This window comes from Uranotaenia lowii, unplaced genomic scaffold (assembly GCF_029784155.1).
Source record: "Uranotaenia lowii strain MFRU-FL unplaced genomic scaffold, ASM2978415v1 HiC_scaffold_100, whole genome shotgun sequence".
NCBI classification, from domain to species: Eukaryota; Metazoa; Arthropoda; class Insecta; order Diptera; family Culicidae; genus Uranotaenia; species Uranotaenia lowii.
Window position 1 is genome coordinate 2,043 of NW_026596967.1, and position 72,089 is coordinate 74,131.

Sequence of the window (72,089 nt, forward strand, 5' to 3'; positions counted from 1 at the left end):
GACATAAGAAAACTTTACAGATAGGAAAAACGTATTTTAAGTTCTGAATGTGTATAAGAACATAAAAATATAGGTGGTTCAAGATGTGTGGCCCACGATTTCCCACAAGCTATGATTTGCAAATTGGTTGCGTTTGTGTGACTTTTTGATGTTTCATCAAAAATTCCTTTTCCTCGTGAACGATCATGACAAAACTAAGATCATAAGCGTATGAGCATATTTTTGTTATGAACTTTATGTTCCCCATCGATGCAATTAGCGAGTGTTTTTTTTAGTTATGTAAGAGAATTTTTCTAACTTTTTTTTAGCTTGATAAATAAAAGAAGCATTTATTTATTTTTTATTTACATAGTATTCCGTCTTACGAGATAACTTGACGAACATAATTCCTAAAATTCACTCGGTTCATAGCAACCGTTCTCCAATTTCTTGGGCACCCCACGTTCGCCAGATCACGCTCCACTTGGTCTAACCATCTCGCTCGTTGCGCCCCCGCTCGTCTTGTTCCTACCGGAATCGTAGCGAACACCTATTTTGCAGGACAGTCGTCCGGCATTCTCGCAACATGTCCCGCCCAGCGTATCCGGCCAGCCTTCACCACCTACTGGATACTGGGTTCGCCGTAGAGTCGCGCGAGCTCGTGGTTCATCCTTCGCCTCCACACTCCGTTCTCCTGTACGCCGCCAAAGATGGTTCTTAACACCCGTCGCTCGAATACTCCGAGTGTACGCAGGTCCTCCTCGAGTAATATCCATGTCTCGTGCCCGTAGAGAACAACCGGTCTAATAAGCGTAGGTTACACTTCGTGCGAGGGCTAAGTCTTCTCGACCGCAGTTGCTTGTGGAGTCCATAGTAGGCACGACTTCCGCTGATAATTCGCCTCCGGATCTCACGGCTGGCGTCATTGTCTGCGGTCACCAGTGAGCCGAGATAGACAAAGTCTTCGACTATCTCCAGCTCGTCGCCGTCGATCGTGACCTTATTATTGCTGGACAAGCGGGTTCGGTCGGTCTCGGATCCGCAGGCCAGCCTGTACTTCGTCTTGGACGTATTAATCATCAACCCAATCCTTCCTGCTTCGCGTTCGACGAGGAGTGTAGGAGGGTGATGGACGAAGAGAATGCCGCGCGGGCGGCAGTAGTGCAGAGAGGCACCCGTCGAAATGTGGAAAATCACCGACAGCGGAAGAGGCAGCGAGTCCGACTTTTCCAGGAGAAAAAGCGCCGCCTGGAGGAGGAGGAGCTCGAGGAGCTGGAGCAGCTGCATCGTTCCCAAGAAACACGAAGGTTCTATCAGAAACTCAACGCATCCCGCAAAGGCTTCGTGCCGCAAGCCGAAATGTGCCGGGATAAGGACGGGGGTATCCTGACGGACAATCGTGAGGTGATCAAAAGATGAAAGCAGTACTTCGATGAACACCTGAACGGCGCACATGCAGGAGATCAAGACGGTGGAGGAAGGTACATCGCCGGAGTAGCCAACGACGAAGACGAGCCACTCCCAACGATGAGTGAAGTTAAGGAAGCCATTCGCCAGCTGAATAGAAACAAGTCGGCTGGGAAGGATGGCATCGCAGCTGAACTCATCAAAATGGGCCCGGACAGGTTGGCCGATTGCCTACATCGGTTGATAATCCGGATCTGGGACATAGAACAGCTACCGGAGGAGTGGAAGGAGGGGGTAATATGCCCCATCAACAAGAAGGGCGACAAATTGGACTGTGAGAACTACCGAGCGATCACTGTCCTCAATGCCGCCTACTAAGTGTTGTCCCGAATCCTACTCCGCCGCCTAACGTCACAAGCAAACAGGTTCGTGGGAAGTCATCAGGCCGGCTTCAGGTAGGGACGGTCTACGACGGACCAGATATTCACATTACGGCAAATCCTCCAAAAATGCCGTGAAAACCAAGTCCCTACGCACCATCTATTCATCGACTTCAAAACCGCATACGACACGATCGACCGTAACGAGCTATGGAAAATTATGGACGAGAACGGCTTTTTCGGGAAGCTGATCAGGCTGATCAAGGCGACGATGGATGGAACGCAGTGCTGTGTGCGGATTTCGGGTGAATTGTCGAGTTCATTCGAATCGCGCAGGGGGCTTCGACAAGGTGATGGTCTATCCTGCATGATGTTCAACGTGGCGCTAGAAGGTGTTATTCGACGAGCGGTGGGCGAAATGAGGGGCACGATTTTCAACAGATCCAGTCAACTTATCTGCTTTGCCGATGACATTGATATAGTCGGCAGATCATCTGCGGCGGTGGAGGAGATCTATCGCAAACTGAAAAGAAGCATATGATGCGTATTTAAGTCAACAACATTTAGAAATATATGCTCACGCAAAGCGATGACGATGACAGTTGGTTTGAGATTTTTATCTCAACACACATTTGAGATATTAAAAGTGGCCCACGTTTCCTCATGGCCTTTAATTAACCTTTAATTCATTTTTCAATAAATCGTTTTTTTCGCAAACTGCTGGCCCAAATTTATCCTAAACATACTGAAAATAAAGGGTGATTTGCCAATCGTTGTCCTCTGCCTCATCGTTGCACAGGATGACTAAAATTGTCAATATTTCAGCCGTCTTTCAAATTTTTCCCAAATATAATCCTGAATCATGTTTTTTGGAATGTTCACTGATAAAATGAGGCTTTTAACGATATTTTTTGCTGTAAATTAGACACATAACGAAAGTCTTACTTTTTCGTGTTTAGGATTCCTTCAACGGTTATAAAATCTCATTCGAATTTGTTACGTAGGAGGGAAGGGGAGCGAAAATTCTCAAGATTTGCGTCACGTAGTATTTGAACGGCCCCTTTATATGACATGTTTTCTTTTTCTGCTAAATAAGTGGTAAACTACGATTAAGAAGTGATTTAAGGAAATTCTGTGTTCTGGTAAACCGTTTTTCACTCATAATTTTTATATTGTTTTCATGTTATGTTTATTTTTAATAACTCAACTTTAATTTAAAGACACTTTAAACATGCTTTTTTTTAATTGATGATATTTTAAGCCTTTAGTGCTTTCCTTTTTATTCACAGGGTTGCTAGCGAACCGGAAAAACTGGGAATACCCGGAAAAACTTTGGAATTTCATCGTGCCACCGGGAAACCGGGAAAAACCGGGAATTTCGGCACCTCACCGGGAAAATTGTCATATTTGAAATTTTTTCACGGAATTTCAATAATACATTCAAAATTATTTCCAAATTTAAGAGTAGTTTTTGATAATCACGATATAGATTTATCTCATAAACGCTTATTTTCGTTTGTTACACTGTAAATTTTTACTTCGATTTCCAGCAAAAAAAATTGCTGGAAACGTTCAGCAATCCAAACGTTTGCTGGAAACCAGCAATCGGTTTTCAAATTGCTGAATTTTTCAGCATTCGGTTGGGTTCTTGTCATTTTTGCTGAAAAATCAGCAATCGGTTTTCAAATTGCTGGACTTTCCAGCAATTGATCTAGTTTGCTGGAAAATCAGCAATCGAGTTGTCAATTTGGAGTTTGTTTTTGTTTCGTACGCTGAAGCAAGGTGAGATTCTATTTTACGAATTTTGGTTAAATTGATATAATTATTTTATTTTCCTCTATATTCTAGCAACCAGATAACAAGTCAAGGGTGAGTTTTTCTTGGACAGATAGATTTCCTCTAAAATGTTCTAATACAAGGTTTTTTTCAGAGGTGGCGGATGATCAACACTTTGGCACAAAGCTGTCAGCCCAGAGCCCAGAGGTGTTATAGAATATTGAAAAAAAAAATATCGGTTTCTGGAATTAAATATATCCCTTTATAAAAAAAGGGAGGAAATCATTGTTTTATTGTTTATTATATGCACAGCCAAATCAAAATTTAATTTTGAATAAAAATATAAATTTGATACTAAATACAGCCGGTTGTGTTGAAAGAAATAGCTGGTTTTCAGCAATCTGGATTGCTGATTTTCCAGCAACTTGAATTGCTGGAAACCAGCATTAACGTTTGCTGGATTTTCCAGCAATATAAATAGCTGAAAATTTTGCTGGAAAGTCAGCGGGACAAAAACCAGCAAAAAATTGCTGGTTTCCAGCAAAAAAAAATTGCTGTGTAGTAAACAATAAAGTTTGATTCGCGTTTTTATCTAATTGCAACATTGAATATTGAAACTAGAGATGTACCGAATAGTGGTATTCGGCGAACGGCCGAATATCGAATATTGACCTTTTCAACTATTCGGCCAAACGAGTATTCGGCCGAATATTCGGTCCATTATCCTGTTGAGTTTTCAGTAGGAATACTTATATTTCTACTGCTATTTCTAAAAAAAATCTTCTATTTCTGCCATGTTCCTCATGTTTTTAAGTCGATAATTTCCAACCGGATGTATCAGATCTTTTTAAAGTAAAGGTCTCTTTCATTTTCAAAATGTCACCATTAGCTAAATAGACATCAGATGACTTGTAGCTTCTAGGACGTTAATCACAAAAGAGATTGGATTCCAGTGAAATCTGGGACAAAACATGTCAAAACAGGTGTTAAGCTATTTGAAATAGTTTTTTTATATCGAGATAGATGAAGTCTAATTTTTGTTAGATGTCATCAAAATAATTGACATGATGATCTCTAATCTTAAGCATACAATACTTTCTACGACACTTATCAACACTTCCGCGTCTGAACGATTTTTTTGAAAAACTTGTAAAAAATAGGGAAAATCTGAACAAACACTACATACAAAAACATACAAGAGGAATAAGAAATAAAATTACTTGAAATTAAAAGTTTTCATCGAATTACAACATCAGTGTTCGAATCGAATCTAACGAATAGTTTTACTCTAAAAAATCGTTTAGTAACAGAAAATTGAAAAATTTTCATGTTGTTTCATTTGATTTTTTTATTAAATAGAAAATCTGAATAAACTCGGGTAAAATGCGGAAAGTTTTAAATAATATATGGCCATCGCGGTCAGTTTTAACTTTTCTCGAATTCGTAATTTGGGCAAGCCTGGATATATCAAGATAATTTGGAATAAACCTAAATCAAAGTATAAAGCTATCTGCAGTGAAAGAATCACGGATACATCTAAAATGTTTAACTGAAACCATAATTTTTTGATGATTTCGAAGGGTTTTCAACATATCTTTTGGATATTTTATAAATAATCCAACATTAGTTGAAAAATTTCAGAAGTCTGTTTTTGTATAAATTTGAAAAAATTAAATATTCGGCCTATTCGGCCTATTCGGCCGAATACTTAGCTCAACTATTCGGTGAGCCGAATATTCGGTTTAACGGTTTTTTGGCAGTATTCGGCGCCGAATATTCGGACGACCGAATATTCGGTACATCTCTAATTGAAACTATTATCGACAAAACTTAACACAAAACTAATTACAGTCGAAGCTGGATAAGTGAGAGTCCAAAGAGCTGAACTTTTTTTTCTCGCTTGAAGGTTTCTAACTTTACCAGGTTCTCTATAATAGAGGGTCAGCAACATACAAATGCCGTCTAGAAATGCAATTAAACAATGTGTATTTAATAAAAATCCACTGATTTATAAAAAAAAAAACAAGTTAAAGTACCAGTTCGAAGTTTTCTCGAGTGAGTTACAATATGGAACTATGGATATTTTTTTTTTGATATTCATTTTGGTACCAAAACTTCAATAATAAATTGGTAATTTTTCTAATTTCCAGGGAAACGACTCTTGCTTATAGAGGTTTACACTCTCACTTAAAGAAGTTTTGTGTTTAAAAGCTTGGAACTTGGTGTTTTTTCTCACTTACAAAAGTTTCTCTTTTATCCAGGTTCTACTGTATCAGTTTTAGTTTTAGTTCGGAATCATATTCAGTGTTCGATATACATATTTCAAAATATTATTTTATGCAAACAGCAAATAGTTTTTGCAATTTGAGACGTTTTTAAGAGTTACACCTCTTTTTCACCTGAAAGAGATATTGGGTTTTCAATGTTGTATATTTCGTTTGAATTGGCCTGAGAAACGAAGCATTATGTCGCAAGTGTTTAGTTTTTAATTCTTTCTACGTAAAACTTTTGCTTAAAGTTTCCTACGCTGAGATATATTTCTTACTAGCTGACCCGGTGTGCTTTGCTACACCTTTCAAAATCGAATGAAATTTTCAGAATTAACTCAAATTTTTACTGTTTTATTGGCATTATTTTGAATCAAATTATAACATAATTCATAAGCAACCGTATAAAATGGGAGCTGCAGCTGGAGTTTCGGATGGCAATCCAAAAGTAACTTAAACTTATATTCTGAATCTTCCATCCATAAATTTGTGTTAATGATCTGATAATTTTAATCTGTTTCTTTAGGCATCGCCCTAAAAAAGGAGGGTCTCAAATAAATCGTACGCAAATAATTCAACTGATAAAATATGGTTGTTTTTGCTTGATATATTCTGGATTTATGCTAGAGAACTGATAAGAGAGCCCCCCCCTGTCCTTCCCTCCCCCCCTGCTGAATGGGTGGTAATCTTTAATAATCATACCCATTTTATTCATTCCCAAAAATCAAATATTGTTAAATTGGTTGATAAGTTTTTAAGCTATACAATAAAATTTATATGGAACCCCGTCCTTTTTTTCCTCTCTACACTGTAAAGCGAAAGGGTCTATGACAATCGTAGAAACATATCTCGTAACCAAGTACCTTTACATGCCATATTTATTTCCATTTGTTGGCTTCGTTAGCATAAATTGAGAACTAATGCTAACACAATTGTATTGGGCTAACCTCCCTCCTCCCATGTACCTACTCACTGAATAGAGCATGGTGTGTCAGATAATCATAGAATCATATCAAAATGATTTTCCATGATAAGTTTTGTCCATTTCTCTCCTCTTTCCTTCCTTTATTCCCAATTCTATCATCCCACTGCAAGAAAGGAATTGTTTGACGAAAAAAAAATTCTCGTATTAAAATACCATCCCATGCCAAATTTGGTTTTATTTGCGTTGTAAATTCTTGAGTTATGCATAAACTTGAAAGGAAGTACCATCCCTCTTCTGTCCTCCCCATTGAATGGAGGGGTGAGATCATAATATTCATAAAAGTATTTTTTGTTCTCAAAAACTTTTTGATACCAAATTTTATTTCATTTGCTCTATTAATTCTCGAGTTATGCAAAAAAATTGTATGGAAGCCCCCCTTTCCCCCTTTTTATCTTTCCGTTGAAAAAAGGTGGCGCTTCAATTTATAATAGAAACATTTCACGTATCCAAATACCCTCACATGCCAAATATGGTTCAATTTGCTCGATCAGCTCTCCAGTTATACTGAAAATTGTAAGGGAGACCTCTTCTCCCCCTTTTCATCCACCTTTTTGAAGGTGTGAGGGATACGAAATAATCATAGAAGCATTTCTCGTACCCAAATATCATTCCATGCCAAATTTGGTTTCATTTGTTGTTGTAGTTCTTGTGTTATGCAATGAAAATTTTATGAAACTTCCCTCCCTCTTTCCATTCTCCCCGCTAGAAGAAGCAAGGGGTCTCAAACAATCATTAGAACATGTCACGTTCCCAAACATCCGCCCATGCCAAATTTGGTTCCGTTTGCTTGATTAGTTTTTGAGTTATGTAAAAAATTAAAAAGAGGCCCCTCCCCCCTTTATATCTCCCTACTGGACAGAGGGAAGGGTTTCAAATAATCATTGAAATATTATTCGTATCCAAATACCTTCCCATGCCAAATTTAGTTCCATTTGCTGTATTAGTATTTGAGTTATGTAAAAAAATATGAAAGAGGCCCCTCCCCCTTTCAAATGCAGGGAGGGAGGGGCCTCAAAAAATCATTGAAATATTTTTCATATCAAAATACCTTTCCATGCCAAATTTGGTTCCAATATCTTGATTAGTTTTCGAGTTATATGAAAAATTGTAAAGTAGCCCCCCTCCCCCCTTCTTATCACCCCACTGAGAGGAGGGAGGGGTACCTAATATTCATTGAAATATTCCCCGTTCCCAAATACCACCTCATGCCAAATTTGATACCATTTGCTTGATGGGTTCTCGAGTTATGCAAAAAATTGTCTTTTATTTGGGAGGCCCCTCCCCCCCTTCCTGTAAGGGGGAGGGGTCCCAAACCAGAATAGGAACCTTCCCCGGCCTCCATTACCCCCACCTGCCAAGTTTCACGTAAATCGGTTTAGTAGTTTCCGAGTCTATAGGGAACAGACAGAAAGACAGACAGACAGACAGACAGACAGACAGACAGACAGACAGAAATTCATTTTTATATATATAGATGTAAAACTTGTATCGAAAACAAGCTGTTGACGAAATCGAAGGTCTGTACCCTGATACGAAATAAAATCTTACATTCTTACAAACAAACAACAAATCTTACAAACCGTTAGAAGTTTGAGGCCCTATACAATGATTTTTTTTATTCAACATGATTTTATATAAAAAAACGAGTATAATAAATAGGAAAATCATCATTTATAACCGGGAAAAAACCTGGGAAAAATTGGGAAAAACTTTGGACTTTCAAAACGCAAAATCGCTAGCAACCCTGTATTCAAATTCTATTACTATTTTAAATTAATTTAATGAAAAATTTTCCATAGCTAAAAACATAAATTTTCCTTATCGTCCAATCTTCAAATCGAAGTTATGAGCTACTTGAAAAATTTAAAGGTGGCCTTAAGGCATTTAAACTGTTTTGGTTTTGAGGGACTACTTCTGTATCAAATTTATTTTAAAGCCCTTCGTCCCGACCATTAACTCAAAATTTTATGCAAATAATTTTAAGGACTGTTCTGCACAACCAATTTTTTCCCACACTTCGAGATGATCTGCTGCATCTACTACGCAGATTGGAAGACCTGAAATACTTTTTATCTCATGGGATATTTTCTCAGAAGTTCAAATCTGCCATCGGGTTAGACTTACTACTCAAAAACACAGTCATAACTGCGTGAAACTGATTTTGATCAAAACAGTATTATGTTATTGGGAAACATTTAATGTGATGTGAATGTTTCATGAAGGCTGTTGAAATGCTACAGGAGTTACATTCATTACGAATTATCCCATTTTCACGTAAAAAATTCTTTGATCAATTATTTTTTTCTCAAACAAAACTGCATATCTTGGGCATAAATAAATTGAATGATTTGAAGTTTTAGGCGTCGCATTCTTAAGCTTTAAATTGGTATTCAGTATGTTAAATCAACTTTCAAGTGAGACAATAAGCAATTATTTAAAAAAAAATGACATCTTCTTCATAGGGTTAAAAGGGGGCAAAATAGATCTTGTTCTTTTATTTTTTCATCAGCAAATAGTTCCTTTAAAACATTTTACGTGTTAAAAAATCTTTTTGTTCTTTTAATGTAATGATTTAAAATAACATGTTGCAAGTACATATAAAGAAATAGCTGATTACTGGGTAAACAAGGTCAAATAACACTCTATTCAGATGGGTGCGGTATAGTCTGAAGACAGATTTGAATTATTGAGAAAATTTCACGTAAGATAGGTACTATTCTAGGCTCTGAAACTCATGACTTCGATTTTTTTTGGGTTTATGGGTCCAAATTTTCCCAGTGGGAATTGGACGTTTCATATGGACGACCTAGTTCAAAAGGGGCTATCCCCATATTGGATTGCATTTAAATTAGAACTTCTTATAAAAAGCTTCCGTTTCAAGTATCAGCTACTTTGACTACATGGTGTCTGAGCCTTTGAAAGACTTCTAAGATGTGCAACTATTGGAAAAAAAAATCGGACAACATTTGGAACGACATCAAATTTGGCTGTGCAACTATTGCAAACAGCCTGTTTAGAATGATTTTTTAAATTTCGATGTCACTTTTTTCGAGCATTTCAACTATTGGGTCTTGTTGACCAAGCCTGTATGAGTACTATCGACAAAAAAAATTATCGAATTTGTTTTAAAGGAGCGAAATACTGCATAAAAATCAAAATCATGTGCTTAGCTGTTGAACGATTGGCAAATCACCCTTTTTTTTACAAGATGGAAATTTGACTTCAAACCATAACAGCCGGGTGTTTGCTGCCGTGAGTGGGTTCGTCCCACTAAAACCACCTTCGGCTTCGTGTGCCAGATGAGCCCCTTGGTTTCACCCTATGATACTGCATCAAGGGGTAAAGTAGGGGCAAATCACCCTATACAAAGATTAGGCTACATACATAGATTAGTTTAAGGTGGGAAGTTATCAAACTTTTTTTTTTTAATTTTTTAGCCGCATTTAAATAGGTATTAAACAATGAACCTGACCATTATGTGTGATTTCAAGCCATTTTGTTAAAAAAAAAATTAAAAATCATTTTTATATTTAAACTAATGTCAGCATGTCCCATTTCAATACACTTTCGTTTTGAAAAGAATTGGAAGTTTGGTGACTTTTATGCTTCTCCCGGCCAAAAAGATCCAATCTCTATCAAACTTAGCTATCTACTAGTACACTCAAAGAAAAACGATTAGGCTTAATTAAAAATCCAGGAAACCGCTAAGCACTTAATGGTTTGGTGTTTTCTTTGAAATGTTCATGTTCATAATTCAAAATACTAGGTAGTAGGATAAGTGTACCCGACCTTGGCAGCTAAGGCATGGTTTACCCTTTTTTTCAACATTCCAACCTTCCTGTTGAGTGCACCATAGAACATCCTTTGAAGAATTTACTTGCTAACTTGCTTAGAGTTCAACAAAAATATGTTTTCTCTATGGAACTTTCATTAATGTGAGCAAAATGCATGCAAAGTACTCACTGCGGTGCTCCAATTACTTGGCCGCCGTACCAATTGTTTGCCGTTCGATGATCCGATTTTTGGCCACCAACAATGTGCAATAGGTCTTTACCAGCAATGCTCAATTGACAATTAACAGAATCGTTGGCTTTTCTGAATATAAGGCCACTGAAATTTGGTTGGAAAGGAACACAAAATAAGCTTTCATTTCAAAAAGTCGGAGGTCCAGAATTTCCGCATTTTTTTTTATTTTTAAAACTTTAATCTTTTTACTTATTTAAACAAAGTGATGATTATAAACACCTTGTGAAGTTTTTTGAGACAATTTCATTAAAATAAAAATGAAATACAACTTGAACGGGAGTAATACTGAAAGGTTTGAGCCGTGTCAAATAAACGAATTGTTAAAAAAACGACTTGAACGTGCATGTTGTGAAAGTGGTATTGTAACTTTGAATTGAAATATCTTATTTTGAACTTTTCATCGATTAGATTTTTCCAAATATTGGAAAAATTGCTTAGATTTTCTCAGTTACATTTTGGAGAATTTCCTGACTTGAATGCTAACTGGACAAATTCAGGAATGCTAAGCCTAACGACAGATTCATTTACGACATTTCTATGGTTCTGTGCGTCATGATGTGTTGTCATTTATAAATCATTGTTTAAATTATTCCTTTTGAGTTTTTATAGACCATAAGTTGATAGTAAAATACTCTAGGAGACTTGCGATTGCGACACATAGGGTTATTTTCACTACCAAACAACTATCTTCATATTGTGGAGTTTGGCTTCATAAAGTAAGAAATTGAAAAATTCTTTGAATGGTATTTTGAAATGTTGCCCTTTTGAATTTGTTAGCTGAGATTATGAGCTTCTAGCAAGAGCCATCTCGAATTCCCGGGCCGTTGCGCAGTGGTTTGACACGCCAAATAGATGTTAGAATGTAAACCTTGCAAAAACATTTTTTTTAATTCGACTCATATCTAATATTTTAAGGAATAATTGGAAGGAAAACGACATTTTTCTGAACTTCCAACTTCTGTTTCCAAGAAAAAAATTAGAACAAAAATCCCAAAAATTAAATCTGAGTATATGATTCCCAAGCAACAGAAAACGATTCCAAAACTCAATTAATTATGTATTTTATATACTAAAGTCATAAATTGCCATCGATCAACCAGTTTTTAGATAAGAAAAACATATTAGATAAGAAAAACAAAAATGTTAGAATTTTAAAAAAATTTATAGTCATATTTTTTCAAAAACTCTACCATCGCTAAAACACTTTTCACTAGCAGTCAAATGAAAAGTAGGGTTTCCAGACCACTTTTTTGAACTTGTTGTGACCATTTCATTAAAAAAAATTAAAAAAATATTTCTATAAGTTGTATGTGAAATTACTTGTAATCCAAACGACTTAGATAGATTTTACTTTTGGAGTGTCAAATTGACACTCTAAGTCAGAAAAGGGAGTTTTTTGTCCAGGCTTCCAGGGTTCGTCCATAAAAAAAGTAAAGATACAATATTCAAGAACTTTTGAAATGTTTTTGGAACAAGCAATGCATACATTTTCTACAACCATGCACTTTGGGGTTTACGGTTTAAGGTGGATGTGAGTAGTTAATCAAGCTAAGCTTAGCTAATATTCAAGAACTTTTGAAAACATTTGGGGTCCCCGACGAAATTTTTGGCTTTTGAAGTTTCTGAAAAAAGTTATAAGCCTTCAAACTTGCAATAGTGTCAAAATGACAGTCTAATGCGGATGAGGGTTAAGAAAATATGTAAATTTTTAGAAAAAAAAGGAGTGCTTATTATGCCCTGGGTGCTCGTTATACCCTTATCTCCCCTAATAAGACGATCCACAAGATGAATCCACATTCAAAATGACAAAATTCAACCAATTTTTAAAAATTGGAACCAAAATGATTGTTGACTTGATGAGATCATTTAATGTTTACTAGTTTTGGTTTAAAGCGAAAGTCAATTTTATTCAAACTCTTTTCTTATTTTGAGTGAGCTGGAAATTGTAAAACATTAACCATAGAATTACGTTGAGAATTACGTATTCATGAAAATGGATCAATAAAATTGTGACACGCGATTGAATGGCGACCTCATGGTTGAACGACCTGCCGATAGTATCAGCAGCTCGTATCAGTTCATCGTCCTGTAGAAAATCTATTGATTATCCCGAAGCTGCACTTCCCTGTCCACTTCAAAAACAAACTTCTAATTGTGTGAGTAAACCAGGAGTTGGGTGGCTCAAGCAAAAACTATCAAGCACATTAAAGGATAAAATTACTTCTGCCTAGCTGGGCCATAATTTACTACTGGGTACAGGAAACAAGCTTCTAGAAGGATTTTCCCCTCATATACAAAGCAGCTTAAAGATGTCCCCGAAGCCGGTCTGTGCCATGTTGCGGTTGTCGCTATTTGGAGTTGATAAATTTCCCAACATAGACTATTAACGGGTCCTATGCGAACGACGAGCGTTTCATTCAACACTTGATGGGGTGTTCATGTGGGTGGCCGGAAGTGGGTTGTTTGAAGGCAGCGCAGCATATGTGCATTTGCATGACTTGGCTTGTACTTACCATGGTTGTATGGCGGAAATTAAAACCATAAATTTGAAAATGCTAGACACTTCGAACTATTAAGAATCGTAAAAATTTAAATATTTAATGATATATTATAAAAAAAGACATACACCGTCTTAGCCGATTTAGGCTTTAAAGACTGAATAAATGACGTAGACAACTTAAGATTAACATTTAACACCCAGTACCGAGATGGGAATCGTACCCATGCCATCAACGGACCAGCGAGTACCGTCTTACCACGCTAACCACTCGACCACCAAGACGTACATATTCTTTGGGAGATTGGTTGGTAACCCCTGACAAGAAAATAAATAAAATAAGATCCATGAGATTTCACATTTTCCATACAATTTAAGACCATTTGTATTGAATAGATGAAAAATGAGAAGCATTCATAATAAAATAGATCTTATGACTATAAACAAAGTCACTGACGTCGCATTACCTATCAACTATTCGATCATTGTTAAAATACTAACATTCAGTGACGAATAGGTCAACAGTTTATCATGAATGATCCTCAAACGCTAACAGAAAACCTAGCACCAAAAGCAACTTATTTGTTAACGGTGTGTCATTCGCTCCTATGGCGACCGTAAAAAAATTTAAAATTGATTGAAAAATGCTGCCTCTTTTTCGATATTTTAATTTTTTTCCAAAGTCACATAAGAGACACGCTGGGAAAAAAACAAAGATGCTCGAGTAAGCTTCAAATCGCGAATGACGTAAGAAATGAAAGAAATATAATAAGAAAACATCTTAAACATGATTTATGTTAAATTCATTGGTTCATCCCTGATCCGAGGAACGAAACGAAAACATTTTCCCAACTTATCCTAGTGTATTTGCAGGGAATCTTCCCCGGGTGTATAAAACACATGTCACAGCAGAATTTAAGAGCTTACATCCAGCGTCGTCGGTTTCGCAAATTGGATAGCCATTGTTTTCCGAAACTTTGCCCGCGAACTATGCATGAATGCATATTATTTGCATATGGGACATTCATTCATGTTCATTGAGAACAACTCTGGGGGGTAACCAATTTGTGGACCATGCTTCCTGATGGAATAAATGCGATTACCTTATACGGTTGGTGGAAAACTACTCATTTCGGGTCCTTATAAATCAAGGAGCCAGATAATTGGTTAAAACGTGAAATTTTCTTTTCCGATGCGTTTTCCGTCACTCTCGAGAAATTTACCCGAGGACCAACTAAAAAAAAACTAGCTTCAGCAATCTGTTGACATTGCTAGCTAACACGGCGTAACATCAAAGAAAAGATTATTCCGGTGAATTTCGAAAGTTGAATCCTGCTGCCATCCCGGTATGTTTAGTTTTTGCTGCTTCATTCAGAACTTTCGAGACTCAGCTTGGGTACTTGGGAAAGCTAATCTGGTGAGTCGGAACGACAGTTTTTTTTGGGGTGGGAGGACGGAGTGCTCTTAACGACTATTAGTGTTGCTGGACCAGAAAAAAATAACTGATGGGAAAAAAAACGGGAAAGTTTGCTCAACCGGGGTGGTGGACGAACAACTTTTAAGTCCGGTAATGTGAATCTACATTTTGCTATCTATTACGGTTTACTGCTGTAGTTTGTTTAAATCTGTCAAAAATTTTTAAATCTTTTAATGACATTTTTGACTTCAGAATGAGTTCTGAAGATTTAGACATTAATTTAATTATGTATGGAAAGGTAGAAACATGTCAAAGTTTAAAAGAAACTATTAGGTTGAAGAAATGTATCTGATTCCTCAAACTGACGTTGTTTACTTATTCATTTCCGATATTCAAAACGTTGCCTTGATTGTTCATTAAGGTGAAAGGTAGAGGAAGGCCTTTTCCTCTATTTCCAAATCTATTATCAGTCTAGGGCAAAATTCACTCACCTGATCTCATAACATAAGCTTCAGACAGCCAAAACCACATACCTCGTATATCTAGCCAAACTAGCTATCTCGAAGCATGACAGTGCGCGCCTAAGGCTCTGGAACTAATCATTATTTATGACAACTCTACCGGTAGTTTCCGAAAAACGTCGGCTCACGGGCTTGAAGCTTCGGTTCTGAGAATCTAGCTCTTGAAGCTTCCAAAAATTTTTGAGACAATGTGTAATTATGACTTTTTTAAAATAATATTAAAATTTTAGTATTCAAAAACAAGAATTTTCTTTACTCAATTTAACACTTCTTGAGAATTTATGCGTCTCTTGAAAATTAAATAAAAAAGTTTTTTTTCGCATTTTGTCAGGCTAGTCCACTGTGAGATATGAAACCGAAGGCGTGGTTTTATGATAATTAGCTCTACATTTACTCGGTAGGTACTATACATACATGCTGTTCTCGAAAACTCCCAACTGGCAGCCGACTTTCAAGAGAGGAAGAACTAAGCAAAGTGCGAATTATACCTGCCTTAGTGTTAATTATACGTTGGATGTGCGGTCAATTTAAGTGGAAAACAATTCAAATTCTAAGTGCTTTCCGTCACGCGTTGCTACTTTAGAGATGTTACCAGTCTTCGCCGGTAGAGTTGAAATTTTTTAAATGCAAAAAATGTTCTATTTATACTCCGATTTTTTTTTAATTTTTAAATTGTAAATTGATTGAACTTATCAGAGAATGTTGTTCATTTAGTGAGACGAAAGACCATTTCAAGGTTTGAAAGGTAGTGACCTAATAGATATATTGCAAGAAAATGAAAGATGTTAACATATTAAGTACAGCGGAAAAATATAATCCAGAAGACACCAAAATTCGGCATCGGATATCTCCGAAACCGCTGAACCAAATTTTTTAAATTTTTGTACTTTAGAGTAACTGAAAATGTTGTATTCAATTTGGTAGAAAAATGTTTTATTATTCAATTTCTAGCATTTGAGCTATGCTTCAAGGTGTAGCTCACTAGCGGCAAAAGAAAAACCAAGATATCTCGTATTTGGACTGCAATGTGTTAAAAATGAAAGAAAGAGGAATTTCAAAATGTGATGAAAATTCTCATGTTTTTTATATTATTCTTTTTCGGTCTTTTTCAACATATTTCATTTTTTCTTCTCCTATAACCTTTTTTGTTCTTTTTGCTATCTTTTTTCTCTCCCTCTCTCTTTTCTTTTTATGATCGTATATTTTACTAGCTGACTCGGCAAACTTTATTAAGCCTTTAAACTTCACAAAAATAATGTACATGTTTATAGATAAGCAGAAAGAAGGTAAATAACTATCTATGTTCATGAAATTGGTTTGGTATCGTGAAACGGGGTGAATCGAGCCAGTTTTTGGTCTCTTTTCGTTATATTTCTGTCATATTCTGTTAAGAGAACCTTAACAACATCATCTTGAACGTGAATCAGTGCGTTGTTTTTCGCTTCACAAATATTTTATAGCAGTTTAACCCATTAAGTCAGACTTTCTCAATTTTTTTTGTTCATACCATTCCCCTATTAACCTTTTTCCTCACCCAGTTATGTTCAACAAAATGTTAATGGTATAGTGCCTACCCCCGAAGGCAAAAATTATCAAAGAAGATTGATTTCCAGCGAAAGTTGAAGCGAATATCTTTTGGGATGAATTTACAAATAAATTCTCTTCCGTTTTATATTATTTTTTTCATTTACAGAGGATCCTAGACACTGATATTTTCATTTTCTATACCAATACAATGCTTCATCTCATTTTTATGATAAATTTTGTTGGTGGGGAGAATTCACTAAAATAACCTGATTTTTTTTTTAGCACAGTGAAACAGTATTTTAATGCCTATTTTGGTGTCCTGCGTTCAAAACATTTGTTAGATTAGGTCTATCACCTCTAGTTTTGGTGATATGGCGTGTGGAAATTTTTAAAAATTGTTTAAATAGCTTAAACTTATCTTATATATATGATGAACGTATAAAGCAACATGAATACTTAAAGTTGATTTATATTAACTTATTATCATTTATTCAATCCATGAAATAGAGCATGCAATATTTGACTTCGATGAGAAGGCGAAGTTCAATTATTGATTAGCTGTGGAATTTCGATGAGAAGGCGGAATTCTAAATTACAAAAATAAGAGAATTGAATTAAAAAAAAAAAAAAAAACGGAAGGCTTCTACGATTTCTTTCAAAAGTTTTAAGTTTAAAATTCTAGAATTAAGATAGAATATTTTGAGATGAATAAATATTTAAAAAAAAGGATGTGCCATAAAACTGATTTACAGTGGAGAAAAAAAATTACAAGCTTTGATTCAATCTATTCTTAATTTGTTAAAAAAAAAAACAAATGACAACGAAATTATAAATTTAAAACTAGATACAATTGAACCAAAAAAATCCAAGGAGGTTAAGATAATAGAAAATATGAAAATGAAATCAATTAGTTCACATGGTGAGAGAAAATTTAAAAAAAATGAAATCGTGAAACTATGTGATAAGAAAACTTAAAATTATAAAAACGTGACCAAAAAACCAGTTGAAAAAAAGTTGAAACGAAAAGTTATAAAAATTATGGAGAAAAATCAGCGACAAAATTGTACAAAATGAACCAAAAATTGTAGAAACATATTTTGAGATAGAACCAAAAACAATCAGAAAAACACATGTTGAAGAAAAAAAAATTTAAATGAAATAAAAAAAAATTAATAAATAAATAATATAAATCAAGAATTATTCAGAGCAGTTGCAAAAAATAATGTGGAAGGGTACGGTGAGAAATAAATAAGAGTGTTCTCAATATTGGATAACAAAGCATCGAAAATGTTTTAAATTGAAACGAGACTGGAAAATTAAATGAAAATTAATAATCCAAAATAAAAAAAAAGAAATTTAAATCAGCGGTGAACTTGCAAAAAAAAGTTGAACAACAAGTTGATGGCACAGAGAAAAAATATTATGAGATAGAATCAAATAATGATAAAAAAACATGATGAGAGAAAATTATTAAATATTGTCAAGACGGTAAAGAGAAAAACGAGAATGTGAAATTATCCGATGTAAAATTTAAAAACAACAACAAAGGAGAAATTTGAAATAAATTATGAACTCTTCAAAACGGTAAGATAGAAAAAATAAAACTGAAATTGTGAATTTTTAAGATAATGAGCAACAGTCAAAATATTTGATGACAAATAAAAAAAATGGTTGAAATTTAAATTTTATTCAAAACATACATTTGAATGAATAATCCAAAATACAAAAAAAAACAGCGATGAAAAATATTATGAGACATTGAATAATAATCAGATAATGGTGAGGATATATTCAAAATAAATTAAAAATTGTAAAAGATGATAAAATAGAAAGAAAGAAAAAACCGAAATCGTAAAGCTAAGTGATGAGAAACGAAAAAAAACAGAGAAAATTTAAATAAATTTTAAATTGTTCAAGACCGTATGGTAAAAAAAATGTTTATGAGAAAAAAAGTTGAAAAGTGCTAAATATTTAATAACCAAAAAAAAATTGTTGAAACTATAGCTAAACAAAAAAGTGATGATTAAAAATCCAAATAAAAAAAAATCTTCTTTAAAATTTTGAAATATTTACCAAAAAAAAGTCATAGATAAAATTATTCAAATGGTGAGAGAAAATTTTGAATGAATTATAAGTTGTTCAAGATGGTAAAATAGGTAAAAAATCGAGATTAAAAGGACAAAAATATGAATAAAAATGTAAATTCTTCTAATGATGATTAGAAAAAAAAAACGAAACAATGCAATTGCATGGTTAGACATAAAATAACAGTCGCAAATATACGATGACAAAGATAAAATAAAAATGGTTGAAATAAAAAAAAGTATTTCGTTTATTCATAAATGAAAATATAAAATTAAGACTAAGCCCCATTCTTTCGAGTCAGAGTACAGGTCACTTTTAAGCATAAAATTTGGAATAAATTTTGTGTAAAAAAAAGATGATGCATCTATAACTACGTCTTAGTATTATTTTAAAAAAAATGGACTTAAATATAATGAAAATAGAGCCGCATAGTTAGACACGACTAAATTGAATTGAAATCTTTGGTAAAGAATTGAAAGAATCAAATTTTCTATTCCAAAATTCTTATTCTGAATTGGATTTCATAATATTGACTGTGATCCAAAAAAATGGAACAAAAATCACGTTTAGCATAAAATCGTGTGCACATAAATATAAAAATTGGATATTATCGAAAGAAATAGCATACATCTCTTGACTTTGAATTGTATTAAATAAGAAACAGTCTTAATATCATCAAAGCGTTAACCTTTAAAGAGTAGGGACGAAGGAGATTGTGGGTTACAGATGAACAATAGCAGGAATGAAAAGTTTGATATAATGATTGAACATTTCGATCGATTTAAACATGGAAATTAATGGTTCTAGTTGAGTGTGTAAAAGGCCTTTTAGAAACGGCTAGAAAAGTGAAAGAGAGGAGGAAATACAGATGAGCGTGAAGCATCAGTTGATTAACGAATTTTGGTAGTAACGGACGTTTTCCAAGAGTTTGTCTGGAAGATGCCTTAGAAGAGTCCGACACATGCCTGGATGTTTTTTTTCGGAGACACAATGTTTTAAACAAATAACTTAAATAATATTTCAAAGGTACTCGCGGTCTTCAAGAAAGTTGATTATTGAGTTTAAACCTTATTTGCAAAGTTTTACAGTTTGATAAAAAGTGCAAAAATTTTTTCTGCGAATAAAGCTACCTAAAAATCAAGAGCTGAGAGAAAAAACCAATTGAATGATATCAGCGTCCCAAAATAAGTCAAAATTAGCTCTTATATTCTTTGTATCTCAAAAACATGTGAATTTTGTTACCTTGTGTAGTTTTTGTTGATTTTGTGTGGGAGCTTCTCTTTTTAATCATCGGATGAGTTTACAATAAAATAAATCATTACTTTATCTAAGAATTTTGTTCAACAATTTAAAAAAAAATCTTATTATATCAAATTTTGCTGTGTGCCTCACTAGATCCGCACTCACAACCTAGTTAACTAGTTTACAACTATTAAACTAATGCTCCAAAAATTTGAAGACTGTACATTACTGTACAATAGGGTGACCCTTATTTCTCAACTTTCTTGAAACCTTGCTCCCACCCCCAATCTTTATCCAATCAATAATAAAACGATACTTTCAAAGTTTAACTTCATTCGGATTACTCTAAAAGCGACCCTCGAAAAGCTTAAAATTTTTATGGAACTTTCTATAAAAAAAGTGAAAATTTGCAAAATTTAAAAAATAAATAATTCTTGCAACACTGTGAAATCATTCCTATTTTTGTGCATGAAGGTTTTAAGTTGAATAACAACTTTGTGAAACATTTTGAATGTATTTTTCATGAGAATTTTGTATCGGAGCCGCCCTTCTCTCAAGTTTGGAAGGTTTGTAACAATTATAGGAATCATTACCGAATGATCGGTTTAGTACCAGTTTCCGAGTCTTTAGGGAGCAGAAAGAGAAACAGACAAATAAACCAAAAAATATAAATAACAACCGATGTAAAGAGATTAGAGATAACTGCTTGAAAGCTATAAAGATTCAAATCAATCTCATTTTTTAGTAAGTTTGAAGTAAAGAAAACGCCTAACCCTAGACGGTTACGAGGTCGATTGCGATCTTCTGTTTTTAATTAAATACAAACGACCATAGTTGCGCAATTGTTCGCCAAAATAATGACCATTCTCGTCCGGTTTGTTGTTTTCGCACTCTCGTAGATACCTACTATTGTTTTCACCCGAAAATTTGGCGCCCTTAAATTTGCGGTGTATTTAATTTTCGACAAGCGTTTCAATGAAAACTTTTGGACCACCAGCATCGACAGACATCGGAACCCAAACCATATCTTGAAAAACGAGCTGGACACCGCACCGCACCGCAAGATAAGCAATCTGCTGTTTGGGTCCGACTAAATCGGCCACTCAGCGCATTATCGCGGACACCCTTTTTCAGTTTTAATGACAGTTAATTTTTGCCAACCATTTCGTTCGTTCGTTCACTGACCCGGGACCAATGATTACATCTTCTCTTTTAGTACGGGTTATCGTCATTTAAAAGCTGATTTAATTTTGAATTATTTTTTTACATAACTTACATAATTTCAGAAATATTCATGAATATTTTTAACCTTTCCACAAGTTATCCACCATATTTTTTGTTACCTTTCAGTAGTCTGACGATTCCGAAAACATTCTCCCAATGCCGAGGATCTTTACGAGATTAAAATTTCTCCTTCCCCACTCATTGAAGGAAATCTGTTGCTGCAGGCTTCAATGTCTAATATTTGACCGCAAAATGCTGGTAGAAACGATATCCAAAACCTCCAGATACTGATAGGGGGGACTTCAAATTCCCACATAAACGTTCATATATAGCACGGTATATTGTGTGTCCTCCCAATTCCGTTGCCTCTTGGATGGTTCTTTGGAGTTTCCACAAGTCAACTGCATTTAAATGCAAACGGAACGTGACTTATCGCATAATCTGCGAATATTGGCGTCTGGTTCCGTTCCCCGGGTGGTTTGAAACTGTGTTATGTTGCTGTATCATATCAATAAAGTTGAGCAGTCAGGCAGGACATTTTCACCCGGCGAAGAGGAACTGCCGTGAATACAGGGGGTCGAAAGGGATTTTCATGAATCAGTGGTATGTGAAGTTCGTGTAAATACTAGGGGTTGTTTCCTGAATTAGCTGACAAATTTCATTGATGTTGACTTTCCGCCCCAATAATGATCATGGATTTCGGTTTTCAGAATATATATCCGGATTCTTCATAGGAGTATTTTTTCTCAGTTGGTCACACCAATATAAATTTTCTCAGATTATTCAATCCATTATGAGTTATTTTTTCTACCTAAATTGATCAGATACTATGAGCTAGAATAGTTTTTTAAAATTTATTGAATTGATAGATCATAATCATTGTTTAGCTCGAATTTTTTTTTCCTGTAGGGGAGAGCCCACTGCGACCAGTAGTTGATCTGTTGTTCTGTTTACCCCGCGTTACTATATGCTGTCAGGTTCACCTGCACTATTGATTGGAGTGACAGTTGATTGCTGACTAAGCATTTTATCCTAATCGGGTATGATATCAAAGATGTATGATACAACCTTCTTAGGGCTGATATGCAATCATATGTCTTGTGCGCTTATTAACTTTGCCCCAAGTACACGCTCTCTCCTATTTAGGAGGGCGCAGCAGTTGCATAGAAGATGCTCTGCAGTTTCTTTTTCGAACCCGCAGAACCGACAGTCATCGTTCAGAATTATGTTTATCCTTTTGAGATGCTGTTTTGTTGGACAATGTCCGGTCAAGAGACCTGTGTAAGTACTTAATTCGTGCTTACTTAAGTTCAACATGTTTTTTGAGAGTCGTGCGCTTGGTTCAATGAATCTTTTTGCCTGAGTTGCTCCCTCCGCTGTTTTCCAGTTGGAAACAATAGTGGTGCTTTCCCAGTTCTTGAGCTCCACAGTCAAGGCACTTCTCGATACTCCGCAGAAAGGTTCAGGTCCAATCAACAGTCCCTGAGATCCTTCCCTAGCTAGTTGGTCTGCTTCTTCGTTCCCTAGAATACCGCAGTGGCCTGGTACCCAGAATAAAGATACTCTGTTCCTTATGGCCAGGTTTCTTAGTGCAACTATACACTCTCAAACTAGTTTGGAGTAACATGTGAACGTACTTAGTGCTCGGAGAGCAGCCTGGCTGTCAGAGAACATGCAGATACTTGTGTACCTGTATCCCCTTTTCAAACAGGCTAAAGTGCATTCTAGAATTGCTTGAATTTCAGCTTGGAATACTGTTGGCCCGTTTCCCATAGGAATTGAGATCCTGAGTCTAGGTCCGAAAACCCCTGTCCCAGTTCTTTTATCCATTTTTGACCCATCGGTGAAGAATAGGATCGATCTGGGAGGAACCGCAGGTCCACTTGACTCCCACACGTCCCTATGTATGTCTAGGTTGAAAATAGGCTCCATCCAGTCATCATTTTTCACAATAAGTGAGTTTAATTTAAATTTCTTTAGGATTTTGAGGTGTCCTGTAAGATCTCCTTCATAGAGAGTTTTGTGTTTGGAGAGTCTCAAGGCACTACGTTCCGCCTCTAACTCAATGAATTGATGTAGAGGCAGAATATTTAGTAGTGCATTTAGAGCCTCATTCGGTGTGCTTCGCTTTGCGCCAGTTATAGCTAGCGTTGCTAGTCTTTGGAGCTTCGCTAGTTTTTTCTGGGCCGTAATTTGCATAGTTTTGGTCCACCATACTAAGGAGGCATAAGAGATTTTGGGTCTTATAATAGCTGCAAATATCCAGTAAATAATTTTCGGCTGTAGTCCCCACTTTTTCCCTACTCCTTTGAGGCAGACCCATAGAGCTGTTGTAGCCTTAACGATTACATGCTCTATCTGTGGGATCCATGATAGCTTTGAGTCTAGTACTACACAGTTAGAAAAATCCACGTAGATTTACATGCAACTGCATGGGTAGAAGGGAATCGCGTTATTACATGTATCAACACTGTTCGTTACATGTAAATTCCCAGTCCCATTGATATTGATTCTTTACTGTAGATTTACATGCTCAACCTCTCTTTTATTGATATTTTGTTTAAAGGAGTGTTTGAAGAAAAAAAAAACAAAGCTGCGTTATTATTAATAAAGAACCTTTATTCAGTTTGTTTGCATACACTTCACTGATCTTTTCGTCTTGACACAAACGCCTTTCGATGCTTTTCAATTCCCACAGCGACGGAAACGACGACAGGTGCCGGAAAAAATGGAATCCATTGTAGTGATTTTCTGCAAAATAACAAATTTACAATTAATGCAAGTTGTTGAAATACCCACATTTCCAAACACATACCTTCATGAATAGAATTGCATTTAGATTTCACGAACGTTGCTGGCTAGAAATCTTGTACGCACCACCTTCAACTCGAACAGAAGCAAACAGCACACGAACAGGTACAAAAAAGAACGGACGAACGTTGCCAACGCTGAGTTTTACATGAAATTGCACGAGAATTTCTTTGCAGTCGTCAAAATGCTAAAGTATTTTCCATATTCTGTCGGCGACGATGAGAAAATGTGTAATGTAAATTTACATTTTTCTTTCTGTGTATGCCTAAATATTTCACTTGTGATTCGAGGTTTAACACTTCCCCATCTAATGTTAGAGGTTTTAGTGTAATTTTTCGTCTCCTAGTGAAGGCTATCACAGTAGTTTTGGTAGGGGTTTATGTTTAGTCCCTCTTCCCTGCACCAAAATAGTGCGTAGTTGAGTGCAGTTTGCATTCTATTAGACAGCACATTTTCATATTTTCCCCGAACTATAATAACTACGTCGTCTGCAAAGCCAATAACTTCTAATCCCATGAATACAAGTTTGTTTAGGAGGTCGTCCACTATCAAGGACCACAACAACGGTGATAGAACCCCGCCTTGGGGACATCCCTTCGTTGGTGTGGCTTTGATTGTAAGTCCTCCCAAGCTTGCATAAATGGTTCTGTTTATTAGCATCGCACTAGTCCAGTTAACAATTGCCTAGAGCTCGAAATTACTAATATTTGCACAATAACTATTATTCATCCAATAATTGCTCAGAAAAGTGCTTTTATCTTAAAATTAGAAAATTGTGAAAAATTTAGAATTCTTTTTGTCTGACACTTATAAACTGTGAAATGAGAACTTATAAGATATGGTTTTTGCCAATGGTTAGGGCAACCTGAATAAAGCATCTACTCTCCTTCAATGATTTATCAAGTCTCCTTCAACTTTAAAAATATCTCAATTTTGTTCGTTCCACGGAAATGCTTCTGGCTCATCCACGGGTCCATATATTGTTCTAATTTTTGGAGCATTAATTTTGAAACTACACTTTTTCTTCACATTATCAGAAAAAAAGACAGCAAGTTGCTAATTTTTTTCAAAAAGATATGATGAAAATAAGAAAATGGGATAAAGTATCCTCACTCTCCCCTATTTATAAAAAGCAATTTATGTTTGTTTGTTTGTGTATTTGTTTGTCTTCAATAAGCTCAACCGTCTTAAGAGCTAGAGAGCTGAAATTTGGCATGGGTGCTCCTTAGAACCAGGAATCGTCTATATAAGACAAATATTGTTTTTGCGATATTGACATTATCATACATTGGGTTAAGATGAAAATTGACGCATGGGTGAGGGATGGGTATTTAATTTCAGCTATCAGATTTTGAGTAAAGGGTCAGCAAAAGGTGTCGACCATATTAACTGTTCACTGTTTTTGCGATATAGAGGTTATTATAAATTGGATTGAGATGAAAATGGGCACAACTGGAAGTTTTAAGGGACGAACAATTGATTCCAATCTTCCAATTTCAAGGCAGGGGTATATTATCTATTCACTGTTTCAGCGATATTGACGTTATTATACACCGGATTGGGACGGAAATTGGCGCACAGAAGTATTAAGGAACGAGATATTGATTTCAATTATCCAATTTTGGTTCAGGGATTGGCAAAAGTGGTCGTCCATATTATCTTATCACTGTTTTTGCTATTTTGAAGATATTATTCATTAGATTTAGATGAAAATAGCCACAGGGAAAGTTTAAGGGACGGCAAATGATTTCAGGTACCAAAGTTGGTATATCTAAAGGGGTTTCAATAGGAGTCGTTCATATAAACTAGTTTATGGATTTTATATATTGATGTTATTATGCATCGGATTGGGATTAAAATTTCTACATCAGGGTTATAAGAGACGAGCAATTATATGGATGTAAAAATTAGCACACGTTGTTTTTTTTTTTTTTTTTTTAATGAGAAGAATTGATCCGTATTGTAGAATTATGAATTAAAAGTTAATGCACAGATCTTCGAGGAAAATTTGTGCTCAGTTATTTATTGGGAATTTTAGGTATTCAATTCCGGATAACTAGGCAACAAAAAATGTCATTCTCATGAACCAGCAAGAGTTTTCGCGACATTTTTGTGGAAATTATACGGGTGAACGTACGAATTGAAAAACGGGTTAAAGAAAGATTCATATACGCTGTTAATAGGGGTGGTTTTTTAACATTTAAAAAAATATTTTTTTTATTCAGTGTAAGGAGTTTTTTACTTTGTTTGCGAAAAACATTATCTTATTTCATCCTATTTTTATAATTGATTGCGAAACAAAGTTCGTACGTGATCAGCTAGTATATAAAGTTGCGTTAAAAAAAGAGTGAACTCGCGTGATGCAGCGCCCTCGCTTCCAAATTTGACTAACTGCCATTTCTGTCTGGTTTGATTTTTCAGGAAATTTTCACAAAATCAAGTTCAATTTTGCAAATAATGTTTCACAAATATTGAAGACTGTACAATGACTGGAAAAAAATATACATTTATTCTTGTGAAAAAAGGATACTCAACCCTCATCCGTCCCTGAAATTTGTACCCGGTACAGTGCCTGGAGTGCCAATTTGACGCTCCTGACCTAAACACATATATCTCTCTTGTTTCTCGAATATGTTCCTCAGACAATTTTCAGCTACAACACTTCAGTTTTCCGTTATTTAAAGATTAAGAAAAAAAAATCCGAAAATCCATGCATCGAAAAAGACTATCGATCGGCTACGAAATGCTCAAAAACGTTTCACTTAGTGTCCAAGAAAGCTGAAGTTAGAAGCTATACGTTGCGCACAAAGATATATTTTTTAGAATTAGGAATATAAAAAAGTTGTGTAAAAACCGCACTTTTCAATCAATGAACAGTCAAATTGTTTAAGTCACACAATATAAATTTTTTAAAGAGGATTGGAAAGTTTACGAAATTTTGACATTTTTGTATTTTGATTTTAAAAATACGATACACAGAATTTTTGACCAATTTTCAAAAGAAGATGTTTTTCGAAACTTTTTTCAATTTGCAATTTCTCAGATTTTCCAAGAATGTAACTATGCACTGGATTTTGAGTATAATAACGAGTATATTTACCAGTAAGATTATTTCATACCGATTGTAGTGGTGTAATTACATTAGCGCTGCGATCCTTTTTAAAAATATGATAAATGAGATGATAGATATTTGAATATCTTTGCCCGTACTGATTCGATAAATAAGTGTTACATATCAAATTAAAGGTAATAAAGAGTTTGGAGATGCAATACAATATAGCTATTCCTCTATAATTTCGTAAATCTGATTTTTTCCGGACTTAAAAATCAGAATTGAAAAAGATTTTTTCCAAAATTTGAGTACTTTTCTATAATTTTATGAATCAGAACAGGCTCGGTCAATTCGGCCACCAAGTTTTTAAGGAATCATGGTGGAAGTCCATCAGGCCTTGCTCCTTTAGAAGCATCAAGTTTTCTAAGTCCTTCGAAAACATTATTGTAATCAATTTCATTGACTTGAATGCCACACGCTAAATCTGGAATGACTGAAAAGTATTCTTTATCTCGGTCAATCTCAGTAAAAGAAGGGTACACTTCTTGAAAAAAAAGTTGCAAATAAGTTAAAAATTTCCAGTGGATTATTTCCAATGCTTCCGTCAAGTGTCAACTGAGTAGGAAAGTTTGAATTTTTCATCTGCGTTTTAGTATAGCCAAAGAACGCTTTTGGGTTTTGTTTAATTTCTTTTTCAATTTTCTGATTGTATTTTTCAAAAGAACTTTTTATACATGAATTGAGCTGGTTGCATAAATTTATATAATTTTGATATTTGCAGCACTTCTATCATTTCTGTAGAATTTATGAGCTTTTTGCTTCCTATTTTGTAAGATTTTTTAATATTTGTTAAACCAGAAAGGGTAGCTGTAGGGCCGTCTTTTTGATTTAAAAGGTACTTAACTGTTTATGAGGTTAATCATTATGTTATAAAAGGTTTCTACTGTTGTATCAACATTTCCTTCATTCTTCAATACACTTGACCACTCTATATTAATGAGTTCTAGTTACAACAGTCCGAAGTTTGAATTCTGATGGTCTGGCATTTCCTCGTACTCCCAGTCGCGAGGTTTGGCACAGTTATGGATGAAGAGCGAGTATTCGATCGCTTTGTGAAATGCTTCATTTTTCCATAGTAGATCAACCGATTCGTTTACGCAAAAATCTTCTATGCAGCTGGTAAATAATAGATCAAGATAATTATTGTTACTATTCCTAACATTATTCACTTGATTTAAGCCTAAAATAGAAGTTTTGCCGAATATTAATTGTAACGTTTCGTTCTCGCCTACGACTGGAAGTAGAATTGCTTCATTGTCATCATCCAAAATAAAGTCAGCGTTGCGTTGTTTGAATTCGCCATAAATGTGCAATTTTGCTTCCGGTTGTTTAGCTAATGTAATTTCAAGAATTTGGAAGAATAATTCAAAATAATGTGAAGTGGCATATTCAGGTGGAAAGTGCACGGAAGCGAAAATGTGCACTTCATTTGCCAATTATATTTTTACAAAGATAGAATCAAATTCAGTATACGTTTGCGTTGTAATTTCTTCTGAGGGAAAAATAGAATCCAAAGCTCCAAGAACGCCGCCACATTACTTTTTTTTGGACAATGCTAAATTTCTATCGCTGCGGAACACATTAAACCTCGAACCGAAAACTAAGAAAATAAGGGAATCTTTTTAAGAAAAGATTGTGTGAAAATATTTGTTTCTATTTACTGCTGATTTTTAACTCTCAACTTGTAAGTTAATTTTCGGTACAAGTTGGTAGTTGATGAATTTTTGAATTTTTTTAAGTTTAATTTAGTCGATAATCAAAAACAGATCCATGCAGATGCTTTTCATTCCAATCACCGTGCACTATAAAACCATAATTTGCCACTAAAACTGCTAGAGCACACTGGAAACATACTTAAATGAGCTTAAATTTGGCAAGAGTACTTGAAAATGAATGAGGATCAAACCCTTAAAGTAGTATTGTAATCAGCAAAAAAAGCCGGGGAGTGAACTAGTTTTGTGTGTATGTTAACCGGCATTAGGAAAAAAAATTCTTTGTTTCCATTTGACGGCATAAAAAACACCTACCAAGATGAGCTGCGTGTGTGTATGTAAACCGGCTGGCAATAGAAAATAGTTTCTAGTTTCCCATCAAAGACAAGGGAGGATGAAAAAAAAAACAACGACCAAACAGGTAACCGGCGGTGGCGGAACGACTGTTAAACTTTCGTTCGCTAACCGACTCAGATGGTGCACTGGGTAAGATATTGGCCTGCCAAGCCGGATCAGAATGTTTCAGTGAGTTCGATTCCCACTACATTTTTCCGGGGATGAATTATCCAACAGGATTTTAATCCCATAAAATGATTTTCTTGTTCGGTTTAATGTTTTGGTCATGAACCATTTAGCTTGGGAGCTCGAGTCTTTATGACAGTAGTTTTCCAATCATATCATCTTTGTAACAGTACACTTTTCAGCGTATTTTTGGCACAGAGATTTGCTATATAAGCATTGGATTTTTGCAACCTCTTCTACGGGTGTAGATAAATACTGAACCATCTGATAAATCCTGATTAAAGTTTTTTTTGCAGTCAGCTTCTAAATGGCATTTTTAAGGCTTTTAAATTTCAAAGTTATGAACTTTAATTGATCGAGTTAATCACTGGGCTCGTTGATAGATTTATTTGATCCAGGTTAGATTTCAAGGCGATTCTCAAAATTTCAGATAAACTTGTTAACTCATTACAACAGCCCCTTGGTGTTATATTACGAAATCACCTGCCGTAAACATCCTCATTAGCATCTCCCTGCGTTGGTGGATGGAAGTTTCAATCGAACTGCGATGTTTCAAATTTCATTCACGCTGAGATAATTTCCATCACACCTCCGAAGTTTCGTCTGCCTGTCTACCTCGACACCACGTGCGGGGAGAAATAAAACTAAACGAAAACTCAAAATCAAGGCTACACCTATGTATATCTAGAGAGTCGTATGTTTCCACCTTTGAAAGATAATCAAATTAACACCGGAGCACGTTAGCGCATTGATGATGGGCCGCGAAGGGCGGAACACCGAATTAGTGAACTTGGTGGATATGGTTTGTACAAATTAATTCAACCATCCTGAGTCTGCCTAAATTTATCGCCGCTCTTGAACTCGAATCGAAAAAAAACAACAGAAAACAATAACAACCAACGTGGTGAAGATGGAGAAAGAAAAAGAAAACAAACTACCCATCAGGTAGTTGTTGTAGCATTGAACCCAACACCGATATGGCGTAGGAATTCGACAACACGGCTTACCGAAAGGTTATTAATTTATGCAGCTGAGAGCTTCAATTTATAATTGTTTTTCCAGCAATAAAAATGTCTGACAAACCACCGACTGGCACCCCTTTTTTCACCCGCACCAGACTTTATCAAAGTTTTTCGTTTAATTGATTTTGAAATTATGCAAAACACTTTCAAGCTTCCAGCGACTCCCGGTAGGTACCACAAAAGTCCTCCATCCTCGAAAATGGTCCTCCTCGGTTTAAAATATACACCCAGGAAAATTAGGATTTTCCCGGGAGCTGCCAGGAACAAGCACCAGCTGCCAGCTGAAAAAGTGGAGTTTGCATTTTAAAGCCAGCCAATTTAAAATCGGAATGCAATATATTTGCCAGCCGAGCGAGCCACAAATTGGTGATCTGGCTCCGGGTTTCGGTGTAATTAATTTGTTTGCGCAATATGGTTCCATAATTTATGAGATGGCACCACGATATGGGACGGATATATTTACAGATCGTGAATCCGCACCGATTGGCGGAATATTTAACTGATTAAATTTCGCTACCTGACATGGATCTGTGTGGACTGATTATCTGATTTATCGATGGACATGGAACTTGTTAAATGAATTAGAGCTATTTTTTTCCTATTTTGGACTGGGATGGCAACGTTTTCGATTTTTATTGAATAATCAGACAAATAAATGGTCGGTTCTATATTTTTTTTAATTCGTGCTACAGTATACTATTGCACAACGGAAATTGATTGAATAGAATTAAATTTCACAATTGAATCAAAAACCACCGTTCAATCCTGCGGATTCTAGTACAATATGAGCACTTTGACCTAGCTTTTGTATTGCTATATAGAGAATGTTCGAATGGCATTGAAAAAGAAAACGATTTTTATGTAAGATAAAACCGAATAGAATCGGGTATTACCATTTATTCTCAGATGAGATGACCAAAAGACTGATTCGATTTGGAGTTATTTTCGAAATTCCCAAATCATAAGGTCTAAAAAGTTTCGTTTTGGTTAAAAACTCATCCATGAGTTTTTGCAGAATTTGAAATTAACGATTAAATTCGTTAATCTAAACTTTGAGCAATGATCCAAGCTAATTAGCTATCGTCACAAATGATCACATGGCGATGAAATCACAAATCGTAGGAAGCGTTGACAGTTTATGTTTGATTGAGGTTATTAGGGGAGGAGCGGGCTATATGCGCCTATTAAGCAGAACACTGATTTAATCAAAAATCACATCGAATATGTGTACAAAAACTATATACACGTGTGCAGGCATCTGTTTTCTATACATTGGAGTAATTTTTATGTTAAAATTTTCTTCTGTTTCCAAGAAAACGATTTTATTATAAGTGTTGTCTAAAATGCCGAACCTCAAACCGTGCGGGCTAAATGCGCCTATTTATTTTTTGAACAAAATTTCTGTTTTTCGCTCATTATATCCGTATAATTTCATTGAAACTGCTAGAAAGTAATAATTTCCGTAAGACGAAGCTGAAGTTTTATAAAAATCTATGTATATTATAATTTTATGGAATAAAACAAAAGTTAGGGTTGCCATACTATGGAGGCAGTTCATCCATGAGAAAAACTTTATCAAATCTGTTTTTAGATCTTCAATTCTCACTTAATATGTTATTCAGAGCTTAGATTTGAAGGTTCAATGATAAAAATCATTTATTTATTCTATTTAACCTGTTATTTTATGATGGAGGCATTTTACAAACATCATGGGGCATACAAAACCACTCTATTATTCCACTATATAATCATCATTAAACCTCTACAAAAGCTGAAATATGTTTTATTTCTTAAGTTCATTAGAGTGAGAAACAAAAACCATCCTAGTTTTTGCTTAAAGCTTCTTTACGTATAGTTTGCAAAAGTCGAAATATTACATCAAAAGGTATCAAAACCTTGTATGATTTTTTTAATTTTTTTAGTTTGTAAATTCATAAAATTCTTTTTTGCCTAATGTTCTAAGCGTGTCACCCTCAAAATGCATTGGTCAGATAAGCTGTCTAGTCAGCCATTTCATCAAACAGCCGTAGGGTCATTTAACCCGATAGGCCCATTTAGGAAACCTTTCCCCTATATTTTTTTCTACTCATTCGGGCCCGGTCAAATCCGGCCAATTTTATCTGAAAACCTGGAAAAATCCGGGCATTTGATTTCAAAATCAAGAAAAAGAAAGCACCTGAAACATTTAAAATAAAAGAATGAAACAAATAAAATTAATAAGTAAATCCGGGCAACCGGGCCGTTTCCCAAATATTGTATCCAATATGCGGGCAAGTTCGGCTAAACCATGGCAATCTGGCAAGCTTATGTATAGTGGTACCCGCAGTGAGTAGGGAATGTGGCTTAGTTTGATAAATCAGCAAAAATAAGATGTCTTCAAAATTTGATGTCCCGATCAGACAATCATACCAAAAAATTCACATTCTACATTTTCTGTTAACAACTATTTCTACCTTAATTAAGCAATGGTTGATGTTGGGTTTGGGTTATAAGGGTCATTGGCTGCACCATTATTAAATGTTAGCTTTCAAATAAATGCGATGCGAAACATTCAAACAGACAACTGAAACACATTAACAAATATTCGTTTATCACTAAGTAAATGCATAACTTGATCGGTTTCTTTTAGAAAAGTTTTTTTTTCTTAGACACGTTTAACCTATCTGAAGAATAGAGATTTTTTAGAGACCAAGTATGTTCTATGAAAATGATGATTAATTTAGCGAAAAAAAACTAAAATTTTGGTCTAGAAAATCTGTTCATTGAGGAATGAGATACAGCGAACTTACTTACTTACTACTTAATGATCCCGCGCCGATCCTCCGGTGCATAGGGCCGTGGTAAAAGACCTCCACTGTTGACGATCCGGAGCCAGCGTCTTCACCTGGTCCCAGTCAAGATTTTCGTCGACAGTTCGGATTTCAGCGGCTAGGCTTCGCCGCCACGAGTTTCTGGGCCTGCCTCTTCTTCGATGACCTTCTGGATTCCAATCTAGCGCCTCTCTGCAAATCTCGTTTTCATCTTTTCGCAGCGTGTGCCCAATCCATCTCCACTTACGTTCTCGAATCTCGATTTCTAGCGCCCTTTGATGACACCGGCGATGTAGTTCCTCATTCGAGATCCAGTTGCCAGGCCACCAAGCGCGGATGATATTCCGCAGGCAGCGGTTTACAAATACTTGCAGTTTTCGCGTCGTCACCGCATATGTGCACCAAGTTTCGCACCCGTACAGCAATACGGATTTGACGTTTGAGTTGAAGATTCGGATTTTTGTTCGTAGAGAGATCTGGCGTGACCGCCAGATGTTTCGGAGACTCGCAAACGCAAATCGGGCCTTTCTGATCCGGGTTTCGATGTCTTTCCTGGTACCACCATCAGGCGTTATCTGGCTACCAAGATACTGGAAGCACTCCACTTTCTCAACTTGTTGCCCAGCTACCATGAAACTGGAGGGATTTCCTGTGTTGATCTCCATCGACTTGGTCTTTCCGACATTGACTTTGAGACCTGCTGCCTTGGAACTTTCGGTGAGGTCGTCGAGTTTGCTCTGCATATCCGGTTGCGTTTGGGCGAGCAAAACAATATCGTCAGCCAGGTCAAGGTCGTTCAGATGCTCCATTGTTGAAGGATTCCACGGCAATCCTCGGTTCGGTGCACAGTCGATCGATCCAGTCAGAATCTCATCCATTACGATTAGAAAAAGTAGCGGTGATAAAATACATCCTTGTCTCACTCCAGCAGTTACCGGGATTGGTTCGGACAAGACACCATCGTGCAAGACCTTGCATGAAAATGCCTCGTATTGTGCTTCGATGAGATGGACTAGTTTCTCTGGGACCCCTCGTCGCCTTAGAGCCGCCCAGATGTTTTCATGGTTGAGTCGGTCGAATGCTTTTTCGAAATCAACGAACACCAGCAGAAGAGAGTCCTGGAATTCGTTGATTTGTTCCAGTATGATTCGTAGCGTTGTGATGTGGTCCACACATGATCGTCCGGATCGGAATCCAGCTTGTTGCCGTCGGAGTGTAGCGTCGATTTTCTCCTGGATCCTGTTCAGGATCACTTTGCAGAGTACTTTAAGGGTTGTACAGATCAACGTTATGCCTCGCCAGTTACCGCACTCTGTCAGGTCTCCTTTCTTCGGGACCTTTACGAGGATACCCTGCATCCAGTCGCCCGGGAATGTTGCAGTATCCCAGATGTCAGCGAAAAGACGGTGCAACATTTGTGCTGACAGGGCAGGGTCGGCTTTCAGCATTTCAGCAGGGATACAATCGATCCCAGGTGCTTTGTTGGATTTCATGTTTTTGATTGCCGCTTCTATTTCAGCCAGCGAGGGCGCTTCCGAGTTGACGCCATTTATGCGACTTACTGTAGGCGCCTCGAGCTGCGGGTTCTGTTGGCCATCGCTATTCGTGACTCGGAAGAGTTGTTCGAAGTGCTCAGTCCATCGTTTGAGCTGATCTGTTCGATCGGTCAATAACTGACCTGCTCGGTCTTTCAGCGGCATTCTTGCATTAGTCCTTGCACCACTGAGGCGGCGAGAAATGTCATAAAGTAATCGGATATCTCCATTGGCGGCGGCTCTTTCCCCCTCTTCGGCTAGGGAGTTTGTCCAGGCTCTCTTGTCTCGTCTACAAGCTCGTTTAACTGCCTTTTCCAGCTCGGCATATCGTAAGCGGGCGGCTGATTTGGCTGACCCGGTACATGCCTGCTCAATTCCGACTTTCGCCTTTCTCCGATCATCGACCATCCTCCAAGTTTCATCCGACATCCATTCACTTCTTCTTCCACAAACTTTACCGAGAGTACCATGGCTCGTCGTGATAAAGGCATTCTTGATTCCACACCACTGTTCTTCGACTGTTCCGTCTGTCGGCAGCTCCGAGGCTCGGGATTCTAGCTGTTCAACGTATGCCCTTTTCACCTCTGGATTCTCCAACCGGCGGACGTCGTATCGACACCCGACTTTCTCCTCGCGCCGTTGGACACGCGCAACTCTCAGTCGTATCTCGCCAAGGACGAGGTGATGGTCAGATGCAATGTCTGCGCTTCGCTTGTTGCGGACATCAAGAAGGCTCCTTCTCCATTTTCGGCTGATGCAGATGTGGTCAATTTGATTTTCTGTTCGGCCATCTCGGGATACCCAAGTGACCTTATGTGCTGGTCGATGGGGGAAGAGCGATCCCCCGATCACCATGTTGTTGTTGCCACAAAATTCTACAAACAGCTCTCCGTTTTCGCTCATCTGTCCTAAGCCATGGCGCCCCATGATGCGCTCAAGGTCTTGATTGTCGGAGCCAATCTTTGCGTTGAAGTCGCCCAAATGGATTTGAATGTCACCCTTCGGAATTCTCTCTACCACGCTGTTCAGTTGACTGTAAAACTGCTCTTTCTCCTGCAAATCGGCAACGTCAGTTGGCGCATAACACTGGACCATTGTAAGGTTTCTAACCCGTGTTCTGAATCTGGCTACGATTATTCTTTCGTTTATCGGTTCCCATCTAATGAGGGCCGCGTAGGCCTGCGGGCTTAACAGGAAACCAACTCCTCGTTCCCGAGTAGCATGTTCTCCTCGTATGCCAGAGTAAAGCAGGACTTGCCCGGATTGAGTCTTGTGTTCTCCAGTATTAGGCCAACGGACTTCGCTCAGTCCCAGAATTTCAAGCTTGAGGCGGCTAGCTTCTCTAGCAAGTTGAGCCAGCTTGCCTTGTTGGGCAAGGGTTAAAACATTCCAAGTTCCAATTCGTGTCCGTGTTTTCATGCTAAAAGTCGTCACCAAAGTTCCAGATCGGTCATTTCTTTCGGATTCCGTAACAAGTTTATGAATCGGGAGCAGTAGGTTGTTAGCCTAAAGTCCCTATCCCGCGATGGGGCTGCCATCTTGGACTTAGCTGGCGGGAGCCGCATTTCATAAGTTCAGCCGCTTGCTGCAAGACAGACGCTGTTTGAGCCGCCCCTGACCTGGAGAACAGACGCTCGGTTGTTGTTGCACGCCGCCCCTGACCTGGGGAACAGACGCGTGCGGCCACCTTCTCAGTCTGCATGCGACCAAAGCATCCACCGGGGTTGGGTGCCCGATCTCCGCTTAGGTTACTCGCACCCCAGCCGGCACCGCGGGGAGGTAGAGATAGGAGTTGTGAATAAGAGGTGATATGACCACTATGGGGTCTCGTGTTGCACATTATCCGCCGTTTACCAGCCAGATACAGCGAAGCAAAGCTAATATTGTAAGTAATTTTTTCCCAAGTAAGATTTTTTCCTACCTGTAAATTCGGTATAGCGTTAAAAGTTTTCATCGAATCCCAACATATTTATACATCGTCGTATAGATTTATTCTTGAAAATTTCGAAGATCATAAAAACACAAAAATATAGCAAAGCTGTCAGTTATTATGAAAAATTTAAAAAAAAAACTTCTATTTCGAGAATTTTTTCATTCGAATAAAACTACAGATAACTTGGTAAAATATATCATCTATATTTTGAAATAGGATTAGGGAATTTTAATAAATCTCCTACACAATGAATCTAATTGATTGAAAATCGGTTAACATTTGCGGCCAGGGGAACGCCAACAAACGGCTGGTCAAATTTTCCCAAAACGGATATTTTGCGAAATGTTTTGGAGGGTTAAGGAAGTTTTTAACACTTGTGTGATTAAAGAAGTCGTGCGAGATGTGAAAAGATGAGATGAGGGATATGCAGAAAATAAATCAAATTTAATAATAATAAAATAAAATACTGGTTGTATTCGGCAACATTGAAGATAAATAAAATAAAATAAATTTCTATGGCAACGTTTGTTGATTTGGCTACACTAGGCAAAACAAACAAAACAAAGTCAGTCATCGATCAATCCTTGTGAGTGATGGATGTATCTTAGTGTATTTCTGAGTTGAGATTCATAATAATCGTAAAATCACGAAAATGGCGTAGTCGGTAGGAATTGGTTTTAGAAGATCAGATTTTTAAGGCTGTTACTGCTGATTGTTTGCTTTGATTGAGCTTTCCGGTGGAAAAAGATGGAATTGGCTAAGAAAGCGCTGATTTTTAAGGCAGGTTCTGCTGATTGTTTGTTTAGATTTGGCCTTCTTGTTGAGAAGGCTGTTCCTAGAATATTTTTGAATTATTCCGACTCTGGTTAACAGAGAAAGAGTGACAAAAAAGCACAGTTTGGGAAGACTAACTATGCTAACTATGTTTTCGGCTCTGGTAAACAAATACAGAGCGACAGGAAAAGCACAGATTGGGAAGGCTTTTGCTATGTATATTTTCGGATTGGATGAAGAATATGAAGAATATAAATAAAAAATTATGATTTGAAAAGCTTTAGCTGAGAATGGAATGTAGAATTGAGATGTAGAATATTTTAAGAATAAAATTATATATTAGAGAAAACCAAAAGTCAGACAGATTTATTGAGAATAGAGGTGAGAGGACAAACAAACAAACAAACAAACACGTTTGTAACTGCTCGGATTCTAAATGATCATAGCCCTATTATGTCCTATTACCAAGAACAGTTTTAGATTTGAAGAATCAAAGATTGATAGAAGAAGATTGGTAGAAAGTAACGGGTGTTAAAATAAGCGAATAGAGATTGTTGAGAAGCGTTTTCATCACATGCTTAACTTTTGTTCTAACACGAATCAACTATTTTGAAGTGGTAGAATCGGAAGCAAATTTTGCAGTTCGAATCACGTATGACCAACTATTGTATAGCGGTATACGAAACCCTGTCCGATCCTAACACTTAGAAATATTTGACTCGTGCTTGAAAATTTGTTTCGCTGCATGTTTTTTGAATTTTTTTAGACTTTGATTAACGCAAAAAAAAAATGAAAAAAAAATGTTCAAAAGTTATATAACGAGGTTTATAAAGTCTGCTTCATTTAATATTGGAACACAAACAATTGCGTGTAGTTCAGTCATTTATTAACGAATTCATAATTTGTTTTTCATACAAATGTAGCATTTTCTTTACTCTTTCATAAAAAAAATTAAAAAAATTATTCATTGCTGTTTCGAAGAAATTCTCGTACTTTTCCCGTAATACGGCACATTAGGCGGCGCACACCCTTTTCGTCCACCGTTTTGACGATTTGATTCCACCAGTTCTTCATTTGAGTCATGTTCCTAACAAGTTTTCCCTTTGCCTTAAGCCTCCGCTTCGTGATTGCCCAGTATTTCTCTATCGGCCGGAACTGGGGGCAGTTTGGGGGGTTGAGGTCCTTCGGTATTACGCTGACCCCGTTCGTTGCGTACCATTCCATAACCGTTTTGCTGTAATGGCAGCTTGCGAGGTCCGGCCAAAACATTACTGGACGGTCGTGGGCACGAATAAACGGCAGAATCCGTTTCTGTAGGCACTCTTTTTTGTAGACTTCTGATGTCATTGTCTTGTCAGTGAGAAAGACTTTGGTTTTCTGTCCACAACTGCATATCCCCTGCCAAATCATGTACTTGCGGGCGAATTTATCCGCAAACACGAACTTAAATTTTGCAGGTACATCCCCCCGAGCCGTCGCCAAATAAAATTTTTGACCTGGGATTTGCCCGAAGTCCGCCTTCACGTAGGTCTCATCGTCCATCAGAATACATCCGTCGAACTTGGTCAGCACTTGGTCGTACAGCTTTCGAGCACGGATTCTGGCCACATTGTTCTGCTTCAGCGTCCGATTTGGCTGTTTGCTGGCTCGGAATGACCTTATTCCTTCCCGGAGACGAATTCGTCGCACCGTACTGTGAGCGGCCTGGAACTTATTGGCCAAATCGCGGTCTGAAAGATTGGGATTCCTCTTGACGGCCTTGATGACTTTCCCACGCAGTTTCCGGTCGACAGTTCCACTTCGACGCTTCGAATGCGGCTTCCGAGCCGTCGCACAGTGCGGTGACCAGTGGACAAAAGTCAAAAATTTTAGTTTATCAAACATTAAATTCAACTTTACCAATCGATTGGCAAGAGGTTGGAGTTTCATGAACGAACATGCTTTTGATATAATTTTGCTTCCTACACGCGCAGCATTGGTTCAAAGTTGATGCATTAAGAAGGCAAGATAAACAATTTTTTTTTTCGAAAACATTCAGTTTTTCGTAACTTTTGTTTACCATTGACATGTTTCGCAGCAAATTCAAATTCTTTGTTCTACAAGTTGAAGATTTAAACTCAACGCATGTCGTATTGTGTTTTTTGAGTGAGAAAAATTCGTTTTTTGTCTTTACAGCTACCTCTGAATCTACCATTGTTTTTGTAAATTTCATCAACAAAAATTGCTCAACTTCAGCTAGCCAGAACAAATTCGCGTCACAAGACGTCACTACCATTTTACACTCAAATGCTAGGGAATTTCATCCTGAACACTTACTATGCTTCCTGAATTGCGTTTTTTGCGCTAACAGAGATATGAGCAATTGACGGAGGGTCGTTTTTACGCCACAGGAATGAATTTTTTTTCGAAAAAGAACCGCTGTGGTAAAACGAAAACCGAAATCAAGTGAATTTTTCTTCTTGAACTTATCAGTATTATATTTTAAAAAAGATTTTGAATAAAAATGGATTTTTGATATGGTTGTGGCTTTGAAATCTCATTGAAAAATTATAAGAAGCTTTGTGGTTTGAATTTTGGAATATTTTGACCTTAGATAAAGCATACATCAGCCAAGTTCCCGTGAATTCGCTTGAAAAGGAAATTGTTGTATTCAGTTATTTTCTATGTGTAACACTATCTTATTATCATTATCTTATCTTAATCGTTCATGAAAGCAAATATTTGGCAGATCCATAGGATCTTTAATAAGAAAGAGTGAAAATCTTCAAAATATGGGTTTTTTAGACATGGATTTTAAGGCTTAAAAAATCAAAATTGAGACAAAACCTTAAAAACACAGTTTTTCAGACGTACTTTCAATAAGTGAACATTTAAACAAATATTATATCGAATAAAAACTTTTTACGACTTTTGTCCATCGGCTCTATGGGATCACCGCACTGTGCGTCGTCAATGTTTCCTTGTACTGCTTGATAACACGCCATACGGTATTTCTGGGCATTTTAAGCTGTTTAGCTAGCTTCGATGCCGACAACAATGGATTTTCAAGAAAACTGTGCACAATTTGATCTCTCCGTTCGGCTTCCATGGCGGTTGTTTACAAAATGCTATCGTTTGGTGTTATGACATAAATACATGGTGAAAGGTAATGAATTTCCCGACACGTGGGTGAAAAAAGTTTCCAAATCCGTCCACTAGGAGCGCCACAATGAGCAAAAGAATTTGTTCCAATATTAAATGAAGCAGACTTTAATACTGAAAATTATGTACAAACCTGGAAAAAAAATCTGAAACGGATTTGGATTAAGTTCGTTTAAGTTATCGATTGGCCTCTAAAATTACTTCGATTATAATTAATCATATATCTATTTATGTTCCAATATTTTCATGCTATACATACACTCAACAAAAAATCATGTATTCTTAAGTTACAAAACATTTCATAATTTTTGTTTTCTCTCCCCGCAGGACCCCTCACAATCCCGGATACCACGAATTGGCAACAGCAACAGTAGTAGCAGAATCCCAGTTCCCGGTTCCATTCGGCCGCCCTCGTCCCAGTTCCAATCCCGTCTGGTGCGGCCAAGCAAGCCCCCTACAGCAGCAGCAGCACCCGGATTCACCGGTATCGCAACTCCCTTCGCCACACCTGCTGCCCACAGCTTCCTGCGGCCACCTCGTTCGGCTGCCGTGACGATAGCCCGGTCCTACTCCGGCGATAAACTATGCAGCGGTGAACCGAGTCCGTTTCCGGTGCTTGCGGCATCGACGCCAGCCGCTTCGCATTTCAAACCTCCCAGTGCGTTGAAACTGTACAAGAAGCTCGAGTTGGAGTCGACGGAGAATCTGCACGAGATCCAGCAACCACTCGATAATACATTTGCGGTTGAACCGGCGTCGAAGGTCTTGGACATCGACTTCAACGATGGCGATCGGATGCTAGTGGATGAATCGATGGATTTGGTAGCAGGAGCGGGAAGTACGGACAACCTTATTGAGTCCGAGTCGCAGCAGCAACAGCAACAGCCGATGATGAAACCGGCTTCGAGTAATGAAACGGTGACGCTCAGTGCCAATGGAAACGTTACCTACGAAGTCAAACGCAGCGATACGTTCGTGAAGGAGGAGTCGTTGAAGCTCGGCGGTAGTCGAGAATCACTGAACCGAACTAGAGGAGCGTCGCTATTTTTAAATGACAAGTCGGGCGAAGATTCACCGGTTCTGGACCGGACGCACGTTGTATTGGACTCGGTAGGTATGTTGGAAGACGGTGCGAAGAAGGCGCTGTGCTCAACGATGGTGGTTTACGATCGATTGGCTAGCGTAACTCAGAGCATTCCAAATTTAACACAGGAGCTGGATGGATACGGAGGGAGCCCGGATAGGTTACAGATTGTTAGGCCTTCCAGACTGACGTTCAATTTAAACGAAACCACCACAAATTTGATGCATTTTTCTGATCCTTCGATGCTGCTTAACAAAACGCAAGTTTTTAGTTCGACCATGCATTCGCCATCGAGGGTGATCGGGTCGAAGGAGAATATACTGAACGTTACCAAGGATATAAACGATTTGCTTTTGGACAGTAGCGCCGGAGAACGCACTCTGGTGGCGGAAGATTTGAATGATGAGAGTTTGTATGAGGAAAATGAGCCTAAGAAGGAGATATTTGATCTTAGCTTGGAAGAACCGGTGGTGCTGGAAAAAGAAGAGGTGATTATTCGTCCTGTTGACGGTCGATCGGTCCCGGGATCTAAGTATCGATATTCGTTTGGCTTAGATTTGACCGATGCAACCCTGGATTGCTCGATAGATTTGTGTGACTCGTCGATTTCGTCGGCAGTCGTGAAATCCAACAATTTGAAATCACCTATTTCCAGTGGCCTCACTAAGCAAGGTTCGTTTGAGATGGACGAAAGTCTGGGAATTTTAACACCAGACCAGATGAAAGAGTTTTTGGACTCAACCACAACAAACACCAACAATACCAACAATTTGGAGTTGCAATTGAACACGGGATCCCACAAACATGCGCTGCATCATTGCAGGATCGATCAAACGCCTTCGCCGGAGGAATTACCCTTGGATCCGGTGGGAGTGAAAACTGACATGTCGGACATTTGCCTGCCTTCGGAAATGATTTCGAACGGGGGTTCAATCCTGTATCAGGAGATATCTCAAACCGATTCCGATTCCAAGACCGATCAAATGACCAAGTCAGGTACTTCGAAAGTGTCGAACAGTTTTATCACCAGCATAACGAGTATTACAAGTTTGGACACCGGCTATCAAGGCGATGGGGAAATGTCTCGACCGGCAAGTCGTGGGGCTGATCAGTCCCCATCTAATGGACCAAGAATTAAGAATCCAGAAGCCCCAGGAGTTTGGCCGAACGCTCAGGGAGCTGCAGAAGCACCGGTTCCCCGGAGGCCAGATCCTATGACCGATAGCGATTTCTTCACGGAAAGCGACGCTGATGACGTTATAAACCGGGGAGATCGAAGGGCTCAAATTATTGATGGCCATCTGTACGGACCAATGCTGCAGGGGGCAAACGTGTTCATTAATCAACAACCGCAGAATGATGATTCTTGCATGGAATCCAGCGGCATTTTTACTGATGTGGAGAACCGCGGCGATGACGAGTTGATCCACCGAATCTCCGAGCGGGAAGATATGATGGAACATGACGAGGAGGAAGGGATCGATCGGCAGCCAGCTGGGGAGAGTGATATGAGCCCTGATCTTTCAACCGATACGATAAGCAGCGCCAACACAGCTTGTAGCCAGAAAAAGGTTGAACCGATCCCGGAAACCGGAGAGGGTGTTAATTGTTCGCAAAATGCTTCAGCGCGCTCATCGGTTATTTCGAACGTTTCAGTTCGACCGTTCAGTGGAGAACATGATTGTCAAGTATCGCACCGCGAAGATGACGTCAACAAACACGCTGTCACACCTTCACCGAAAGCATTACAATCGCCGTCGTCGTCGTTGGCGTCGCCGTCGGTGCTTAATCAATCCGCTTCGTTCGTCGTCGCGGTGAGAGCCGATAAAGCTGAAAGCGCCTCAAACGCGAGTGACGTGAGTACCGCGAGTAAACTTAGCGAAGACGGTCGGGAAGTTTGCGTACTAAGCCCTAACGCTAGTAACGACAGTTTGTCTGGCGCGGTCGTCGGTAGTGCAAGTAGTAGTGGAAGCAGTCGCAGAAGCAGCGGCAAAAAGCCACCTGGTGGCGGCACCTTCACCGGCAGCAGCAGCAGCAGCAGCAACAGTCGCAAGCAGCAGAAAAATGAAACCAATTTAGTGTTGAAAAAACATGACATGTCGTCGCGCGCGGCATTGATCAAGACGCGTCTTTTCAAGGATTCTTCGGTCGGTTCGGGTTCGCGATCGTCTTCATTGGTTGTGGAGGGAAGTGCCCTTGGGAGCTTGGATGCGGGCCCAGAGTGTGAAAATCAAGAAAACAAGCGTCCCTCAAGTGCAAGCATTCGGGGTGGTGGCAGTGTGGGAAATCTGAGCTTTATCAAAAAATCGGCCACCCCGAACAAGTGGGATGCAGTGATGAGTAAAATCGCCGAGAATAAGGCGGTTATCAAGAAAAATTTCAGTGATGTGAAGTCGAAGATCAGTTGCGGCAAATCGGCGATCTCGCTGGTGCGGCGGGTCGATTCTCCTGCCTCGCTCAAGAGTCCCCCGTCGGAATGCAACAGCAGCATCGGCAGCCGCAGTGTCAGCGGGGTTGCGGTCACGGGCAGTGGAAAGCGGACAGTTTCCGGATCGGTGAAGCGGTAAGTCTCTGCTACTAGCTTATGAAAAACAGCTGATGTCAGATCCACGCGGTATTGTAATTCGATTTCGATCCGAGGTATTTGGCGATGTCGATTTTCCATTAGAGTTGTTTGTTATGTAAATCATCATACTGGCTGCTAAACCATTATTTCGCGTGATGCCCCAAGATCGAGATGAATTGAGTTTGAAATCGAACATCGACAACATCTCAATAGCAATACTGACGATGCGAATTAAAGTTGGGTGGTGCTCCGCGACCGAGAGGCGTGGAAGAGTCGCAACAGCTAGAGCATTCACGTGGTCGCCGATTTTGCGCTCAATTCACACCGGTTGCATATACATTAACATATCAGGCATTCCTCCATTGGCAGATATACACGAAGCCCTTAACAACACAAAGCGTTAGTTTGTAAAAGATGATTGCTGCCGCCAAAGCAATCAGAGAGGCGAAAATCTTTTCAACGCGTTTGTTTTTGTTATGATTACCTACCTTACGGCTGGCCACCACCATACCAGTCCTGAACCTGACTTAGCTACCTCAGCCAGCAGAGGTGTCGACTGAGTGCGCGCTCTTATAGCTTAAAAGTGCCAAAGTGAATACCGATGGCATATGCGCACTCGCGTTCCAAGTTGGTATTCAGTGGTTGTGTTTGGAATAACGATTGTTGGAAGAATTTTTGCTTGAAATTAGAAGTATTTCGCGGGAACGTTTGCTTGAATCATAACGCGTTAGAGCGTGACGAGTCAATGTTACGAAAGATTTTGTTGGTAAAATATAGCCGAGCAAATCAAAAGCAAAAAAATAAAGACATAACAGATGACTTTGAATTGAAAGTTAAATCGATTGTATTGATCCTAGCGGGAAATCTGAAATGAATTTAGATAATTTATTTAATCAAACATTAGAGAGGTCCAAACCCAAAATAGGGCTATCGAGAAATCTGAAATGAATTTTGTTGTTAACTCTAATCCGCTCTTGAGTGTCAATATGATACTATTGGAAGTTTGGCGGCTTGTAACTTTATTCGAGTGCATCTGAATAAAATAATGTTTCCGGGATCCTCAATGAAATTTTGAAATATTTAATTTTGTATCATAACTTTTTTATGAACGCACCCTGAAAGCCCCGGAAAAAAACTCCCTAATCAGACATTGGGTGTCAATTTGATACTCTTTGCTTAAAAGCGCTATATCTCTCTTGTTTCTCAACGGATTTTTAAAAAATTTATAGTTTTGGAATCCTTGTAATGTAACTCAAATATGTAAGGTACACCGGGGTAAGTGTGGACGGGTTTTCGTATAGTTCAACTTTAAAAAATCATTGAAAAATCAGCAGTGGAGCAATTTTCATAAAATTGCGTTCAATGTGATGCAGAACAAACGCGATTACAAACGAGATGAGCTCGATAGAAGCAAAGCGAGAAAAGTTATCACGTACATTGTTATGGACTACCTGGTGTCTTCACTTACCCCGCTTCATGGGGTAAGTGTAGACGGTAGATTTTCCCTTTGATTTCTAAGGAAATATTCCAAAAAAAAATTGTTTTCTTGGTTGAATACGTTACTTTATGGCTCGAACCGTCCGAAATTTTGAAAAAAGTTCATCATACTATTAGTAAGGCAACTTTTAATAATTATTTTGTGTAATTTATGTTGCAACACACGAGATCCGTTTTTATCAAAAACACAGAACAAACAAGTAGTTTACCCAACTTTTCATGATACGAATGCTAAATATAGCTAAATAATCCCATTCATGAAGGATGAAGGACAGAAAATTGAAAAAAAATTGTAAATATCAAGTCTTTTAAAAGCCGTCCACACTTACCCCAGGTAGGGGTTGGAGACAAAATTTTAGTTTTTTTTGTCAATAACTCCTTTTTCTTCATTTTTAACCGCCGTTTCTTTTCCTAACTGGTTGTTTGGAATGTGAGGATTGTTTCAATGTAGAGTTTTTCGTCGAGAGCCAGCTAGCTTAGGAGAAATTTGCAATTGAAAAAGATGCACATCAACTCGACATCGTAGTTGAGAATAGAAAATTCAAAAAATGTTGCTGTAAACATCCGTTATTGTCTGAATTATATCTTTTTCACAGTTATTGGATAGATTACAAGTAAATTGAACATTCTGCATAAAAAGTTTGAAAAAATCGTGCACAGTATTGTTTTAATAGCCATTGTCCACACTTACCCCGGTGTACCTTATGTCAGACAGTTTTCAGCTACAATACTTCAGGATTACGTCATTTAGAGTCTAAGAAAAAAAAACGAAAAACATGCTTCGGAAAAAGACTGTAGATCAGCTACGAAATGCTCAACCAAAAATTTCACTGTACCAGAAAATATTTTTGTATGTATCGCAGCGCTAATGTTATCACGCGACTAGAATCGGTATAAAATTAACTTTCTGGTGAATATAAATTTATTATGTTAATATACTCAACTTCCAAAGCAAATTTCCATACAAAAATTAGAATAAAACAGCTACATTTGAAAAAAAAAACAAAAATTCTTTGTTTCGTATTTTGACAATCTAAAAATGCAAAAATGTGCCAAATAACGTCAACTTTTCGATACTATTTTCAAAATTTATCTGATTGACTAAAAGAATAATTTCGACGTTTCGTTGATTGAAAAGTTCGATTTTACTCCACTTTTTACATTTTTTGTGGTCAAAATCAAAATTTGAAAAAATATATCCTTATGTGCAACGTATAGCTTCTAACTCCAACTTTCTTGGACACCAAGTGAATTTTTTTTAAAGCATTCCATAGCTAATGTACAGATTTTTTTCGGAAGCATGTTTCCTTCGTATTTTTTTACTTTGAATAACGGAAAACTAAAATGTTGTATCTGAATAATGTCTTGTCTAGTAAACATTTTTGTAGGTACATTACGAGGTTTCCAAAACAATAAATTTAGTAAAAATCAGTTGAGAAAAAAGAAAGATATAGCGGCTTGAGGCGAAGAGTGCAAAATTCAACCCCCCAATTTTTCCTCCCAAAACATTTAGATAAACGTTGGCAGCAACAATATTTGCTATTTCTAGGGTGGTCTAATCGGTTTTACCGAAACCAGTAAAACTGGAAATATCGGCTTTTGGACGATAAAAAACCGGTATTTCCGGTAAATTTTGCATCATTATTTTACATTCTAATGAAATTGAAACAGACAGAGGGGTTTTTTTTAACAAATATGTATGAGTACAAATATTCAAATTTTATTCTGTCAGCTTAAAAAATTATGCTCAATAAACCTTACTGCGAGGTTCATGTGAGATTTGATTATTGCTAAATCTTTACGATGCAAGTTTTTGAATTGGAACTAAATATAGTGGCGTTAAAAAAAATGAGAAGCTGCCATCCCTCGCTTAGCTGATATTTTATCAGAAATTTTATTTCACATTGCGGTTCAGCTATCCAACAAACGCTTTACAACATTTAAGAAAAAAAATATAGCTACAGGAAACTTAAGATTGCTTCACAATAATCTCTGCATTTTCCCTTTAAAAAAAACTGGAATTAGATGTATAAATGTTTTATCAAAAAACAGGTCAAGTTTTATCAAAATCGTTCTAAGCGGTGTCGGGCTTTCACAAATTTTAAAATTTAAAACCAAAAATATTGAGAAAAAAACATAAAAGGTTTCAACAGAGTCTTGTTTGAATGTTTGAATGAAATGTATTATCATTTTTTTTTGATAATTGATGGAATTCTGTTGTTTTTATTTTTAACGCTGTTGAAACAACACAACACAAGCAGAAACAAAGGTTTTACAAACTTACAAAATTATTATAGCATAAACAGAGCGTACGGATCAGATCCGAAGAACTATTTTTTTATTGCCAGTTTTTTTATACCATTTTTATTCCTATTTGTTCGTTTTAATTTGGGAAAGGCAAACTTAATGCGATTACGACCGAGGTTGCGGGGAACCGCACCTTAAACATCTTCCAGTACCCAATGAACAATGTTTGATTGAAATTGTCAAGATCGTATGAAAACAAATTAACATTTTCAATTTTGTTTTATTTATAAGACTCTAATTATCGACTTCAAACTTGCTCAGTTGTGTTTCTCATATAAAAATAGAAGTTATTTTGCTGAATCAATAAGGCAGGAATAAGTATCAATTACTTTTTTCTCGGTTTTTGAGTTTTGGATGAAGGAGATCCGCAACCTTATTTTTCATTTTTTCTAATTTTAGACTTCTTTCAAGTCAAGTCACAAAAGTAAAAATTTGGACTTCAAAAGTTTTTCAAGAGCTTTACTGAAATTTTTATAGCTAAAAATAATTGAAAATTTATCACGTGAAGAAAGAAACTTTTTCCAAAAACCGTATCGGCTTATTGTTGTTTTAAAACTACATAAAGTGAATGTGATCCAAAACAGGAAAGTTTGATAAACATTGTGACAATTAAAAAAAAAACATAAATTAGCATATCAATTCGTTGCGTTCAAGGTTGCCAGATTGCCCGGTTTTATCCGGATTTGCTCGGATATTTAATAGTAGTTTAAGAACAGTCCGGCCCGGCCCGGTTGCCAGGATTTCATTGGAAAATGCCCGGATTTTGCCCCGATTTTGCCCGGATTTATTCACTGTATTTCGCAAATTAATCAACAACAAAATACAACAAACACCCCCAAAACGAAATTGTTTGAGCAAGTTTTATAAAAATAATCATGAAAGGTTTTTTGGAAGCTTAAAATACGGTTTTAAATCTATCGATGAGTGTTGATGAAAAAAAAATGTTTTCTTCATTTTATTTCTTGATTTTTGTTGAGGAATTCCTGAGTTTTGACAAAATTTGCCCGGATATTGCCCTGATTAATGGTCACCAATTTGAAATCGAATGCACGGATTTTGCCATTTGCCATTGGATCTTTTTCTATATAAAAAATCAAAAGCTTAAAAACTTTGCAGGAAGAAGTCTTTGGATTAGAATTTTATTCTCCAAAGACGTGAAAGTGTCCTCATGTAGTTTTTAAGGAAAAATGAAGCCTGTAATGATTTTAAGCCGAATTTGATTCAAATTAATACATTCATACGTCTGCGATTTAACTTCTGCAAACTTCCAAAAATTCAAATGAAAAATATTTCTAGCCTTTTAAAAGCGACAACTTTTCCATTTTTTAGTTGAAATTCTCAGTTTTTTTCGGCTTCCTGGTAAAGGAATTCCAAACTTTTCCCCAAAATTCCCGGTTTTCCTACCCTTCAATAACAAACCATGTTTATAAAATGTCTGTTCAATGAAGTCTAGTCGAAATAAGTTGAAATGGATTGACAGTTGATCACCTGTCTCTTTCCAATTGAACTCGATCGATTTCTACCAGGTCGAAACGAATCATTCTGCCGAGCTGGATTGGTTTTGGCTAGTTTCAACTTGCTTCATTCAACAACGACCTGACTAGTTTCGACCACAACATTGGCTCGTTGAACAACTACTAGTTGAACCGATTTTTACATACGATTGAACAAAGCTTAAATGCAGGATACTTCACTTTATCCAAATTTATTTTGTGATGCCTATCAAGACTGACCTGATGATTTTTTTTTCTTTATCTGGGTATCACAGCACATTTAACACTGTTCTATTTGTAATTATCCTGGCAATAAGCTGACGTTATCGGAAAATTTTGTTCTTAATCCATAGGAAAGCATACGAGGCTTCTCAATACCTTTAAACCTGTTCTCAAGTTCCAATACCAAGTTTGAAACTCATTGTTTTTGGCATTGTGGTGATGTTTCCCTTTTATTTCAAGCTTTTCAATAAATAGTTATGAATAATTGAATAATTGACTTTTTGCTATAAAATGTGTCGTGAGTCTACTTGGTTGAATAATTCGACTGAATCAAATCAATCGGAAAATTCAACCACGGTATAAGAAAAGTTCAGATACCGGTATTTAGGCTTACCAGAATATAATTTCGAGAAGTAGGACATTTTGCTCAGAATACTATGAAAAAGTAGGAAGATTTTCAATATGAAGTAGGACGAAAAGTGAACGCTTTATTTTGTGATTTTAAAAAAAAGTTTTATCTAAAAATTTTAATTAGAAAATATGATATCACATCAAATTGAGATCAAAAATGTTTTTTTTTACATTTTTATGTTATTTTGTTTTTTAAATTCAATATTTCATCGTTATTATTTATTTTTATAAAAAAATGGAAGCTAATTTTTTTCTAGAGCATATTTTTCTGAAGAGACGATTTTTTATAGCAACTCTTCATTTCTCAACAAATAGGAATGGAACTCTGAACACAAACGTTATTTCGAAATGCTGATGTGAAGTAACAAAAATTTAGTTCATCGCTTGAGCTAGGATAGTACTGTTTATTTTTTAATCCAACATGGAAAACGAAAAATTGATCAGTAATAAAAAAAACTTTGCAAAATGAAGTACTGCCTTCAAACATGGCTGTATTTGATGAAAATGTTGGAATGTGAAAGCGGATGTATAAAAATTTAACTAAAATGGTTAGCTTCTTATTTGCACTTAACATGAAATCCGCTGTTCAGTTAAGCTGAAAATGCATTTCGCCATTTTTTTTTTGCATAAGTTATAAAAAAGACACCTGAGTTTTCACTGTTAGACGAATTCAAGGTTCTTTTTAGAAGAATCTTACCCTGAAAATAAAAACACCATTGAGCGTTGAAATTGAAAAAGTATTTTTAAATTACCTGACGACAGAGGATTCAAAGTTCTCAACAATTATTGATCCTATTTTTCAATCGTTTTTCAAACTTTCACTTTTTTACTGCAAAGCGTTGAATTAACACCGAAAAGCAATCGTACCAAAACATAAATAAAACAAGGGTTTTTATGACACGGTAAAAGAAAAATACCTAACTTTTGATGAAATATTATAGTTTTGCATTGAAATGGAAAAGCGCCAATAAGGATTTCGTGGAAAATGGATCGGAATAAAAGAAAACGCGAAGTAAAAATTCGATAAACAAGATAATGGTCGTAACCGTATAAAAGTAAGACATTTTGGGTTCAAAGTAGGACGGTAGGACAAGGGTCGAAAAAAAGGACATGTCCTACCAAAGTAGGACGTCTAGTAAGCCTACCGGTATTACTATTTTCTTCAGTAAGGAATATGTATGGGAAAGTGGGGAATCGTGGGCCACTTTTTTTCGTTGTTCCATAACTTCTTTATTATAAAAGATAAAATGAAAACAAAAAATGGCATGGTTTTCTAAATTTTCAAGGTATCATATGGTATTTTTTTTAAATTTTTAATAAGTTATTTTCTCCAAATTCTGACTGTTTTAACAAATGCAATATTTTTTGGATTTTGAAAAATGGTGGGGAATCGTGGGCCACTAAATCCAAATTGACCAAATAACATGCAAAGCTTATGAGTTGACCCAAAACTGTGATTTCATAATTCATTTCGTAATTTAAAAGCAATTTCAGATGATGAAATAAAAAAATAGAGCTGTGTATGGTCGAATAGATTCTAAAACCTGGTTCGCGAACGTTTTGGCAAAATTTTTTTTATATAGGATGGACAAAATATTTTTCATATCTCTTCATTTGGCCTTAGAAAACATTACAGATAGGAAAAACGTATTTTAAGTTCAAAATGTGTATAAAAACATAAAAGTATAGGTGGTTCAAGATGTGTGGCCCACGATTCCCCACAAGCTATGATTTGCAAATTGGTTGCGTTTGTGTGACTTATTTATGTTTCATCAAAAATTCCTTTTCCACGTGAAAGATCATGACAAAACTGAGATCATAAGCGTATGAGCATATTTTTGTTATGAACTTTAGGTTCTCCATCAATGCAATTAGCGGGTGTTTTTTTAATTATGTAAGTAAATTTTTCTAACTTTTTTTAGCTTGATAAATAAAAGAATCTTATGATCCGTATTTAAGTCAACAACATATAGAATTATATGCTCAAGCAAAGCGAAGACGATGACAGTTGGTTTGAGATTTTTATCTTAACACACATCTGAGATTTTAAAAGTGCCCACGTTTCCCCATGGCCCACGATACCCCACTCTCCCCTATCGTTTTCCTCCCTTAACATTTTATAGCCTCCAAAACTACCAATGGTTATTCGATTCAAATTCTAAAGAGTGAAAATATAATATATAAAAATGGAGGTGACATTTTGTATCCAAGGGTTTTTCTGGTCAGAGATGGTTTGTATTGTAGTTTCGAGAAGCTCACTTTTTATGAAAGGGATTTGTCGAACTTGAAATCTAAAGAATGCACGTGCACCTATGGTGGATAACCAACATACATACATACATACATACATACATACATACAACCATAAATTTCTTATGTGATTTACAAGGCCTTAGGAAAAACGAAAAATACGTGTAACCAAAATCTATAATTTCTATTAAATTGTACATAGCGCAAGTGCAAGTGTCTCGCTGCATATCGCCCTGCACCCGGCAAACCATTATGTAAATAACCGGTTTCCAGCACTCGGGCTCATGGGCTTTTGTTCAAAGATATCCGAAACAAATCGCCGAGTGACAGGAGGGGTAGCAAAAATGGCTCACCGAATCACACCATTCTCCGGGGAGGCCTCTCGGCAAGCTGATACGCGTCAAGTGCTGAATAATAAACTGTTTGATGGGAAGCTTCAAGACAACAACAAGACACTGACAATCACCGACTGACTGACACACGTTAGAAGTTGGTTTAGTTTTTTGTTGCTGTTGTTGTTGAATTTTTAAGACCTTACCTTTCAGGTGGCTCAGATTAGCTCAGATCGATTCTAGCCTTTAATCCCGAGGGTCGGTTACTTACTGGTTACCTGTCGGATATATTAGTAGTGATGTGACCTCGGATTAGCAGTATGATTTAATTGCAGCCTCAGCCAGCCGGGTGTTGATTTCCTTGAGAGTTCTTGGAAAGTGTTCAATATGCCTCGTGAGAACGACGTGTGTACATATGATGAGGATTTCCGTTCGGTTGACATTTTCGTTTCGATATTTGCTTACGAAATCAATGCCAATTATGAACATGAAGTTGTGTCTGCAAAAGGAATTTCGACGCGTTATCGAGCCATATTTCTCTATACATGCTTTTGAACCAATCTTTCCATTTGGCTTTGATTGGATGGCGGCAATCGTTGTAACTCAATAACGAACGCTAGAAGCAATTGAAGTTCTGTGAATGAAAACGAAATATGACGTTGTGGTGTCCACTGGTACTTCACTGTGATTTGTTAAGGAACGTTGGGTGTCTTGAGCCAATGTCTTTTTTTGTTCCAAGTGATTCCATAAGTATAATATTAAGATAAAAGGGGTTTCCTAAAAATATTAGGATAAGGAATTTTATCCTTAATTTCAACTAGATATTCCAAAAGTTTTGAGATAGAACATTTCGATAACAAAAATCATAAAATTTTATTTCCAAATTTTTTTAACTATCTAAACTTTCAAAAAACTAACTATCTAAACTGTCAATTTTAGATCCTGGAACGTAATTTTCAAGGTTTGAATCTTTAGGTTGATATCATATTCTTAAGTTAAAATAAATTATTAAGTTAAATAGACTTACTCTACACCAATAATTCTGCCTTTACTCCAATCATAAGTTCTCAATATTTCAACGTAATTGGCTTGTGATGTGAACGCAATTGGCGTGTTCGATTCTCTCTTCTCGACGGCATTTTTATTTTTTTATTTTCTTGTCTCTGGGATGAATTATCCAAAACGATGACAAACAAGCAAAGCATTTATGGGATTTTTGAATGTTTTTCTTCTTTCACTTAAATGTCCCGTGCAAAATTTTGCACGGGAGTTCGGGTCTTAATGCCAGTTATGCTTTTCCAATAATCTTCCAATCTTCGGTACAATGCATGTTTCAGCGCATTTTTGGCATAGAGTTAGTGCCGAGCGGCATTTAATTTTGCAAACTTTTCTATTCGTGTAGGCTTTTGCTATCATGAATTAGGTATCATTGCTAGTATCATATTCTAAATCTAATCGTTGTTTGAAATGTCATCAGTTTTTCAACTGGCATAGAATTCGCAGAACGTCCTTTCTAGTTATATGGCAGTTTCGAAGTTCACCTGGTGCGTATAGCTTGAAAGTATTTTTAGTATTTTTTAGAAAAGGAAGAATCTAACTGTAGGAAAAGTAGTGAGGTATCCTGGTATTGGGTTAAATTCTCAACATCAGAAATTTGTTAATATGTGTTCTCTAAATAGATAAATAAATTAATAAAAAATTAAATTAATAAATTCGAATGCACAATCAGTTCACAACCGGCCAGGTTACGGATACCGGAATACCTGTAGTAAATGTAAAACATTTGGATCGTTATACATTTCAAACTGGTTGTTTACCTGACTGACTCATTCATTCAAATTATTCAAACATTTACACGAAATACATTTACCATATTATAAGGTTTCCAGAATTTTTTCCACTCCCATCCGGGCCTAGCAATTCCGGGCATTTTTTCAAAAAAACCTGGCAAAATCCGGGCATGGATTTCAAGTTTTCAAATCCAAAAACCGGGCAAAAACCGGGCAGAATTTAAGTGTTATTATATATAAAAGCAAAGAAAAAAATGCAAAAAAAATTGAAATTAATTTTTTATTTATGTAATTGCAGACTTCCAAAAACTGTTTGGAACGCTTAAATATATAAAGGTTTATAAAAGTAAAACAGCGAAATTATTTGAAACAACCATTGAAAATTTCCATACCATTAATCGATTTTGCTGAAACTTACTCAAAAACTTTGATTTTTTTTTGTTTCTTTGTGAAAATTGTAAAAAAATCCGGGCAATATCCGGACTTTTTTCACGATATCCGGGCAACCGGGCCGGACCGGACTTTCTCGAAATTTGGCATCAAATATCCGGGCAAACCCGGATAAAACCGGGCAATCTGGCAAGCTTACTATATAACAGTCCACACGAAGCCATGGTACCGGGTATGGTGAACTCTGTATTTTTTTCAAGTAAATTAAATATTCCAGATGAATGTATACTTTGGTCAAACTGCGGCGAATCCGTGCACCCATGTCGGAATATCAATATACATACATACACATTTAGAACCGGATAAATCATTTATATGTTTTTAATATTCGTAAAATGACAGTTGTATGTAGAATTTTATACTGAATACAAACTCAAATTTTGGCAATAAAACAAGATGTATAAAAGAAGGTTCAGATTTTGCACATATTATCGAAACCGCATTTTGAATTCAACCAAAGGAATAACTGGCAAGGAATTCGGTAGATTCCGAAATGAAAAATCAAATTATCATTTCTAAATTTGTATTCGATTAACTCTTTATTTTATAGAGTTTCCAAAAATTGATAGTTCATTTAATCGTGAAAAATATGTTTTTTTTTTTGGAAATTTTAAACAGTTTAAAATCGATTTTGAACGAGAAAAAAATCTTCAAATGGACGATCAAATTCTGAGCACTAAATTTTTTTTTGTTCCGATTATAGTCGTTTTACCATTTTTATGACAATCGCGACTTTATCAACGTTGCAGTTGGTGGACAGTTATTGAAAAACTTATCCGGTACAACTGTGTTCGATGTTAACTCTTGGACTCGAACTTTAAATTACTTGAGAATTTATGATTTCAAAAAAATTGTAATAGGAAATTCAATTGCTACTCATAATTCAGTTTATTAATTTGGACTTCAATTTCGTTTAAAGTTCCGATGTGAAAAAAAGCAAAGGATTAACGATAACGTACGAAATTTAGTTTCTGTGTTTAGAAAAAGCTAATCTCATTTGAAAATAAATAAGAAAAACTATCTATCGGTCTAAAATGTGTATTATAATCCAGCATTCGAAAAAAAAGGATGGCTATTTATATCTGTGTGAATTCCAGAAAACTAAATTCTGTATTCAACGTATTCTAAAAGTCAGAATCCGATTTTTAACTCTATCATGTTGTATTATCAAATTTATCAATAGAGAACAAATTTTTAGAAAATAATTTTCAAATTTTTACTCAAACAAATATTCAACGAGAATTAGTTTAAATATTATTTAATTACCTGAAGAAATAAGATTTATGTGGTTATTTAGCCTTCATCCGTCCCAAACATTTTTACCCGGTTCAGTCTCTGGAGTCTCAATTTTACAATCCTGACTAAAACCAATATATCTCTCTTGTTTCCCTATCGATTTTTACAAAATTTATAATTTTGAAAACGTCGTAACGTAACTCGAATATGTTCCTCAGAAATAATTCAGCTAAAACAGTTCAGTTTTCCGTTATTCAAAGTCTAAGAAAAAATTCGAAAAAATATGCTTCGGGAAAAAGACGTAGATCAGCTACAGAATGCCGTCCATTTTCACTGTGTTTCGTAATTTAAGAATCTAAAGATACTTAAATTTGCCAAATTACGTCAACTTTTCATTTTTTTTTTTTTGAAATTGATCTCGTGTGACTTAAACAGTTTTGACGGTTCATTGATTGAATTGATTTTTACACCACTTTTTTATATTTTTCGAGGTTATGATCTTAAAAAAAAAATAAAAAAAAATATATCTTTTTGTGCAATAACGTATAGCTTCTAACTTAAGCTTTGTCCGGCACTAAGTACAATTTTTTGAGCATTTCGTAGCTGATCGATAGTCTATTTTCCGAAGCATGTTATTTTGGATTTGTATTCTTAGACTTTGAGTAACGAAAAACTGAGTTATTTTAGGTGAACAATGTCTAAAAACCTATTCGCGTTACACTACGAGGTTTTCAAAACTATAAGTTTTGTAAAAATCGATTGAAAAACAAGAGAGATATAGAGGTTTTAAGCGAGGAGTGTCATTGACACTCAAGGTCTGGAGTTTTTTTCCTGGCCTTCAGGGTGCGTACATTAAAAAAAAATTGATGATTAAAAATTGAGGGTCCCCGAAAAAAATTGTTTTATTTGGATGCACTCGAATAAAATTTTTTTTTAATTATTTATTTACAGACAAAATAAATTAACAAGTCGCCAAACTAGTGTCATTTTGGCAATCAAAAGCGTATTAGGGATAAATCCTGCTCAAAGTCTCAAGTTTATATTATTTAGATTTAAAAAATGGATGACTATCAATATAAAAACTTACAATGGGTTTGAAAATGGCCAAAGAACAACTGACATATTTAATCTTAAATGTTTAAACAAAAGCGTTTCATGTTCCATATAGAATTTTTTTGCCATTTTAAAGGATTTGTACACAATTTTATTATTAAAAAAAGTTGAGGTAAAGTTAGAATAAGTAAATATTTTCTCCTTTATGTTTTTTTTACTTTTACATACTTATTATCAGATTTTCATAAAAATCAGTCGTTATATCTAAATTCTTTTTTTCTAACTGTGCGTTGGAAACACACACTTTTTCTTTTTATATGAACAGAAAAGGTCATCCAAAAAACTTTAATTTTCACATTTTCAATCTTGAATGTTGGAAATTGTTGGATGGAAAACAAAACTAAGAACTGAGAAAATGTCAATCGAACTGACTTCGGACCTGGTCTTTGGCAAAATTTCCTTATTTTGAAGGAATTATAACAATAACAATAAAAAGTTTTATGCAACACTGTGAAGCTTTGTTTTTTTATATAAAATAACGTTTATTCAAAACTAATGTTCGGGTTTACCATAGTTCACATTGTGTGACCTGTTTTGTTTCTTACAGCATTTACAGCATTTTTCAATTAATATTCAACTCATTACCGAGTTCTCTACTAAACCATTTAACTTTGTTCCATCTCATTTCTCTAACTTCTTTTTTAAAAATATACAAATCAGGATTTTTTACCCTCAAATGGAACGATATCGCTTTGTTCACGAACCATAATGAAGCCATAGATTTTTTTGACTTCCTTGAAACTGGCCTAATCAAAATCTCTTCAATATCATGACATCTTATTTTGTAACGGTTCTTTAATTAACTTAAACTTAAAACTTTGCTCTTGTATGAAGTAATCATGCGTAGATTTAGTGGTTGTCAAACAGAAATCATTATCCAAAAATTTACCAACATTTGTCCATTCTCTTGCATTTCGTGTAAGTCTTTGATTGGAATTGAAATCTATTAAATATTTATCTTTCGCGAATGTACCGTCATCATTCAAATTATAAAAAATGTTTTTCAAAAACAATGCCTTAGCTTTGGATTCTGAATCTATTGAACGTAATCCACCTTTTGAATAATCCAAATAAAGTTGTCTTCTATTCAATTTTAACAAATAACTGCTCCATAGGAACTTCCCGCACGCCGATTTGATTTGTGCTGAATGATTATTAGTAGGGGGAAAATTTGAGCAATGTACCAGAACTTTGACAGGATAAAAACATTTAAAATATTACATTTTTCAAAAATATTCTGTTCCAGCGTATACCAATACGCTTGAAGAATACTCCAGAAGATTTTATGTTCAGCAAGTTCAGTTACTAGCATGTTCCATTATAGAAAGTTACAGAATATTCCATTACTATTTAGCATGTTCTACCATAGAAGGTTCCAGAATGTTCCATTCCTATATCATTGTATTTTCTGATGATTCTAGAAAGTTCCATTATAATTCCTTAGAAGAATCTAGAATATTCTATACTTAATTCAGTGGTATAAGTAGTTTCCAGAACATTCTATTAGCATATAAATACAGAGTCGAGTAACTTGTGAGTTAGTATTATTCTGCATTTGAGTGAGTATAGTTCCAACCAGTGCTTCTTCAAGTTTGTTTCCTAAGTGAGAATAAAGTTTTCCCAAATACAAAAGAGTAGTTTTGTGACTCCAAGTACCAAGAAAGTTATCCCTATCGACGTCAGTGAGGTTACCAGAACTTTGGACTGTTGTCGATGTTAGAGTTACCAATACTCTAACCAAGATTTCCTATCAACATTTGAGCTTTCCGTTTCCTGCAACGGAACATATTCAAACATCGAACGTTGCCTGTGTAGCTATAGAGTCGTTTTCATTGTATTCAACAAACGGTCGAAATTAACCGTAACAGAAGTTGTCCAACTTTTTTCAAAAGTTACTCCTTAAATTTTGAGATTTTCAAATTCCTGTATTTTTTGAGGACCTATCCTAGCATTATTCGATCGCATGAAACTGGATTTTCTTTCATTTATTTTTATATTAGCAAAGGAACTACAGGAAACAAGTATTTCCATTAGTTTGTCAAACTCACAATCATTTCGAACAAAAATTAAAAGATTATCGGCGTATGCAATCACATAAAGGAATTTTTCATAAACGAGCACAGCAGAAATATTTTGAGAAATACAACGGATGAGTGGTTCAATGAAAGGAATTATAACAATAACAATAAAAAGTTTTATGCAACACTGTGAAACATTTTCAAGAGCTTTTTTTATGTAGTCCATCAAACACAACCTTCTTCAAAATATATTCGAGTTTCAAGTGTGGTACATTGGGTAAAATTATGAGGGTATGTCTATCTTGATCATTATAATGTCTAAGCAAACTGTATTTCGAAGATGCTTTAAAATATAGGAAAGAGTGGGGTAACGTGGGCCACTCTTAATATCTCAGCTGTGTGTTGAGATAAAAATCTCAACCCATCTGTCATCGTCGTCGCTTTGCGTAAGCTTGTTTTTCTATATGTCGTGGACTTATGTACGCATCATATTCTTTATTTATTCAACTAGCCTAGAAAAATGTACTTGAATAATTAAACTAACATTCGCTAATTGCGTCCATGGGAGACCCAAAGTACAAAATAAAAATATGCTCATACGCTTATGATCTTAGTTTTGACATGTTCTTTCACGTGAAAAAGAAATTTTTGATGAAACATAAATAAGTTACACAAACGCAACCGATTTGCAAATCATAGCTTGTGGGGAATCGTGGGCCACATTTTGTGGGGTATCTTGGGCCACCTATATTTTGATGTTTTTATACACATTCAGAACTTAAAATACGTTTTTCTATATCTGCAAAGTTTTCTTATGCCAAATAAAGAGTTATGAAAAATATTGTGTCCATTTTTCCAATGCAATAGAGACGAACATAAATCCTCAATAAAGAATTTTGCTGAAACGTTCGCGAGCCAGGAATTAGGAACAATTTGATCATAGACTCTTGCTATAAATTGCTTTATAAAAAACAAAATGAATTATAAAATTTCAGTTTTGAGTCAACTCATAAATTTTGCACGTTATCTAGTCAATATGGGTTTGGTGGCCCACGTTTCCTAACAGTTTTTCAAAATCGAAAAAAAAAAAATACTTTTTTTAAACAATCAGAACTCGGGAAATTAATGTTTTTAAAAAAATAAAAAAAAAACGCTTAAGGATACCTTAAAAATATAGAAAACCTTTACATTTATTTTTTCATTTTATCTTTGGTAACAAAGCGAAGCATATGAAGCAAAGAAAAAAAGTGATTTCCCATTCTTTCCTACTCAATTTTATTAAAAGGACCATATCAAAGCATTAAAAATGAAAAATTCCATTTCATTACATATTTTGAACGGTTTGGAAAAATAAATTTCCAAACAATTTCCAAAACAAGAACAAAAAAGTTTTCACATCAATTTCAATTATAATTTGGGTTTCATTTCAAAAGAAAACCTATCTGTGCAGACCAAGATTCGAACCAATGATCATTGGTTTGAAGGCTAGATCTCCATCCACCACGCCAAGTGGGCTTTGTTATAATAATAATACTGGCTCAAAGTACCGATCAGCGTTTACTTTAAAATATGCGATGTTTCACTTATTGAAATTACATCACATCATCTGCACATTATGCTTTGATAAGTGCAAAAATATTGAAAACTTCGAATCTCTTTTTTTTATTTTTTTGGATAGAACAATTATTATTTTGAATTTAATTAATTCTGACTGATTTACTAAAGAAATAAAACCAATCGAGAAAATATTGAATCACTACTGGGGGTAGTTGGCCCATCGACAGCTGTAGATTGAGTTGCTCAAGTTGTGTTTTTCGCTAGCCCTAAGGTGGTAGGTTCCTAGCCAGCAGGTTGGAACTCACAATGTTTAACTCAATTTACAGCTACAGAAATCGGAGGTAGTACGACGGAAAAGTAAACAAGTATTATTTCCTAGTGGCTTTCAAACTATTCCTTAGCACAGTCGATAAGGCCTTTCGTTATGTTACCCACGAAAAAAGACTCTACTTACTTATATGTAGCTCTCAGTAGCAGCCATCGCTTTGGTTTCACAATCATTCCGAAAGGTGTAGGACCTACACATGGCGATGGAGCTCACAGGTACCTAACCAAGCAAGGTATGTGGAATGGTTTCGTTGATAATGACATCACATCAGCTGTGCAGCACTCAAACCTCGGTCGGGGAGGGTAGGTTGTTTGGTCTTAGATAGAGTTAATTGTGCCTTCTCTCGGGGAAGAAGATGAATGATGCTCTGTGCTCGGTACCTACCTACTAGGTCGATCTTTTTCTTGCCGTTTGTTGTTTGTTGGCTCTGGTCCATCATCAGTAGCATCGGCAGCATCGCCGACATTCGGTTGGCGTCCATCGTCGTACCGTAACTTGCTGAGCTTGGCAAAGGTTCAACGTACACGGAAAATGGGTCGTCCGGCCACTTGAATTCGGAAAGAGAGAGACCGTCGCCGCTGCAAGTTCAAATGGCATTTAGATTGTACAAATTGTTGTGTTGCTGCTGTTAGATGAGAGAGTAAAATCGTGGACGAATGAGCTGATTAGTTAAAAAAATATTTCTAAATACAATTCACTGTCGATGATTGACGAGCCCAGCTGAAAATTTGCCTAGAGGCCAATTTCTTTGTTTGAGAAAACTGTGTTTAGTGTTATCACTAATAGCTCGTATGACAGCAATGCAGCAACTTTTTGCCTGTGAATCAGATCTAGGAGGTGGAAAAAATACATATTTCTATCAAACTCTTCAATCTTTATTTAAAACCGAACAAAATTTACAGGTATTGATGAAATATAAGATAATTTAAAATATTCCATAAGAAAGACATAACTTTTCGGTATATGGATTGAATGGATGACAGTTTATTGAAACATTGGAAAAGTCCACTAATTATGGCATTTAATTTGTGTTGAGGAAGTAGGATGTTGTCTATGAATGGTTTTCAGAACATTGGTTAAAATAATCGTTAATTTAGACATAACTATAGTTATCGGCCGATGGTTCGTCGAGAGAAGGCATCCAATCTTCAGAAATCTACAATAGTTAGCAATCCACTCCGCTTGCGATAGTCTTTCCAGATTTAAGTCAGATGCATTCCCTCTGGAATATTTATTTCGTTTTTTATACAATGAAACACACTTTAGCTATTGGCAACTTATGGGATTCGAACATAAAAGTTTTCTTGCCGTTGCCGGGAATCGAACCCAGTACGCCTGGGTTACCAGACGCACCAGCTTATCCGATGGACCACTTCACACTATGGGAAATCATGTGGCCAAAAATCGGAAAAGTGATTTTTACCCAAATTTTTTTTCTATATTTTTTTATGGAAAGTAGACACTTTTATTAAGAAAAGTTCAAAATATTGGAGCTGTAGGAGGTTCCACGATCGAGTTGAAAAATGGCAAAAAATTATAACTTTTGGAAAAAATAAAACTTTTAAATATTTTATTTAGACACACTAAAAACAAAAAAGTAATAAGTGTTATTCATTTTTGTAAGCTTTATGAATCAAGCTTTGAATATATGAAGAAAATCATAATAATAACACTGCTTTTTCACATTTGGAGCATAACTCAAAAACTGTTCTACTGCGATTTTTTGAATTTCATTTTCGGATTCAGCGCTCGATTTCACATTAAAAATATAGGTAGGTTAATGAAGTTCACGATTTTTCTTAAATTTTGTAAACTAGTGTTATTGCTATGATTTTCTTCATATATTTAAAGCTTGATTGATAAGGCTTACAATGATGAATAACACCTTTTACTTTTTTGTTTATAGTGTTTCTAAATAAAATATTTTAAAATTTTATTTTTTTCGAAAAGTTATCATTTTTTGCCATTTTTCAACTTGATCGTGAAACTTTCTACAGCTCCAATATTTTTACGTATAAGATTCTTTTCAGATCAAATATTGAATTCTTATAAAAAGGAAAAAAAATAATGAAATACTATTAAAAGGAAAAAAATCATAATTTAGAAAATGGAAACATTTATAAAATTGAAATTTTTCACTACCCAACCAGTCGATAGATTTTTATCATTTATAAAATTGTTGGTCTGAATTTGAAAAAGAAAGTTGAATTTGGAAACATAAAATTTGAATGAAGATTAAATGTTTAGAATACATTAATTTTACATTGTTCCTAACCCTTTAATACATAGTGTTGTTCTAAAACAACACTAATCAAAATCCAAATATCTCGAAAACGCATGGATATTTTTGAGTGACATATTCACAAAAAATATTCTAGAAATTAAAAGAAATTAGCCCATGGTATTTTTAACAAGATATTTCAATGTATGAATGAGATATCAAACAAAGTATGCGGAAAAATTGCAAAAACTAAATTTATTTATTTTTTTGAATAAAGTAGTTTTCGGAAAATTGCTGTTTTTACTTCAGATTTGCTAATTCTAAAAAAAAAAATTGATCTCAATCAATCACAAACACTTTCCTGCACCCAATTAACAAGGTTTTGAAGAAATTAGCAAAACCGTATTGAAATGAACTAAGAATTTCAAAAATTATTTTTCAACTTTTATGCGCCATAACTTTTATAATACTCAAAATAACGACATCAAATCTGTTGAGTTTTGTTATTCGAATTAAAATGTTATTATTTCACAGAATCAATAACTGCAATTCTCAATCAAAAATAGTCATGCATTAAAGGGTTTAGTACTCATACTTATGATTTGAATATTTCAGATTGCCGGTTTATTTATTAATCCAGAATACAGGATAAAGTTCTGAAATGTTTGTTATAAAGTATTTTAGTTAATTAAGAATTTATCCATAATATGCCTATCTCACAAAAAATGCAAAACTTTAAAGTCAATGCAATAGAAAAACCTTAAAATTATGCATATCCTTTGTACTAAATCAAAATAGTACAAATTTTCTTTATTCCACTTATTCTGTACAGTAAATCCTATTTAAAAATATATGTCCATAGAAATGTCACCCATACAAAATATATGGATTCCAAATTCCTCGAATTTTTTCGGACTTGCTCGGGGTTTCAAAGTAAATAGGGCTATGGTCTGGTTGAAAAAATATTAAAAATAAATTCCGTATTCTGCTGGATTATACACATAACACACGACGTATTACAGGACACGACACATAACGTTCTTACTTTACGTAAAGTAAGAACGCTATATGTCGTGTCCTGTAATACGTCGTGTGTTAGGTATGTGTATAGTTAATGTTTTTACGTAAGTACAAATGTTATAAAAATGAGTTTGCTGGATTAATTTACATAATTTAATAAAAAAAACCAAAAACCCAAATAGGGCTAAATTATTTCGATTTAGCTTTGTCTAAATTAATTATTTGAGTATTTGAAGAGTGATTTGCATTCTGCTGCCGTGTTTGATGAAAAAAATCCTTCTTTTTTTTTTAATCGCTGTATTCTGCTTAGATGTGTCCGAATTTTATGTTGAAAATTCGAAATAAAATGACCAGATTTTACTAGCAGTCCGCATAAATGCTGTTAAAATTCTGCTCTGCGCTTACTCTAGTGTGCTTCCTAGGACCCAGGGAATGTATCTGTTCGAGATATTATTTTACAGGACCCCCTACAGCCGCATTCGATTTTTAACTTCATTTACTATGGGAAATTTCCTTGCAAGCAAGCGAAACAGGCAAAACATGCCACTATAAAAAATTTATAGTAGTATGTCAAAAAATTATCTACGACTACTTGTTTCGATCACAATAAGCAGTAGTGATCATCAAAATGTTGATAAATATGTAAAAATATTGTTGTCCGCTTGCTTGTATGAGGATCTCCCATAGAGCCATCAGTGCTTCTCTGAATAGCTCTGACAAACATGTGTACAAAATATATTTAAACGATTGCATGCTAAAAAAAATCACCACCATGAACCACGGAAATTTTCTTGGGTGCGACACCTCATGAATTCCCGTTCTATTTTCTATCGGAAATTTCCGAATCCTGAGAGCTTTTTTCCCAGAAATTTTAGCTTTTTCGAGCTTCAGGCAATTTTTCCTTTTCAACATAGCAGCATCGTTAAACTGGGTGTTTTTATTGGCGATTTGCAGCAAAACTATTTGACATGCAGCGCCAACTGATTTTCACATTCGGAACTAACAAAAGGGATGTGGTAGTTGAATTTTAACATGGTTGTGTATAGAAATCAGGGCCGTAGGAAGAACCGGCTCATGGGGGGGTTTGATGACAATTTTTTCCTATAACATTTTTGCTTGAACAATGCATACACAAGTGAAAAATGTGTGTATATGTTAGTACATAATTCAAGTTAAAGTTATTTTGCATTAAAAGTTTTTCTTTTTTGGACGGATATTTTTATGGAAAACATATCAACTGATAGAGAAATGGCAGCATGTCAAAGTTGGAAGAGAGTGCACAGCTTCACGCTAATTCTTTTAACACAACAGTTGGTAAATTAGTTGCCTTCTGAACTGATGTCCGTGAGTTTGAGCTCAAGAGTTAACATCGAACACAGTTGATTTGGATAAATTTTTCAATGACTGGTGTGCCAAATGCATCGTTCAGAAAAGTCGGGAGTGGCATAATGATGTAGAAACAACTACCCTAACGGAACAAAAAAAAAAAGGATTTTGAACGCTTCATTTAGAAATAAGCTTTTTTGCTAACTTACATTAGGAAGCTTAATCTTTTGAACCACAAATTAGGTTAACTGTTCAAATAAGGTTTATTTTCTAAATTCGTCAACTTGGTTAAAATTAATGATTGTTGTTTGAACCTTTGATTTTGAAGAATCTGCAATATATCTAAATAATGTTAAAAAAAATTTCCAGGAGGATAATAAAACAATTTCATAAATTATCATTTATTATTTTCCATTTCATAATTTTATTCCTGTGATTAAGGTTTTCAAAATTGAAATTTTGATATTTTAAAAACAAATTCTTTGAAATAAATCCAGAGCGTTTTTTATGTGTTATGTGATTTTCACCAGGTTTGTGTTTCTAAACTGACTTTGTTTGAATTTAAAAATTTTATTATGAATCAAGAATCAAAGTACTGAAACTGCGATCTCCTCCAATTTGAATCCTTAATGAAGTTGAAACATTGATATTTTAATATATATTATAAAACTTCAATTCGAACTAAACCAGAATAAAAACTTCGGATTTTAGTTCCACGTCTGAATTCTGCTTTTTGAACCCAAAATCAAAACATTAATCCAAATTCCATATAAGAAATCCTACGAATGGGTTTCAACATAAATGAAATTTGTATCAAAACCCTTAATCAGAAATCTTTTGTTTGATTTTGAATTTATGGTATTCAATATGAATTTTGTTTCAATTATTCATTCGTAATTGAACTTGTTTCACATTTTTTAATTCTGGACTTTCTTATGTTCCAACTTTGCAGGATTCTTAGCAGGATTCTATACTGAAGATGATCCGATCTGAAAATCAAGAACAATAAACTAGATACTTACTAGATATTTTTCCGCAAGTATCCAAGCTGGGCAAATCCAGGAAATTTTATTCTTAAACCTTGCGAAATTAGGGCATATTATTTCAAAATTTTCCCAAAAATCTGGCCAATATGCAGGCAAATTTCGGTATTATTCTATTAAAATAAAAAAAAAAACACAAGGAAACTGTTTTTATTCAATCTAAACACATGAGCCGATTCAGAATCATGTTTAAAATTTTCAAAAAATCTTTTATGTATATTTTGACGAAATTTGTTTAAAATATATTATTTGGACGCGAGATACATAATTCTTAAGACTCAATTGAAATTTACGTTTGATATGACTAATGTAAGGAGAAAATCTGGTCAAAATCCAGACATGCTAAGCTTAGTCTAACTTTTTTGGACTAAATCACTATCAACAAGTGAGATTTTTTTGAAAAACTGCTGAAGAATTGTTGTTCTGAAATGAGATTTCGAGGTTTTGGAGTCGAGATTTTTGCACTGTTGTTACTCATGAATCATTTCAGTTTTTCATGAAAGTTTTATTGAAAATTTCTAATTTTATGTCTCGCAAAAAAATTTCACTTGGCATTTTTGGACCTTCATGGGGGGGTTTAAGACCCAATCCCCCCCCCCCCCCCCCCCCGTTTCTACGGCCATGATAGAAATTGTTTATATATTTGATTATTTTGTGAATACTGACAAAGAATATAAAAACGACTGAATCTTGTAAGAAAATCATCAACTTAGTAGCGCCAATGAATTTCGCATGTGCAAATATAGTTATTCTTTAGTAAAACCATCTGAGTTTTTAGCGGCCCACCACACTCCCCCACACTAAAAAGCTTGTTTTTGAATCAAGAAGAGGCAATTTCAGAAGATATCGGTTTTTGTAATGATTTTTTTCGTCCAATTCGAGAAAAATACACTTTCCAAAAACAACCATATTTTTGGATCAGACAACTATAAAAAACGGCCTTACGGTGAAATTGTTAGGCTATACAAAAGTATATTCGACCAGTTGAATCGATAGTGATTGATTATTTTCATACTTTGGGAATTTCGATTTTTATTTTCTTTTCGATTCGTTTAAAATTTTGTCCATGTTTTGACTATTTTTACTTGTATTACTAAATTTTAAAACGCATGTCCCAATAAATTCTTAGTTTATTTTTTGGATTTGCTTTCAAAATTTAAAGAATTTTCCTTAAATCCTCATTTATTATAGAATTTCCAACAATAAATTGAATAATTTGAATACATTTTCTCATTTGGTTCTCCTTGTTTGCATTTTCGAATTTAATGATCTTCTTCCGGAGATTTTTTCTCTCTCGGAAGTTCAAAGAACTTTCTGACGAAATGGTTCGAAGAAGTCGGCACTAAAAAAAAATCTTGCATCCAAAAGCCTACATTGGAAACATGAAACAACCACAGGTTTTTCTCCCAAGCTGAGGCAAATTTTTCAGAAACTAAAATGAAATGAAGATTCAACATTTAACAGGTCAACGCAATTCACCTTTTCTTACCTTATTGTGTCGTCGAATCCTTTTAATTATTTTATTGAACGCCGAAATTTATAAAAAATTTGTATGTTGTTTTTAAAAATTAATATATGTTTTGACATAAGAGCTCATAACATCATCATTATGATAGCAGGGCCCTCTGAGTGTCGTTTTGAGCTGCAAATCACCAATTCGCTTTCAAAATACCCTTATTTGAATTCCAATCACTTATGGATTTGTGCCTACGCACGCATTTCCTTTATATTTTATGAGACAAATTATCCATACATGAGGTTTAAATACTATAGTAGAAAAAAGAAACATGTGCAAAAATGTTGCGTACAGTGCGTGTGACTAAAGTGCGATAAGTTTAATCTGAGTTTAATTTTCCTATATTTCTACATATACACTTTTTATAGATAGAATTTTATAAAAAATTGTGTCAATACATTCTAAATATGTTTAAATATACAATAAGGCCATACATTCTTAAAAATAATTCGCTCATTATTGATCTCAATGATACTCAAGAGAAATTATCGATTTGACGGGGTTTTTTTTCCTGTCTAGTCCTGTGGACATTATCTCGACCTAAATTGGAAGAAAGCTTTAAATTTATCAAGGAAAATTATGGATCTTTCTCGATATAGGGCTAGTCTTATAAATTTTCGTTCAAAATGGTTTAAATGTTGAATTTTTACTAAAAAAAGTTTTATTCCTTCGTAAACCTAGTGTATATGGGAGTTAAAATAAAATTCAGACTCTAAGTTTCAAGAATACAGATAATAAACTTTTTCTGTATTAACTTGAAAACATACCCCTTTTAAATTAAATATTAGTCGACTGATCCCAGGAAACTAACTTCCATTTTTCACAAATCTTAGGAATGGATATTTGGCGGAGAATTGACATCTCTGTTTGCGCTACTCCTATGGTACTAGAATTAAGCTGACTCATATGTTTCTGCAAATAACTAGAAGGTGGTGTTACTTTTCAAATCTTTATTGCATCTGTTTCTTTCACCAACCAGCAGTTGAGAAAACCTGTATTTTTAAATCAACTTCACATGATTGTTGATTCTTCCGAAATATTGATGTTGATTTTACAAAACTTAGATCAAGTCACACTTCAGTGACTCTGAAACATGTGACTTATTTTTTATTGACATTAACCTCACTGATATAACCAAATCGACTAGGCAGTAGGCTGTTTCTGCAATTGATAGCTGAGTAATCTTGCATTGTTAATTCAACCTAACACAATGGCTGAACATCAATCTAGCGGAACTAAATTAACAGCGCCCAGGGATGAAAAGATAGACTTTTGTTGTCTTCAACAACATTGCATAATTTTACAAGGCGCATACTTTGAAATAAAATATAGAGTCGAGGGGTCCACCTATTGCAAGATAAAAATGTTAACTTATTTGTTAAGCATTGCTTTGGTTTCTTCTACAAAGTTGTTTATCTTAACAAAATACATAACTTTGCTGAACAAGTCAAAGTTCTACAATTTCATTCTAAGGAGTTACAATGAAATTAAATAAAAAAAACCATGAAAAAACAGTTTTTTGAATCTGAAACGTTGTAGACAAAACAATTTTCAGTCTTCGAAACAAAGATGAAAAAAGTAAAGATTGCTGAAGCGCTGTAGAAAGCATTTAGTGTAATATATTAAATATTTTCAAGAAAAGCTTATCGAATTGCGCAAATTTTCGCACCATAAGCCAATGTGAATTTTATTTTTGGTGTTAAGAAGAATCATTACCATATAAAACTAGCGTGGAACTTGAAGCAATTTTAAGATTGAAAATGTAGTCTAATCGAATGTTCAGTTAAATGAAGGCTTTTAAAGTTACATATTGGCTGACAAAGAGAAACAAACGCATAATTCCCTTGAGCGAACTATAAGCACTCATTAATGAACTTGAAAATTGCAAAAGTGCTTGATAAATATAAAAGTTGTGTGTGACTTATTTTGCCAATTCCCATGAGTGACCTTTATAAATATACTCAAAATTGAACTTGAAAGTTGCTAAATTGATTCGTATATACGTTCTAAGGGATTTAGGTCACAAAAAGGGCATTAAAGTGTGCAAACGTATTCTAAACGGGATTAACTGAATCACAAAAAGTGCATGAACTAGTTTTCGTCCTGGCTGTTTTGGCTGGTGCGCCTGCAGGTATGCTACAAAATCTTATCAACACTTCGAGTTTTAGGTTCGGTTAAAACAACATCTAGGCGTGGCCTTGTGCTAACGAGTCCGATTGTCACCAGGAAGGTTGTGGTTCGATCCCTAATCCGGGCAAGCAGGTAAGAAGCGATCGACTAGCAAATTGAACAAATCTCGGCAAACCGGAATTTGTCCATTTTGGATCCGGTGCGTGGCACCATGGCAGCATCAAGTGCTGAACTGATGCCTAGGGTGAAACCGAGATTGAGAAAGAATTTTTCGCTCATTTCAAGATTTATTGGAAGCTGAGGCTTAAGACTTGTTTCGGAACTTGGAAGTATCAACAAAAGCTTAAATTTTGAGCTGCATAGAAAGTACTTCAGATCAATGATGGGGCTGAGTAAGCTTTCTCGTACCTGTTTTATGGGACTTCTGGTTGCTTGAGGTATTTTCAACTTCCAAGAAAAAGAAACATATTCCAAAAAAGACGCTCAACAACAGTCTACTTAAATACTTAAATACAGTAACTATTCTTGATACATCGACAACTTGAATCAACAGTTAGAAAAAAAAAGTCATCGTAGGGCATATTACTTTATTCTAATTAACATCCAGTGTAGACACCCGACACTAACAATATACGGCAAAGGTGATAAAGTTCACGTTTCGACATAACCGGTAATTGCTCACCCTGGGTATAGGAACTTGTTGTCTTGACCGAAACGAGGAGAACTTGCAAGCCGGTGTTGTAATGGTACTTCAAATCCATGAACCCGGTTCTGAATCAAACACATTGAACTTTGCTCGCGCAAGTGTAATTTTGAATTTTTGTATTTATTAAACGTCAACAACATCGGAATACCCTCACGGTTCCATTCGGAGGCGAAAATGAAACATTCAGTTCCCTTTCTTGACCGTTCACATTGATAAATAACCAACAGGTTGGACACAGAATGACTGAACGTCGCGTCGTCGCCGGTTTCCAAACATCGGCCAAGTTTACACTTATGCCCGTCATCATCGTCATTCGTCAATTGAGGCACATAAATTACCATCCTCAATGAGTGCGGTTCAGCGTTCCAAAATATCCGCAAAAAAGTCGACACACACTCCCCACGGAATCCAATCAATAGCGCCAGTAGTACATAGTAAGTGTCTGTGTCTGTACATAAATATACCTTCATATATGATGATGATGAACTCTAGACAGAAAACAACAATGACGAACTTCGGTTGCAGCTCAGCGCCCCAAACGGTTGGCTTTAGGTAATCAATATTCATTATCACCAAGTTTAATTGACTGTTTAATTATCTTCACTCTCTAACGGATCCATTGAAAGTGACCTTTTCCGAAGCTCTGGCTCCGGTGAGGCATCGGCAGCTGCTTAATGGATCCAGCTGGCCCGGAGCACAGCTTTTGTGACTACTTTTTGGACTAGGTACTGCAAAAACCGCAAAACACCGCCCATTATTTTGCCGGAG

General features: G+C 35.8%; 1 protein-coding gene across 1 annotated transcript; it reads left to right on the forward strand.

Moving 5' to 3' along the window:
* The first annotated feature begins 12,844 nt into the window (after positions 1–12,844).
* LOC129759073 (uncharacterized) lies at positions 12,845–53,008 on the forward strand. Its single transcript, XM_055756486.1, has 3 exons — positions 12,845–12,976; positions 41,033–44,352; positions 52,738–53,008. The coding sequence occupies exons 1-3, from the start codon at positions 12,845–12,847 to the stop codon at positions 53,006–53,008; spliced, it is 3,723 nt and encodes a 1,240-aa protein (XP_055612461.1).
* Positions 53,009–72,089: the final 19,081 nt, after the last annotated feature.

Coding starts and splice junctions, on each gene's coding strand:
- LOC129759073 (XM_055756486.1), top strand. CDS start 12,845: ATGGCGACCTCATGGTTGAACGACCTGCCGATAGTATCAGCAGCTCGT. Junction 12,977..41,032: donor AAAAACAAACTTCTAATTGT/GTGAGTAAACCA, acceptor CTCTCCCCGCAG/GACCCCTCACAATCCCGGAT. Junction 44,353..52,737: donor GTTTCCGGATCGGTGAAGCG/GTAAGTCTCTGC, acceptor AATTGTACATAG/CGCAAGTGCAAGTGTCTCGC.